This window comes from Mytilus trossulus, chromosome 7 (assembly GCF_036588685.1).
Source record: "Mytilus trossulus isolate FHL-02 chromosome 7, PNRI_Mtr1.1.1.hap1, whole genome shotgun sequence".
Taxonomy (NCBI): Eukaryota; Metazoa; Mollusca; class Bivalvia; order Mytilida; family Mytilidae; genus Mytilus; species Mytilus trossulus.
This window is the reverse complement of record NC_086379.1, coordinates 66,029,977-66,081,194: the sequence shown is the minus strand read 5'-3', so window position 1 is coordinate 66,081,194 and position 51,218 is coordinate 66,029,977. Positions and strand designations below refer to the sequence as shown.

Here is a 51,218-nt window from a genome sequence, read left to right as displayed (position 1 = left end):
TCAAAATGACAACACAACACCACAGGACTACAATATAAATAAATCGGAGAACACAATTGATAAAGAATCACACGAACAACAGCCAACAAAAGGCAACAAGTTCAAAATTTTAATACGCCAGAAGTGCATTTTGTCCACACAAGACCTACTAATGACCCCCAGATATAAAAGTTTACAAGCCGAATCAAGTACAAAGTTGAACAGCATCGAGGACCAAAAAATAAAAAAAGTTGTGCCAAAAACGGCAAGGGTTTTCTGTTAGTTACCAGAACATCCCTATTATTTAGAATAATTTATACTGTAACCATTTTATACTCAAACAGTCCAACCAGCATAGTTATGACCAAGATACGTCAGTGCGAAATGTTAGAAATATATGTGCAATTGTCAGTCATACGCGTAAAGGATTTATCACTGACTGATTAATCGGATAAAGGGCTTGATTAAGGTGTCAAAATTTCCAGTCATGTATTTCCACATATCTTCAGCAAGTTCATTCTATCTCAAAGTCAAACAAACAGTGATTTGATTATTAACCAGATTCCATTTAGGTCCATTTTTTTGTGCGAAGGGATTCGGTTGCCAACCTCATTTTGTATTATTCCAGATATTTTATCTGATTCGTGCATAGCAGTCACTTTCGTAGGCAGATCTTTTCAAGCAATACAGACATCTCTTTTAATTTTGTCAGGTTTACCATCCTCAATAAAAGTTTGTTAAGTAACCCATTGTTTTGATTCTGAAAAGTTAAAAATAGGTGATTCAGCTTGATTATAGTTATTTTATAATTACATATAATTATGTGTTTGACCAATTCTTCATTTTCATTAAAAGATTCTGATGAACCATCTGAAGTAAGTGTGGCGTAATCAGAATATTCTAAGTTTTCACTGGTGATACCTTTACTGTTTTAGTATTCTCTGTATTGTAAAAAAAAAACACCTGAAAGATAACAATTCTTTATTATTGCTGATTTGATATTTGTACAAAAGTTTTCTTCCAGTGTTTTATGGAATTACTAAAGTTAACCAAAACTGTTCCATAAAAACAACGAGATAAAATCAAGTATTTGTTCAAATTCAGTAAGATAGATACTTTTTAATATGATCCTCATTTTTATAAATCTCCTGTTTACAAATCCTGTCTGAATTTTTCGAAAAACTAAGTATTTTCTTATCCAAAGAGTAGAATACCTTAGTCGTATTTGGCACAACTATTTGGAATTTTGGGTCCTCAACGCTCTTCAAATTTGTACGTTTTTAACTGTTTTGATCTGAGCGTCACTGATGAGTCTTATGTAGACGAAACGCGCGTCTGGCGTACTAAATTACAATCCTAGTACCTTTGATAACTATTTTTCTCAGTTTATTGTGTGTATTCTTTGTCTATTTTTGACTTATAAGTTTGAATGTTCGTTCGGTATTTTTGTGCCTTTCTATTGTACGACACGCGCTTCTATGGTACAACATTAAAAAAACTCGTATCTTTCATTATTTTTGTTGTTGTTTACAAGCAATGTTGAAGTATCATATTGCAGCATTTAATGCAAATACCAAGGAAATCATGTGCTTTGAGTGACTCAGTTGAAACTCTCCTGAGAGGATTGAAGTTTTTACTGCCCTTATGTCACAAATAATGTAAGCCGGATAAGCAAAAAACGAATTCGTTAATACGTCACTAGCAAGATAAGAAAGTCAAATACCGTTATTACATGATGTTCGATAACTCTATTCTTGATGAAGCGCCAAAAACTGTCAAGAAAATACGACATTGCAAAACTCTTGTTTCTAAAAATTAATACCGATACCGTAATAGAAGTTTCTTTTTCAAAGATGTTACTGGTCGAAGGATTCGATATGTCAATGTCAATTAGAAAATTTGGCACTTCTCAGTATAACTTGATTCATCGAGATATAAAACCTGTCATACAAGTAAGAGGTTTAGAGCTATAAAACCAGATTTAATCCACCATTTTCTACATTTGAAAATGCCTGTATAAAGTCAGGAATATGACAGCTGTTGTCCATTTGTTTGGTGTTTTATCATTTGATTTTGTCAATTGATTAGGGACTTTCCGTTTTGAATTTTCATCGGAGTTCAGTATTTTTGTGATTTTATTTTTCATATTTATCGTCTATTTGTCAAATTCTTCCTCTATCTTAGTGTATGACTTATCGAAATATAAAAACTGTCAAATAAAGGGGTGTTACTAGTGGAATTTACAGAGATAATACTTCAGGAAAGCCTTCGTTCTCTCAGGTTTAAATTTATTCCACGTAGCCAAGTATTTTAATTAATAAATGGGAATAAACTCATCATAGATACCAGGACTAAATTTTGTATATACGTCAGACGCGCGTTTCGTCTACAAAAGACTCATCAGTGACGCTCGATCCTAAAAAGTGTAAAAGGCCAAATTCAGTACGAAGTTGAAGAGCATTGACACGGGTGTCATTTGGTTTATCGAGAGAAATGATCGTGCAAGACTATCTAACGGCGGTCAAGTATTGAGAGACGATCGTGAAGGTTCTGGTAACGGATCGTGAAAGACATTTAAATGTCCATTATAGTTCAGAATCTTTGAAAATTCTTAATTTTCAAAACGCTGAACAAATCCGAACAAAAAAATATGTCTGTCAAATTGGTTTAATTTCCTCAACATAACTGTGAAAGAAGATAAAGACAATATGAAGTACTTTTTGAAAAAACACAAAAGGCGCAATGCGTGTCTATGAAATTAATTACAAATACAACGCTTTTTGTACATATAATGGTCATATTTCAGTTTATCAGGATATATTTGAAATTTAATCTTTGGTGTATCTGATAGTACAGTAAAATTAAGGTATATTCTTCTCTTAAAAGCATTAATTTGTATATGAAATCTTGAATTTGTTGAATATCCATCAAACTTGATCGTGAAAGCTCAGGCAACGCATTATTTTGATCGTGAAAGATAATGCGTGACCAGACTTATTACTAGTAATCAGAAATCAGTATTTTTTTTACCATTTGATAAACCTGAAACTGGTTGAAGCCTGTAACTATTTTAATAAGGATGGACATTAAAGTTATTTTTTTTATTCAACACTTTACCTCGAAAGTTAAAAAATCAACAACTAAAAACGTCTCTAAATAAGTTTGAAAGATTTAGCTCTGAGAATCGGTCAAGTGCAATTCAGGCAGACCGACACTAATTAGCCAATAATATGGATATGCAACGTTTAAACCAAAATAATATCCTTCAAACAAAAATTTACAGCAAAACAGCATCTTTCATGAGTAATTTGAGATTGAACGATAACCAACATTTTGTGCAACAGTACTTTCTTAAGTTCTGTATATACAACGCAGATGTGGATTCATTTAACTATATACTACAGACTATAGAATACCGGAGCGCAAATGCTGTAATGTCTCGTCTGCTTTACTTATGATAGTATATTTGTTGAACGCGTCTATAATATCAAGGGTTTAACTAGAAGTGTCAAATGCGCTTAATGTTACTGTCCATCTATTGAGTTACGCCTTTTCAATTGATTTTTATAGTTCGTTCTTATGTTGTACTGTTATACCACTGTCTCAGGTTAGGGGAGGGTTGAGATCCCGCTAACATGTCTAACCCCGCCACATTATTTATTAATGTGTCTGTCCAAAGTCAGGAGCCTGTAATTCAGTGGTTTTCGTTTGTTTATGTGTAGCATATTTGTTTTTCGTTTATTTTTTTATACAAATAAGGCCGTTAGTTTTCTCGTTTGTATAGTTTTACATTGTCATATCGGTGCCTTTTATAGCTGACTATGGGGTATGCACTTTGCTAATTGTTGAAGGCTATGCGGTTAAACTATAATTGTTAATGTCTGTAATTTTTTTTTGTGGATAGTTGTATCTTTGGCAATCATATCACATCTTCTTTTTTTTAAATTATGATTGTCAATGGTTCATAAAAAGAGTGCAAGGTCAGATGAACCATGACATACAGATCTTCACAAATATTCCGTAGACCAAATAAATGTGTTCAGATCGTTACAGTGCCTTAGAACTGGCAAAAGTTATGCTTGGCAAATTAATTCGAAACATAAGATCAAAAGTATATGAAGCCTGACCGACAGCCAGACATAGATATCTTGCTATTTATCAATATATCAAATATAATTGACGTCATCATGGTCATATATGAAACATGTAGACAGACATGTATGTACCATACACGAAATACCATGGCGCTATAGCATACAGGTATATATCCAAAAGGCTAGACAACATAAAACGAGCATTGCCGAATGATGCATGATAATGAGTTCGATGTTATTTGAAGCCTTGCAGAAGTCGAAAATGTACACCTCACAATCATAACAACAGACAGTTATCCTAAAGCTCAACGAAACCGCGATACGGACTTGACCACAAAAATGAATCTTCATCCATAAAATAAGGCAAATTCGGGGTGAATCCTGTCTGACGGACTTGTAGTTTATATGATCCAATTTACAAAATGTGGGTATCCTATAACTCATGATAAGTGAGTACTTCACATGACAATACAATGTTTTATCCTACAATCATCCAACTATTTTACATTTCATTTTCTGAAAATATTAATACTTCGAAAAGCTTAAACCTATTGAGGATGTTGACCTATATAGCTTTTCTCAATATAAATTACAAATATTAATTATGATATAATTGAAGAATAATTTGAACGTCTTCGTAGCTTCAGATCTTTCACGATCCTTTTCACGATCTTCAAAAATGCGGTACGTGATCTTTCACGATCCGAAAAAATCAATTTTTTGTGTAAATAGTTCTTTATTTACCAAGTTTCAGATTATGTTTATACAAAATAGCTATGAGAACAATTTGATTAATTCAAACAGAATGCCCTTATTCGTATTAAAGTAGTTTTTCTAGTCGACTTTGTGAAAGAATCATGTTTGTTTACATTTTTTTGTCACTGAAATGTTGAGAAGCAATCTGCCTTTTTTTGTTTTGTAATAACTATGTACTTTTTAAACTGGATATTCTCACATACTGATCATAATGTTGAACCATTTTGACAGACAGTTTTATTTTGTCGTTAATGTGTCTGTGTACTTCATTAAATTAGAATATGTATTGACCTTTCATATGTCTTCTCGGTTAAATGTCTTTCACGGTCCGTTACCAGAACTTTCACGATCGTTTCTCAATACTTGACCGGCGTTAGATATTCTTTCACGATCATTTCTGTCGATAAACCGAATGACACCCGTGATTGAGGTTTTAATCGAAACTACTGTCTGTTTCTTTTCCAAGTTTTCCGTGCTCATGATGTCATCTGTCAATCGATTAGACTTTATTACCTCACTGGATATCTTATTTCTTTATTTTCAATTTTGTAGTCTGATATAAACATTATACGTGCAAAATATACACACAGTAAGTCTGTTATCATATGTAAGTTTTGCAAGGATCTGGTTACTAAAGATTAATTTGTTACCATTGTTTTAAAAGTCAAACGGAATCAAAACTGATGAGTATATCAACTATTTCACCATATAAGATGTTTATAGGAAATTTATACAATAACAAAAGCCTTATTTTATGTATTTACGAGAATAGAAGGCTTGCAAAAGAAACTGCAATATTTCAGGTTTTTTAGATAACACATGATTTATAAGATAATAAAGTGTTCCCACCTGCCATTTGTTGGAAATAACATATTAGTAATTGCTAAGAAACTTGTAATTTCGTAATTGGAAGTAAGCAAATCTAAACGTAATGACTTTTTTATGATTATTTCTTCAAAAAAAACCCTGCAAAACAGACAATCGACAATATACAAGTGTTACACAAGTGTTTTGCACAGCGGTATACTACTGTTGCCTTCATTTACAGTCACCAGGTTATTTTACATATTGTTTCCTATTTCCAATATGACAAAGTGTGTATTCGTATGGTGGATAAAGCACGCGATAAACCGGTCTCACTTTTCCGGAATTCGTTCGATTACCTCAGTTTTTGCTTCTAACCTTAATGCCATCTAAATACATTATTTGTTACCTATTTGTTAGTTTTTAAAGTGATCACTATTAAAACACAATTTGACTGCAGCGCTGTACCCCTATTTTTGATATGTTTAACTATCACGGTGTGTTTGAGCACACATTGTTGTCATTATAATGGAATTGTATGCGACTATCATACAAGTGAGAGGTTTAGGAAGCTATAAAACCAGGTTTAGTCCACCATTTTTTACATAAGAAAATGCATGTACTAAGTCAGGAATATGACATTTGTTATCCATTCGTGTGATGTGCTTGATATTTTAGTTTTGCCATTTGATAAGGGACTTTTCGTTTTGAATAATCATCGGAGTTTGGTCTTTTTGTGATTTTACTTTTTATGTTTTGCGTTTGTGTTTTTTTAACCATCGACAGTCATCAACACGTTAAAAGAAATGTTTCAAATTGATGGTCATTATGTCTTCAAAGTCAGTCTATTGGCTAACAGATTTCGTGTAGAGAAGTATATCTGACAAGTGGGTAAGTTTTGTGTCGTCAGAGCTGAAATTCTTCAATACATCTCTCCTGGTAAAAATATAAGTTGCATCTGATAATTTTTCTTAATCCGACATTCATTTTAGGTAATTCTATATCGAATATTTTTTTTTCAAATACGTTTTATTCGCGTAAAATTTCCCTCCTTGTTTTCGATTTGGCTTGACAGAATTTCGATTGGAAGTAAAAAAAAATATAAATTGTTTGTGTTAAAAGTTGATACCTGTAGAGAAGATGTACGGCTGCTTGTGGTCTTGGGTTCTTGCACTGAAACTAACTCAGAATTGAAGACTATGATTTGTGTACATAATTGCGTTATATCAGACTAATTGTATGAGAAATAGTGATGAGCATAGAGTACACGTACAAGAAATCGGCCGTGGGTAGCACCCCCCCCCCCCCCAAAAAAAAAAAACAAAAAAAACCCCACGCTGTTGAAAAGTAGAATATAAATAAAATCGGAACATGTAAGAGCCTTCCATCACAACATATTAAACATGCTACAGATGAAGGGTTTAAATATTACAAGACAATAAAATATGTCCAAGATAATCAATTGTTTAAGATTCAGTCGTAGAATGAAGTAGTATAGTTTGATTATATTGACATAACCTCTAAAAATGAGTGAATACTGACAATCAGGACCTGTACAAATGTATTGGTAATCTATTTATTCATCTGAACTGGGACTTTATTACCCGAGAAATTAATCAGAAACCGAATATATAACCTTTAATAATAGTATTTTCATTAGAAACCAAAAGAGGTCACTATTTCAGATTCTACAAATGTGTCTAAAATCTCATTAGAGACCTGGTCATGATTTATTTGTAATTAGTATAAAGTCGGTCAATAATATGAACAAGTACTTGGACTTGACTGTAAAAGTCCAACACTATACATTATAATTTATATAATATCTGTTCCTATTGCATTTTGTATCAGGTATATTGATCAGATTTTTTTTCAAACGTTATTTAGGACAAAAACTAAATTCAGCAATACAAGCATTCACAGTAGATTTCATGGCCTTACATTTAGACATTTTAATAGTCGTCTGTTATGAAAATTTACCTTCCTTCATTTTGATATTCTTTAACCGAGAATTGATTCACATGACGGACGACACCGACATAAATGTTTATTCTGTCAATTAAACAGGTATGGCTCAGTTTTGAGTTCTTGGGATGGACTCTGATTTTGTTTTCTTTTTTGATATATAAACTTCATATTCAAAAATGGATTCAATGGTGTTGAAAATCGGTTAACTATTGATGTTAGCATTGCTGTGAAAAAAACAATTCGGCATTTACGTCAAAAGTTTATTGACAATTTTTGTTATATGTCTAAGAGAGAGGCGTTATGTACCAAATTCATAAGTCGAAAACAAACCAACAAAACAAAGCCATAGCATTAACAAAGAACAAACGAAAAATAACTAAAAGACAAACATCAGTAAACAAAATACAACATAGTTACTAAAGACTGAGAAACACGTATAAAATTATAATCCTGGTACTTTTGATAACTATTATCGCTATTTTGTGCATTTTTCCTTTGATCTTTTTTTTGTGATAATTTTCAGCTCAAGCGAGAAAATTAATCTCGTTGAGATAATCAACGATAATCTATAAACCCTAGCAAAAGTGGGGTTAGATATCAGGTGCTACAGAAGGATTATCTGATCTTGTTCCACATGTACCATCCATCTGTAAGTACAACCTCGGTGATGTGTTATAAAAGGTCACATTCGAGGAAAATCTGACGGGGTTGTGGTTACGAATATTGGAATATACCCCGTTGTAATCTGTGAAACAGATATTCTATAATAATATTAACGGTACAAATTTTCCTGCATCAGATACGGTCGAACAATTCGGGATGGCGTTTATAAAATTTTCGAAAGTATCATTTTAAGTTCACCACTTTGTAATCGTTGTCCAAAAGCTTCCTTGTAAGTAGCAACCCTTTATCAACGAAATCACGATAAAAAAAAAAGAAAGCTCTGAAATATCGTACCACCTAGGATATATTTTCTCAATATGCAGGCACTCTGTCGAATTCTAGATTTTAGTCAAGATATGAAGCAGACTTCACCGTCTGCTGAATCCTTTATTTTTAAGTTCGATGGGATAGCTGATTCAACATAATGAGTACACTTTTGATATATTAGTGAGAGGATATCTTATGTATACTAGTAGTGGAACGTGAAGATGAAGGATACTAGTAACGCTGTTTCTCCCCACTACATTCTTCAAAAGAAGCTCATGTATGTAGTCAGCCTTATATGCGTAAAGGAACAAGTCAACATATCCAAAGTTTGTTCCCATGAAAATGCTGACTGTTTGTTGAATACACGTCATCTAAACGTTACAAATATGATGTCAACAAAGAAATCAAGCATCTAGATAATGTCAGTTTCAGAGAATGCTTTTTTTAATCAGAGTTATTCGTTTCAAAGTACTATTTATCGTTACTTTGGATAATATATTTGTCCTTACATGAACCATTCCTTTTCAGAAATAGATTAGAAGCAATATTTTAAAGTTTGCTGTTTAATTTTGCATAGCAAATACTTTTGTAAAGTGTAAAAAAGAGATTTTTTAAATATCATTTGGAATGGAAATTATGTACATCTGAATCACTCCGCCACTACAGTATGTAGTTTCAAAATAACTTAGTAAACAATTGCTAATAAAATTGATGTTTATCTTTAAGAAAGATGTTTCATTTAATTCTGCCATGTGATAAGGGACTTTCCGACTGATTTCTCTGAGTTCAATATTGTTGTGATTTTACTTTTTCTTCGTAGAAGACTTGGAAGACACGCCGTTGTTTGTAAAGGCACTTGTATGTCCAACACATCTACAGGGAACACAGAACGATGATTATTTTGAATTCTCCCTTGGTAAGTGTCCTATGGTATATGAGACATATAAAATTGAGAATGGAAATGGGGAATGTGTCAAAGAGACAACAACCCGACCAAAATAAAAAAACACAACAGCAGAAGGTCACCAACAGGTCTTCAATGTAGCGAGAAATTCCCGCACCCGGAGGCGTCCTTCAGCTGGCCCCTAAACAAATATATACTAGTTCAGTGATAATGAACGCCATTCTAATTTCCAAATTGTACACAAGAAACTAAAATTAAAAAAATACAAGACTAACAAAGGCCAGATGCTCCTGACTTGGGACAGGCGCAAAAATGCGGCGGGGTTAAACATGTTTGTGAGATCTCAACCCTCCCCCTATACCTCTAACCAGTTTAGAAAAGTAAAAGCATAACAATACGCACATATAATATGTTTCTGGTTATATGCTATATATCCAAGTGATTTGGCAAGTGATTTTTCAACTTTCCATAACTGTGTAGCAACATCCCAGCGGCACCAGCATATGGAGTATATGTGTCTCAATTGATACGTTACTCTAGAGCTAGCTCAAATACGTTGATTTTGTTCGAGGAATGCTGCTTTCTCAAACGTTGCTAAGACAGCTCTATGTATCAATCAAATTAAGGTCATCCCTCAAGAAATGTTACTGTCGCCATCACGAGCTGATTGGCAATTATGACAAAAATGTGTCAGAAATCATAAATGATATTCTTCCTCCGTCATAATAACCTTTCTTCATTACCGGACGGAACAAAGAAATAACACGACGAATGCCGTATACGGTGCAGGAAATGCTTACCCTTCCGGAGCACCTGATTTTACTCCCGGTTTTAGTGGTCCGTTTCTGTGTGTGTTTATGTTATGTCGTTGTTCTCCTCTTATATATTTAATGCGTTTCCCTCGGTTTTGGTTTGTTGCCCCGATTTTGTTTTTTTGTCCATGGATTTGTGAGTTTGAACAGCGGTATACTACTGTTGACTTTATTTAGTGGAGTTCGTGTTGTTTCTTAATTATTATTTATAACTGCTGATGTAAATGTCCTTTGGTTTTGTGAGTCTTTGTTTACTCCTTGGTTTTGATTGTTATTGTCTTATTTTAATTCTGTTAATGACCTCACTTCCATAGCCAAATATATGTCTTCCTTTTAGCGTTTATTCCATTGCCTGACATAATCATCGACTTTATCCATCATTTTTTTAAATTGTGTTTCTGAATGGTGGATTTAGGATTATAATATTTCGGAACTTTGGTTAACACATTTCACAGAGAGGCGTTATTGAAAAAATGGTCATGGTCCCCAGTTAATTGACATAGGAAAGTATTCAATCATTGGTAATCCACTTTCTTTTGTATGTGACAAGAGAAAACACATCAAAACCTCAATAAAATCTTAATCTAGCTAAAATTGTTTGACAATGAATAAGTGATACAGATTTGATTTCTCTCTAATAAAAATATTGTAAAGTTATGATGAATTTGTGTCCGAATATAATAGGGTCACTTTTGTTTATGAACTGCAAGAGAGATAGACAGCGATATATATAGAGAGTAAAACACACAAAGTCAAAGTCACAGCAAATTATAGTTATATTATGCGTTTTTACTTTAAAAGAGGGACGAACGATACTATAGGGACAGTCAAACTCGTAGACCAAAAATAAACGGACAACACCATGGATACAAATGAAAAAGACAAACAGACAAATAATAATACACAAGAGACAACATAGAAAACGAAATACTAAGAAAAACAAACCCCACTAAAACTTGGTAGATCTCAGGTGATCCGGAAGAGTAAGCAGATCCTGCTCAACATGTGGCACCCGTCTTGTTGCTAATGTTATTACAAACATGGTAAATAGTCTAATTCGATAAGTTACAGTCGTGAAAAGGGAAAGGGGATTGTAAGACATAAAGGGCATATCCGATATCATCTGTGATACGGTTATTTCATAACAGTCAACCGACTTGTGATGGCGTCCGTAAAATATTTAAACGTACATTCCTTGTATAATGCTCTTTTTCCAAGACAAAATTTGGTAGAAAGCAAGCACAGTAAGCTATAACAAAGCCGTTTAGTGGGAATGAAATCAGTTATTAAAGCAATACATCCGTGATAAAATCAACATTTATTTACTTAAAAAATAATACATAAAATGTGTTTTGTTTACTGTTGTGTGTCTTCTGGTATTTTCCTTTTTTGCATGTTGTTGTCAGGATTTTGCGGCCAAAACTGAGCTTTTTATTTTAGAAAACTCTGTATTGAGTCTGATTTGCAACCAGACAAGACTTATTTTAAATCTTGAAAAGTTCACTGATGGTTCAAAAACTGTTTTCAAGTGGTATTTTTAATAGGAATATAATACAGTCATATCAAACAAATCTGATAAAAATAAACGTATTTTTATTTAAAAGATTCATTTTCCAGGCGTCATTATTTTATCAACAGAATTTAGATATTTTGTTGAATTACTTTTATCAGAACTTGACTCTTCGAGCTTCGTCTTTTTCTTATCTGGTTCCTCTTCTTGAAAATTGGTTGTGTACCATTCTGGTAAAAACTGATATTTCTCTGAAAGCGAAGGTTGTTTGCATAGTTGTATATCACGTCCAGGCTGCCAGCTCATAAGGTATACCGACCTATAAAAAAGTATCTCTAATAAGAAACAATGACATAACTATTAAAGATCTATTCAAACTATTGCAATTCATTAAAATTGAACACAATTGCTTTTGTTTAATTCAATACAATTGTAAATACCGAACTTCTTTAGGAAACCCATCACGTAACCAATGTTAATTAATGATATCAGATTGAATTCAATGTATCTTTACAATTGATGTACAGCTGGATTTCTCTTAATAGAGAAAGGTTTATATATCTGTTGTACAGTCTTTTGAAAGGTACGGTTTTAATTTTTTGAGTAGCTGTAAAAGTGTCAAAATTGACCTTTAATGATATTCCTTCTAAATGTGTTTTTCTTTACAATTTACCGAGTGTTCTATAATCTAAATGTAAAATCCCTTTGGAAGATTTTATCTTCAATATGTTTTCATATTTAATTAAGTGTACATCAGCAATAATCCAATATCAATTTCCAACTGTCTCCTTGTTAAATTATATGGGTACTTTAGAAGTTAAAAAAACAGGTTATCGATATTTTTGAGGTGTTATTCTAGTTCACTGTTTCTTACCATTGTATACGAACACTACGGTATTGAGCAAATAAAAGAGGCAGGAGAAATAAATGGAACATTCAAAACTCATAGTTTCAGAAAAAACAACGCCTAGGATAATAATAATTAGGAACTGAATGTCAAAGAGGGGGCTCGCTCCAGTCATGCCTTCGTGATTTCCCCGTATAATAAACAAAATATTTCCCACGAATGGGGGAGGGAGGCGGGAGTTGGAGCACCAGGGCCCCTACTTTAAATCCGCCTCATAAAATACGACAGTTAAACAAAATACAAACAAGTTTACCAAACAATGTAAAGAAAACTAGAGATAAAGCAACACCAATACCAAGAAATTACTTGGGGTGCTTCTGAAAAGTAATCCTGTTCATATCGTCGTGTTACTCGCACAAGAACAAATTCGCTGGTGGGTCATTTCGTGACCTCACAATCGAGTAATGCAGGACAGGCTTGAGGTTCCAATTGGGACATTTTCGTGGTCATTCGTAATACAAATATTCCATAACGGTCAACCGACTCGACTATCGAAGGGATAATTTCACTGAGGAAATATTGAAATATTTAAACTATCGGTCAACCAAAAGTAGCTATCTAACAGATCTCAAAATGTCCTTAAGAAGTAAAACTCATTACTGTTTATTATTGCTGTTAATGACCTAATATGAGAATCTAAAACGTATTGTCTGGCCAAATAAGACATAACCCTAAACTATAACTATCACAAAAGGTTTGAAGCCCAAACTTAAATATGTAACACTCTATTAATGAATAGAATTACTAAAATCTTATCAATTATATAAATGTCTTGTTAAAATATATAGCATGATAGTAGATGGTTTGATGATGTTCCTTTTTATTTTCGAATTCAAAGGACAAAAAAAAAGTGGCCTTATTATGCCTTCATCGTAATCTGTTGGCATTCTGTTAAAACACAAATTTGTAAGCATCAGCTATTCAGTTTCAGTTGTCCAACACAATGAGAAAAGGTTTCCTTACTATTGAATTAGATACATTTGATGTATACATTTTTTTTAATTAAGCAGTAATATATAATATATTTCAAACAAAACTTAATTCGTAATATGTCTTTTAGATAAATTATTATATATATTGCATTTTTTTTATAGCATTATAGATCCCTGATGTAACGAAAATCCGATTAATTGGAGTACAGAATAATGATCAATGAAAATTAATGGAATAAAACATCACTCACATTAACTAATATCACACAAAGCTTTTGGTTAAGTGACAATCCAAAGTTTACTGAGGTGTTTTGAAAGTTATTGGATTCAGTGACAACATAAAACAGAATGTTATCTTATTAATGGGCCATTAGGAATAATTGGCATCAAAGGTCAGTTCTAGGACACCTGAGGCAAAAACAGGATATTGTTACACGATATCGGTATTTCGTTTTTATCAAAATGTTTGCTTTTTAGTTATCAATGCAAAACTTAAAAGCCTCTTTACAAACCACATATATACATACGTTCTGTATAAAAATGTGAAATTCGATACAATTTATGTACATGCAGGATGTGAATAAACCAAATGCTTTTCTTTTTACATAATTTTAGTTATCGTCTGTATATTCCCCTGTTTGATGTATACTACTTCAGTATTTTTGGGCTTTGAGTGTTCCTTATGTACAAATAGCTTCGGGCAGAACTTATTAAAGAGTTTAATATATATACTTAAAAGCACTTAGTCGGTGTCTCTTCTGATGGATTGCTGGTCCCTTATGGATATCATCAGCTCAGAAGTCAACGATACCGATATAATTTATACATCCTTTTTTTTTTAAATTTATTTCATATATTTAAAAATTAGTAAGAAACTAAGATATTTAAACTATTTGTGTGTATTTTTGTTTTACTTATTATATCCTAAGATAATCTAAGTATCAAACACATATTAAATGTTATTTTCATTAAGCTAGAAATTCATATTTTCTTCCCTGTGTATTTACAAACAAATCTCGTCATAAATAATAGGTGATTATCATGTTTAATGATTGTATTGTACTGATACATTAATTTAATATTAATGTTTGATTTCCATATTATAAAATTAATATATTTCAGTGCTTTGATCTTTTGCTTTAATGATGTAAATTGCCTTCTATTGTTTGTAGGTCAGACAGTTTAGATATTAGGTTATAAATCATATAAATTCTGGATATTAAAAGTTAATATACTGACCAAGTGGTTCAATAATTCTATTAAGGGGTAGAATGATAATTTATGTTGTTTTACTCATTTGTAGATCGTGTAATGCTGATAAATATCTACTGTTTAAAGATTTCTAACGCTCTTTTAGTTTTTAAGAAAGGACAAAAACCACAAAACACATTGTCATAAAAAAATTACTCCTCAACATTTTACATATTATGTCCATTTGTTTTGTTCACACATCGTAGTCAGTAAAATAGAATTGTATGCGACTTTCGTACAAGTAAGCGTTTTAGCTAGCTATTTATTATATTTAATCCACCACTTTTTACAATACATAAGACAATTCCTGTAAAAAGTCAGAAACATGATAATTGTCTATTTGAGCATTTGATTTTGTCATTTGCTTGGGTACTTTCCGTTTAGTTTTTTCTTCATGAGTTATTTTTTTTTTATACTTTTTTCGTAAAAGGTGTAAATTGACAGTTCTTCTTTGCAGTGTTTATCAGCTCTTAACCGTTTGTATGAAACTTGCTAAACTTCTAAAAAAAACCTGAAGAAAAATTATTTATCGAAATGTGCAAATGGTGCAATAAAATGTGTACTGTTACTCTGTTAGTCGTAATCAATCGTATTGATTTATTTATAGATGTAGTAATGCGTATAATCATTATATTCTTACTCTATAATGAGGGCTTAATTGCAATCAACATTTCGGAATGTTCTTTTGTCATTTTCTATAACAAACATTTTCTTCACACCTGTCCCTTTAATGCTCAAAAGAATAACCTCACATTCACATGTGGTCATCAGCTTAAAAGTGGTGAGTTATAACGTATTACTATTTTTCTGATCTGTAAAAATCTATTTTATATTGGCAGAAATTTTAAAATATTTTTTGTAACATGGAATGAAATTAAGAATCACTTAAAATGTTTGTCAACCATATGTTATAGAACTAAATAATTCATAGTTTTGTGACTTATGATGAATGCAGCAATCACATCGAATTTGAAATTTATTATTTATTAGATACAGTTAAGTATGTCTCATCTCTTGGCTTATATTTTGTGACAAAAGAGATTTCTAATCCCAAAGTGTACAACATTCCAGCAGCGTCAGTATATAGAGAAGATGTCTTCCAATTGATACAATATTCCTAAGCTTGCATTCCTTATCATCATTGAAACATCATTACAAAGAGATTTAAAACCAAGAAGTTGTGAAGTTTTTTAAAGTAACCCTTCGAAAAATAAAAATACAAAAAGTCCATGATTCACAAGTTATGGAATATTTGTTTCACAGTCGACGACAGAACTGCTTCAATTTTAGTATCCCCAAATCCTGTCCTCGAAAATGACATCACCGAATAAAACTTATCACCGTGGTTAAACTTACATGGGCAACGTGACGGGTGATACTATGGAGCAGAATCTGCTTTACAGTTTTACAGTAAACCATGGCCCTGCAAAGGTTAGTGAACAGAATCAGCAGTCTTAACTGGGAACACCTGGGTATGGCTTTTTAATAATTTTCTATCCCAAATTCATGTATTTGGTTTTGATGTTATATTTGTTATTCTTATCGGATCTTGTCTAATGTTAGTCCGTTTCTGTGCGTGTTACATTTTAATGCTGTGTCGTTGTTTTCCTCTTATATTTAATGCGTTTCCCTCCATTTTAGGTTGTTATCCTGATTTAGTTTTTTGTCCATCGATTTACGAGTTTTAAACAGCGGTAAACTACTGTTGCATTTATTGATAGTCTGTCAGAAACCATTAAAGGGAATATAAGAACATAGTCTTGCAAAAGCTAGTGAACAAACCTTCAGTAGTATAACCAATGTACACTGTTATTTTGACTTGCAATAGGCTAGTGGACAGAGTAAGCTGTCTATCCAGGATACACCAAAACATTGCCTTGGCAATAAGCTATTTGACTGGCAGTCAAAAGTCCAGCACACCACAGAACATGACATGGTAATATATTAGGAGACATTATAACGCATTCGCCCTTTCCTGACATGGTAATATATAAGAAGACATTATAAGGCATTCAATCTTTCCTGACATGGGTTGTAACAGATTTTTTGCTGTCAAAATGAACTTAAAGCCTGAAAATAGGCATACAAAAAATCTACTATGTAACTCATGAAACATTTTAACTGATAATAAGATGCTCCTCCTAGATTAGCATAATGATATATTTGGTATCTTTGGCATAGATCTTTCATCTCTTTTTTTAAGTAATAAGCTAGTTACCAGACAGTCAAAGTACAAATACAGAGAATAAATCATATCCTGGTTAAAAAAAAATGAATAATCAAAAGGGTTAGCTGTGAAGCTATAGACAGAGCGAGCAAAATAATATGACATGGTAACAGAATATAGATATAGGTCAAGAAATGTAGTTAACTAATGTGGCCTGGTAATAGAATCAATGACAGCAAGTCTATTAAAAGTTCAATTTCAGAACAGTATTTTTTTTATTATACTTTATGCAAATTTCTTATCTTAAGTCCATTCATTTCTTTGGACACACAGGTTTTGTTAATTTTCACAAACCTTTCTTAAGGCTCAACCACCCATAGCAACATGTGATAATTTTAGCAATGGGTGTTAATGCCTAAAATTAACAATCTCTTTCATCAAGGTTGGGCAATTGTTGACAATAAACTACCACTCAGGGCGATTTTTATTGATTCTTATTTCTACAACATTTGCATCGCTTTGAGAGAAAAAAAAATGAATATAACAAAGGCATTTCTACCTCAGGAATAGATTACCGTAGCTGTATTTGGCAAAGCTTTTAGGAATTTTTGGTCCTGAATGATCTTTAACTTCATACTTTATTTGACCTTTTTACCTTTTTTAAATTGAGAGTCACTAATGTGTCTTTTGTAGACAAAACGTACGTCCGGCACAAGTATACAATTTCAATCCTGGCAACTATGATGATAAAATTGAGAAAGGAAATGGGGAATGTGTCAAAGCGACAACAACCCGACCATAGAGCAGACAACAGCCGAAGGCCACCAATGGGTCTTTAATGTAGCGAGAATTACCGCACCCGTAGGTGTCCATCAGCTGGCCCCTAAAAAATATGTATACTAGTATTTTTTTATTGATGTTACTAGTAAACTATCATAATCCATGACTCCGACTTAATTTTTTGTTGATAACGTTTCCCCTAGTGTGTTAATCTACCATAAGGGTAGTATGTTTATATCATCATATTCTGTTTATCTTACCATAATGTCTAATAAAGAATTGTAAACTAATTAAATAAGAAATCAAACTTTCCCTTATCAAGAGGTGCTTATTTACCTTTTGTTTTTCCCCTTTTGTCTAATTATTGTAAACAATATGTGATTATTACGTTTAATAGATGCATTGTATTGTAAATCAACATAATACAATTAAACAAAACTAATGTTTGATTTCCATCTTACAAAATTGATTCCTTTGGGATTTCTTTGTTAGCTTGAATGATGTAAATTGCTTTCTAGTGTTCGTAGGTCAAACGTTATAGCATTAGGTTATAAATCATTTCATTACTGGATATTAAAATCTATAAGCAGATAGGTCAATAACTCCTATGAAGAGTCAATTGACGATTTTCATTCAAATTATCTTATTTGTAGATATTTAAATGTATTTCAAGTTAATCCCTATGAATCATCAAACACCATGGATCAGCACCAGGAGATAGATTAGTTGAAAGAAGGACAAAACATTTATTTTCGAGCATCAAAACTCTAAGCTACTTGAAAGAAGGACAAAAAACTAACTTACAAGCATCACAACTGTAAGCTACTTGAAAGAAGGACAAAAAACTAACTAACGAGAATTAAAACTGTAAGCTACTTGAAAGAAGGACAAAAAACTAACTAACGAGAATCAAAACTGAAAGCTAGTTTAAAGAAGGACAAAGAACAAACTTACGAGCATCAAAACTGTAAGCTAGTTTAAAGAAGGACAAAAAACTAACTTATGAGCATCAAAACTGTAAGCTACTTGAAAGAAGGACAAAAACTAACTAACGAGAATCAAAACTGTAAGCTAGTTTAAAGAAGGACAAAGAACAAACTTACGAGCATCAACACACATCCTAGTAAAAGACACATGGTGATGGATGGAGCATCATTCAATAAGGCAAAGTCTATCCTACATAAAAGTTAAAAGTCAAACAAGAAGCAGCAAAACTAGCAAAGAAACAGGCTACATGGTTAACAATCATGAATCATAACATTGCTATTAGTATGGATGTTGATGGCGAGACCAAGACAGCATGAGAACAGCACCTGATAATATGATAGCTGACAATTTCACACCTACTTATAGACCATCAAAGCATTACCCATCAAAAGAATACTTTTCAAACAGTCAAAAGAAAACCCAGAATGTATCAGCAAAATGTCTGGAAATGAAAAGCTTACAGACAGGCGTCTACCCAAGAAGCGATAGAATACTTTTAATTAAAAGACTATGTGATGGCTATAATCATGCTACTCAAGGATAATAACAATATTTTGTTTAGTGAGAGGAATATTACCTTACATATACAGACATGTGCTCTTTTAAAAAGTCTTGCAATACTGTCTATAAGAAGGATTGTTTGTAGCAGTATCAGAGGTATACATAGGGAACTTCGAAATCAACCTAGCAAAGACTTCCTAATAAACAATATGAAGAAATTGAGGTTCCCTGAGTTTTAGTTGGTAACCCAGATTTGCGTTCTTTCAATCCATTTGTGACTTTTGAACAGCTGTATACTGCTGTTGCCTTTATTCAATATAAGACAAAATGTGTCAAAGTGCTTTTTATGGATTTACCTTCATCAGGAACATTCAGAGCTGAATATTTGAAAGCAAAAGGTGCATAAGAACTGAAACAGTTTAAAGCTAAATGACCAAGGCTAAAAAATCTTGAATGATGTGATTTATATTCCAACACTTTTTTCTCATTTAATCTTCACCAGGAATACTACAACACTTGCTTTTGCAACTTAAACCTTCAACAGCTACACTCGTGATAAAAAGTTAGGAAGACAAAAAATGCAAAATAATTTAAGAGCATTTAAACCAAAAAGTTTTTAACAGAATAGTTAAAACCTGGCTTAGTCGATATTGTGGGACCCTCCCATATTTTGATAATAATGTTGGGACCCCTAAAGTAAATGAAGGCCCAAAACCTTGTCAAATCACCTTTGGCAATTGTCTTGACAACTTTAGTTTACAATGACATAATATATATAACTGTAAATGTAAATGTATCATTAAAATCATGCTTATTGAAGAGATTGCTTCTGATTTGGTGCCCTCAAAGCCTAGTATTTCACCAGCAACTGTACTTAACAAAAAGCATGAAAAAACAAATAATATTCACCTATGCACATAGCATTTTGTCTTGAATAACCTGAATATAGATATTCTCCAGACCTAAACTTCTAAATGCAAAAGATTGGAGAAAATGGAGAACATTAATCCTTTCCTCCATGGATTAACATACTTAAATCACAAAGGATTTTTTTCGATAAAAAAAATTCATCTGGTTTAAACTGTTAAAATGCATTGTGAAAACAAATATTTCCTCGATGAAAATCAAGACATATATTCTCATGAATCTCCTTTTCATATTGGATACACATTTTTTTAAAGTTGATGCTGACATTTTTGAGTCAAAGCATTTCAACTTATGTACTTCACAGGCATCAAAAGGCGTCATTATTGAGTTAAGGGGGTGGCGTAAATAGGCGTCATTATGGAGAAAAGGGCCAACTATCTAATTGGCACAGAAGTCTATTCTCTTTGAAAATTTGTTATTTAGTAAAATAAGTTAGCATTACATAAAATTCCTTTGTCATTCTGATGAAAACATTAGTTTAAAGTTTAAGCTAAACAATGCTCATCTTACTGTCCTCTTACCATCATTAGTTGTGGGTTGGTCTTAAAACTAAGTCAATATCTTTATATTAAACTAATAAAGAAAACAGTATTTGAAAAACTATGTCCTGCATGCATGTTAAAATGATTAATTAAATTATAATCATGTCTCCAGCTGATGGGAGTTTCTCATATTCAGTTCCTAAAACTATTAATTATTGATATCCTAGAATGAAGAGTATCAAATGGTAGTAAATTGAATTGCTTCCATAGGATGTCCTTATTAAAAATAAATATTCAACTTTGGGGAAATTTATTGAAGATACACTAATTTAGTGATTATTAAAAAAATATGTTTCAGTCTTTACTTAAAGTTCCTATAATACTTCAGTAATGCGTATTTTCTTCAACGAATAATACATTTAAACCTTGTGTAAAATGCCAGTCATTTGTAATCTTTAAATTTCTAGATCTCATGGATAAGTAAAATTGAGAATGGAAATGGGGAATGTGTCAAAGAGACAACAACCCGACCAAATAAAAAAACAACAGCAGAAGGTCACCAACAGGTCTTCAATGTAGCGAGAAATTCCCGCACCCGGAGGCGTCCTTCAGCTGGCCCCTAAACAAATATATACTAGTTCAGTGATAATGAACGCCATACTAATTTCCAAATTGTACACAAGAAACTAAAATTAAAATAATACAAGACTAACAAAGGCCAGAGGCTCCTGACTTGGGACAGGCGCAAAAATGTGGCGAGGTTAAACATGTTTGTGAGATTCCAACCCTCCCCCTATACCTCTAACCAATGTAGAAAAGTAAACGCATAACAATATGCACATTAAAATTCAGTTCAAGAGAAGTCCGAGTCTTGATCATATCTCTTTACTAAATGTAATTTTAATCATGTGAGTATATTGGTGATATTCTGAACCTAAAAATATTTTACCTTTTAAGCTGGTGAAGAATATCTGAGTTTTAAAATAATTAAATTTTCCACCAGATTCCAAGCACACAAATTAATCAAAAAAATTGAGAATGGAAATAGGGAATGTGTAAAAGAGACAACCTGACTACAGAGCAGAAAACAGCCGAAGGACATCAATGGGTCTGCTTCACAGTGAGAAAATCTGCATCTGGTGGCACCTTTAACTCCTCCCTTAAAAAAGATTTATACTTGTTCTTCGAAAATTGATGTCACACTAAACTTCGAAAAAATTATAAATGAACAAAAAAACAAAACAATAATTTGTCCATAGTACATAGACGCTATCATTTGTTATATTCAGTGGACCTTGAAAATGGGGTAAAACTCTAATTTGGCATTAAAACTAGAAAGATCATACCATAGGGAACATGTGTACTAAGTTTCAAGTTGATTGGACTTCAACTTCATCAGAAACTACCTCGACTAAAAACTTTAATCTGAAGTCAGACAGAGGGACAGACTAATGAACAAGAGGATGCACAGACTAGAAAACTTGATGCTTATAAATTGGGCATAAAAAAAAACCATGACTAAAAGAGGCCAGTGGTTCCTTGGTACTGAAAGGTGAAAAAACTCAGCAGTGTTGAACATGATTTGTGAGATCTTAACCCTCCCCTATACCTCTAGCCAATCTGGAATAAAAAAAACACAGCAATATGTACAGTAAAACTCAGTTCAAAAGAAATCCAAGTGCCATGCTAGATAAGGTAACAAAAGAAAAATAGCAATATGACAATGATGAATAGAAATTAACAAAGGACTACTAGCAGTTATGATATGCCAGCTCCATGTAAACACTATAAAATAGAGTCAATGGAATGTCACCATCTAAAAATGAATAATTAACAATAGGAAACTTAATGCATCTCTTTTATATTATAATTCAGTGTTAGGCGTCATATTAAAGATGAAGATATCATGATCCAAGAAAGGAGAGTATTCAATGTTAGTATTAGCTTTATTCAAAGTCAGTTCAGCAGGATAAATCTCTTTAATGTACAAACTGTAGTCTTCATTATTGAATCATTGGAATTCATTGTTATTTGTCATTCATATGACTTTCAGATATTTTAATTATCATTTACACAGAAATTTTCAGTACATTGTAAATTAATCATCTATAATTCATGCATTGAACAAATCAAAAAGCAACCCTTAAAATCTACAATACCATTGGCATTGCATTATGGCAATAATATGAGTTTCCCTTCCAACCAACTATTTTTAAAATAGATAAATGAAGATGTGGTATTAGTGCCAATGAAACAACTTTCCATCCAAGTAACTATTCATAAAAAAAAAACATTATAGGTCAAGTTTACAGCCTTCAACACAGAGCCTTGGCTCACATCGAACAGCAAACTACAAAGGGCCCCAAAATTACTATTGTAAAACCATTCAAACAGGAAAACCTACAGTCTGAAAACATGTTTTCTAAAATAATTTCAAAAAAACTTTTATATTGTAAATAATAAATACAGCAAGATGTGGCCAATTAGACAGCAAACCTTCAAAACAAGTTTTGTTCCAATAAGATTGATTGATTGATTTGTTGGTTGCTTAACATCCAGTGGCAATTTTTCATGCATATTCAGGACGAGATCAAGTTCACAATAAATACAATAGGTAGGTCTTGTCACAATAGTGGGCATCTTGGATGATGGTCTGGGAAATTTGGACTACCACTGCAAAATAAGGGTATATTGGATAGCAACAGAAATTTTGCCTTGCAACAGGCCACCTACGGACCCTTCAAAGAGTTGTTGCAAAGGTTCTAAAAGTGCAAAGAGCGTGGAACTCTCCTTACACAAGGCATCGGATTTAACATCCCTAATCTAACTGGGCTTGACTACGAATTGATACATCCTGCACAGCCAAACGGACACCCCACTTTGTCAAGCGTTTTATTGCCGGTCAGAAGAAGACCAAGTAACCATATTTCTATTCCCCAATCACCCTTGGGGGTGTTCCAATAAGACAACAATGGATCAACATCAAATCCGTCAAACAAGCTTACATGAGTTGATTCCATGTGTGTAATGATCTCTGTTTGTAATATCATATTGTGTATATTATCTCACCTAGGATTATCTTCAGTTACATTGGCCTTGATGAATGTAAGAAGCTGGTCTAAGAAGTTCAAGGACACATTTGGTTTCCATGGATCTCTCATTTCCTGTATAAAAAGATTTTTAATTAACATTCAACTTAATACTCATGTCACCAAAATATATGTAACCCAAACCCTCCTTACTGACAATAAATATGAACAATATAAGTATTAAGCTCTCCGTAACAGTAACAAAGTAAAGCCCTGTGTGAAATGGCTTATAAGATACAATGAGGCATTTAGTTGGTAACTGGATTAAGATTCATCTCAGTTCAGTTCTTAATTTTTAAAGGTGGCCAATTAACTCATCGAAGATAAGGGAGGGGACATCCAAATAATGAATACTGGATCGTGATTTGATTGGCTGGTTTCCACAATCAGTTCTGATATTGCAAGCCAGAGTCATTGGATACAATGTTGTGCAATCACTGTAATGTTTCAAGGAGAATTCAAATGTTTTATTTTGAGCACTTGTACAAGTATTTTATTAGAATGAGAATTACAATATTAGGTTTGAAGAATTGCAAATGTTAATTCAGTACTGAGTTTGAAGTGCAGTTATCAATACTAGCATAGTATTGCCAACATTCAGTCTATAAAGATGGACCAACTGACATATTATGTATGATCCTGTACCATAAGCATCTCACCTTTTAACACCTTAGAGACCAACAGCTATGAAATGGAAACACACAGGGAATTTCAAATGCTGAAGATGGCATCACATCATTACCCCCAAACCTCAACTGATACTTTTTTTTGTATTCTGACTTGTATTTATTTAAAAGTACTAGAAGAGACTGATAGTTACTTTTATCTATATTTTGGAAATTGATCTAAATCTCGAAGAAAACAAACTACACTATCTATGCATTAAAAGGAGGTTTAAGATGTCTTTATGTTTGCATGGATTATCACATCCAAGATATACACACTGACAAAATATAATGCTTTCGGACTTGATTATCTTGTTTGGAAAAGTTTATAACCAGTATGTCCCTAATTGTATTTGGATGTATTTGTTAGTTTTCTAATAGAACAGCACACTTGTTAAATCTTTCTTATCAATGAAGAAACACCCATATTTGATTGAAATGCCCTCCTAAGATATCTCCTTATCAAAATAATTTGAAATAAAATTGAGAATGGAAATGGGGATTGGTCAAAGAGACAACAAACTGACCAAAGAGCCAAAAACAGTTGAGGTCCAACAATGGGTCTTCAATACAGCGAGAAAATCCCGCACTCAGAGGCCTTCTTCAGCTGGACCCTAAACAAAAATGGGTACCGGTACTAGTTCAGTGACAATAGAAGTCATACTAAACTCAATAATATATAAAAGAAATGAAAGGTCATTCTTTCCCCTTATGTTCTAACCTGTAACTGATTGGGTATATCCAATGTATTGATAGTTTCAAGTCTGTGAACAATGCCATCATCATCTCTGTAACCACACACTATCTTAGGTATACCAACCAGGTAACTCTGGGCCCACCATTTTATCAACTTAAACCTGAAAAATAAAGTTCATTTGATGGTAGTATGTAACCTGTACTTCTGATGATCTGCATCATCCATTTCCAAGCAGGTCTAGTAGAGATATCTTTTGAAATGCTTAATGGGTACCATATATACTTTTATATAATATGTAATGTTATGCAGCTTAGGTTCATCTTTTTGTAAATTCATCAAAATATGAGTTTTGTATAGGATATATTTCTCAATTTTTTTGGCTGGTAAATTTTGATGTCTATAACTTCATTATTTAACTTCTATACTACTTCTTTTATTTAAGTACTGTGTCATCTGTTATACTCTAATGAAAAAAGCTCACACACACTAACTTCCCATATAAAGGGGGAAAGTTTACACTTGTTGCCTTTTGTTGGCTGTTGTTCGTGTGATTCTTTGTCAATTGTGTTCTCCAATTTTTTAATATTGTAGTCCTGTGTTGTCATTTTGATGTTATATTTCACATGGCCATAAAAGTGCGAGGTTTGGCATGCCACAAAACCAGGTTCAACCCACCATTTTTTCCTTTAAAAATGCCCTGTACCAAGTCAGGAATATGGCCATTGTTATACATATGTATTGTAGTTTGTTTCTGTGTGTAATACATTATAACGTTGTGTCGTTTGTTTTCTCTTATTTTTTAGTGTAAATTCACATTGCGATAAGACGTGCCACGGTACTTGTCTATCCCAAATTTATGTATTTGGTTTTGATGTTATATACAAAATGTATATGTTATATTTGTTATTTTCCTGGGATTTTGTCTATGTGTGTTACATTTTAGTGTTATGTCCTTGTTCTCCTCTTATATTTAATGCGTTTCCCTCGGTTTTAGTTTGTTAACCCGATTTAGTTTTTTGTTCAAGGATTTATGAGTTTTGAACAGGGGTATACTACTGTTGCCTAAATTTACAGTGATATGATGACTGTTGACATGTTGATCTCAAAATCACTAAGGAATTTTCTCTTATTATAAGTGAACATAAGTTTAAAAAAAATATCAACCTGATTCAAAGTATTTAAGTAAGAATCCTGAAATTCAAATGACTGACTGGCCAATTGATTGATATTATTTTTTGTACCCAGTGCTTTATACATTCCCTTGGGTTAAAAAAAATAACAATTCAAAGTGATGGATATCACTCATGGAAAGATTGGAAGAGTAGTTTGAATAATTTCATATGAAGGTATGGTGGGGACAAAAGAACATTAACAAAGCACTATTGCTGAAAATTCTTCTAGTTAATGTTACCAACTATCCTTGTAAGACATAAGATCTAGACCAACAGCTAAGACCTTTCAAGTGTCAACAAAAATAATCTAAAATTTTGTAAGTTGAAACATAGGTAATATATGTCATTGAAGATTAAAGGTTGTAGGGTGCCTTTTGATCAATTTATAAAGTATTTTTCAATGTAAACAAATTAAACCAGATGCTCTGCAGGGCGTAGCTTTATACGACCGCAGAGGTTGAACCCTGAACGGTTGGGGCAAGTATGGACACAACATTCAAGCTAGATTCAGCTCTAAATTTGGATTGTGATAAAATAGTTGACACAGCATAGGTTTCTGACACAGAATGAATGTGTTCTAATGAACTTAAAATTTTTATTTTCTCTTAGAGCAATTCACTATGCTGTTGAATATTAATCCTCTCAAAAAAAATGTTTGAAGAAATTTTCTTTTTATTTATGAAATTTCAAATGAGAAAAATTGAACCCAATTTTTTAATCACATCCCCCTTTCCCTTATTCCAAAACTAATCTCAATTAAAATATTCTAATGGAGTTTGCAAAAATAACTACTCATTTAAATACATCATAAAATATTAAGATGTAAAAAAACTGCTTGTTATCACTGAATGGTAAAGATCATTTAAATTTATCAGTTGGTAGTAAAAAGTGAATATACATTGTATATTGTATATAACAAAGATTTAAGTTGATTCTGGACAAAGAAAGATAACTCCAATTAAAAAAATTTCTTGCAATAAGATATTTCTTGCTTACTATTCTGGACAAAGAAAGATAACTCTAATTAAATAAAAAATTTGCTGTTTCACAATATTGTGAAATTAGATATATCTTGCCATTGCACAATACTGTGCAATTGAAAAGACTTGCTATTGCACAATACTTAATATAATAATTTTAGATACTGATTTGGACCAACTTGAAAACTGGGCCCATAATCAAAAATCTAAGTACATGTTTAGATTCAGCATATCAAAGAGGCTCAAGAATTTAATTTTTGTTAAAATCAAACTTAGTTTAATTATGGACCCTTTGGACCTTAATGTAGGCCAATTTGAAAACGGGACCAAAAATGAAGAATCTACATACACAGTTAGATTTGGCATATCAACGAACCCCATTTATTCAATTTTTGATGAAATCAAATAAAGTTTAATTTTGGACCCAGATTTGGACCAACTTGAAAACTGGGCCAATAATCAAGAATCTAAGTACATTTTTAGATTCAACATATCAAAGAACCCAACCGATTCATTTTTTGTCAAAATCAAACTAAGTTTAATTTTGGACCCTTTGGATCTTAATGTAGACCAATTTGAAAACATAACTAAAAGTTAAGAATCTACATACACAGTTAGATTCGGCAAATCAAAGAATCCCAATTATTCAATTTTGAAGAAATCAAACAAACAAAGTTTAATTTTGGACCCTTTGGGCCCCTTTTTCCTAAACTGTTGGGACCAAAACTCCCAAAATCAATACCAACCTTCCTTTTATGGTCATAAACTTTGTGTTTAAATTTCATAGATTTCTATTTACTTATGCTTACGTTATGGTGCGAAAACCAAGAAAAATGCTTATTTGGGTCCCTTTTTGGCCCCTAATTCCTAAACTGTTGGGACCTAAACTCCCAAAATCAATACCAACCTTCCTTTTGTGGTCATAAACATTGTGTTTAAATTTCATTGATTTCTATTTACTTAAACCAAAGTTATTGTGCGAAAACCAAGAATAATGCTTATTTGGGCCCTTTTTTGGCCCCTAATTCCTAAACTGTTGAAACCAAAACTCCCAAAATCAATCCCAACCTTTCTTTTGTGGTCATAAACCTTGTGTCAAAATTTCATAGATATTAACTTAAACTAAAGTTATAGTGCGAAAACCAAGAAAATGCTTATTTGGGCCCTTTTTGGCCCCTAATTCCTAAAATGTTTTGACCAAAACTCTCAAAATCAATACCAACCGTCCTTTTATGGTCATATACCTTGTGTTAAAATTTCATAGATTTCTATTCACTTTTACTAAAGTTAGAGTGCGAAAACTAAAAGTATTCGGACGCCGACGACGACAACGCAGACGACGACAACGCAGACGACGACGCCAACGTGATAGCAATATACGACGAAATTTTTTTCAAAATTTGCGGTCGTATAAAAACTTATTTCATTGAAATGTGGATTTTTTCTTGATTGCAAAAATATATTTTCACTTCTTATAAAAATTCCTATGACTAAAATTGACATAACGATTGATGGGGAATAAGGCCATAGTTATTATATTTTTAGTTTTACGAAATTTTTTGACAAAACCAATGGGTAGGAGGACGAAAAAAAAACAAAAAAAACTGCTGTTGCTGCTGATTTTTTTTTTTAATACCAACTGTCAATATCAATTTTTTTTTTTTATTTCACCAGGAGATTTTCTACTAGTGTAACAACTATTTTTTCTTTTCTTGACAAGGTTTGAATTGAAAATCAATGTGCAACAACTTACTAAATCACCAAGAGCATAAATTTAGATTCTTTCATGCAGTTATGAACTAAAATTATTTTTTTTTGCATGAAAAACACTGGGTCGGAGGAGAAAAAAAAAAAAAAATCAACATTTTTTTTTTTTTTTTTTCCTATTTGGCAAAAATTAGGGTAGGAGGGTTCGTAAAACTAAAAATTAAAAAACTACGGCCTAAACTAATAAAATAATTCAAGTTTTAAAATTTTAAAAACTGTTTCATGCATATTCATATTTATATTCTATTATATTCTATTTTTTTAAGATCTTGTTAATCCTTAATTTATCATTTATCTTTCAGACATAATTTACAGAATCACTTTATGCAATGTTGATCAAAAGTTATAGGCAATAAATAAATATATCTCTTCCTTATATATCAAACATCTACTGTAAATTTAGAAATTAATGCGAGGTTTTTATTATTGCGAAAAATGCGACAGAGTTGTAAACGCAATAATTTAAACTCGCATTTTGAAATATTTCATATGAATCAAACAGGAGTTTTCTCAAAAATCGTAAAAATTAAAATCGCATTTAAGTCTAAAATAACAAAATCGCAATAATAAATGCACGCAATAATTTAATATATACATTTGTGTATATAATTATGAGGTCAGATATTCACTGATATTTGTATATTAGGATGTATATTGTGAGGTTTGTATAATTATGTAAGACTGAGGTTGATAAGTAATGATTTCAATTTGATTGGCAGTTTAGGAGGTGGGGTATTGTAATTAAAGGTCCACCTTGTCCCTGATTATTTGATGATAATGACAGTTGTCAATCATATAGCATTACAGCAATACTCAATTCCCTATCAAAATGTTTTTTAAAAAAGCCTTCACTTCAACACACCTTAATGAAATAATTCTTGAATGAACTGCTCCAAAAATATACCAATTTTTCACAGTTTATATGTACAGTATATTATGTGAACTATAAAGAACTAAATTTCAATGTGAATACATTTAGTAATATTAACTTACCTGTCGTGCTGTTAGGGAGGCCAGTGCATAAGGAAAGATTTGGAACAGGTTCCAATCTTTCCAAAAAAGCTCTCAATCCAAGACTTTCGTAGAAGTATATATAAATGGCTATGTACATTTATTGAATTATCACAGTAACTGATTGATATAAAAAAGAAGATGTGGTATGATTGCCAATGAGACAACTATCCACAAAAGACCAAAATGACACACACATTAACAACTATAGGTCACCTTACGGCCTTCAACAATGAGTATAGTTGTTTTACCTTTGGAAGTTCTGTCTTTGTCTATTGTATTCTATTTCTCTGTTTGTTTTGAACTCCACATATTTACAGCCCTCACAACCAGAAGTTGTATCCATGGCATCCACTTCTCCTGAGAAAACTGAAACAGAAACACTATGAAAACATGGAAATGCATAACAAATAACAAAATAATTTGTAAATGGGAACCAAATTATAGATTTAACTAAAAATGGTTGTAATTAAAAGTTCTTTTCAAAATCAAATTGTCTTAGATTAACTTTAAAGAATTTTATGTGTCAGTTTTTAAACTTATATGTATACTTAGAAACAGCTAGACAGTTACTCAAGGTTGAACTTTGGTGGACATCAGAAGTAATTTCTTAATCATAGGAGCAATTAATAAGGACGCCTCCGGGTGCGGGAATTTCTCGCTACATTGAAGACCTGTTGGTGACCTTCTGCTGTTGTTTTTTTATATGGTCGGGTTGTTGTCTCTTTGACACATTCCCCATTTCCATTCTCAATTCTAATTAACCAATGAATGTTTTGTAGCTGAAGGGTTTGAGTTGCATACTGCCATGATACTTGTATTTATTATTACATGGTAAAGATACAATTCTTACAGAACACTGTTAATTTTCCTATATGAGTTATTTGGTCAACAAAGATCCTATGAATAAGAGAAAAACAGGTAATACTTATAATATATTAAACATATATACTTATGGTGTTCATTGTAATAAATCATTAATGATCTGTAAGTGTAAATCACCAAAAGGAAAGTGATTTTAAAAGAGAAGATGGTGGCTAAATGTTATACATTAAACCAGTAGTGCTTAAATCTAATAAGAATGTTTTACCCAAGGAATGTGATTCCAGTCTACTTCTAACAACTGTAGAATATTCTTCATTGTTGTTAACAGGTTCTGTTGTTACTGGAGTACCGTCTGGTTTATCTACAAATCAAATAAGATTTATAAGTTGACAATCTTGAAATGTTAGATATGAAATTATAAATTAGTAAGACATAAGTCCTAACCCAGTGCCTCTGGAGAAGAAAGTTATAGCTATTTGTACAAACTAATATGCATGTTTTGGGAATGCAGACTTCTTATTACTTAAAAGATGTCTTAATATTTGAATTTTCTGCTGAACGTATGCTAGATGTTCATGACCTTGAACTACTTTTCATGTCATTAAATTTCAGCAGTATTTTCAATTATATATCTTTGCTATAGAACCATTACCAAAAGTATTTGTTCTCTTTTTATGCATTGTTCCTTGATAACTATAAAGTTTTCTTGATAATATACACTTTCCAGCTTCTATATGTATTCAGCTATATTTTATCCAGGCTACCAAATATTGTATGATAATCATCATTTCTTATTTTCATGGTTCATTAATTTTATATTTGCTACATATCATCATTATAAGGTTAGACAAGAGTCTTATTATCATGGTCTGTATAACCTTGTAAATTGTTCCTAAATAGTTATATGTTGTTCACTTGTAGTCACTTAATAAATGTTAACCCTTTTAAAACTGTTGATTTATTGTTTAGGTTCTATTCCTTAAATTTAGTAATACCTGCTGTGACATATTGTTCAAATTTCCATCCCCAACAACTCATTTCATCCTGTCTTTCTGTCATTTCTGCTTTATTTTTCTTCCTGTGTTCAGTCTCAAACTCACACATATATATTGTATTGTTACATTTAGTAATCGCTATTAACCAATCATCTCTGTTTTCATATGGTGTACACAGCAATTTAGTTAACAATCCTCTCCAACATATAAAATCAGTATGTAAATCTCTGGAATAATAGTATGTTCAGTTAACTCATTTATTTACATTTATTGTAGTGCTGCTGTTTAATACATGAAAAATCTGCACTCAAAATATCAAATTGTAACAATGACAAGTCTGTTCTCTGTAAAAAAAAAAGAAGATCCAAAAAAATGTACAGCAACAAATATTAGATCAAAATTTGAGACTACAACACAAATGAAATTAAGAAGTCATTCCTTTCCCATTTATAACGTAATGTACCAAAAAGAGGTTACTTTTTAATTCATATAAGAAGTAATATTGCAGGTATTTCTAAATCAAACAAACATGCACCAGGAATGAGTATACATTTAGTACATGTAGGTATTTCATCATAAATACTCATCATTAATAAATAATGTTTATATGTAAAATTTTCTGAATTGGTGTTGAAGTGGATTTTAACAGGGCTCTTCAGTTTATTGATTCATAATGAACAAGAATCTAATCTGGTGTACATGGTGTAAGAACTTGACATTTATTTCAGCGTCTTAAAAATAAGGGTACCAAGATTTTCTGAGGATTACAAAAACAAATTAATATCCCAAGGACAAATTGATTTGTCCCAAAAACATGAGAAAATAAAAGCATCATTTCTTAAGTTAGAACCTGTTGTTCTATAACTACCTATTGTTCTGTTTAGTTCCATCCTTTGTTTGTAGTTGAAATTTAGACTTGTTACATAAAATCCAACGAAGAATGTAATCCAAATATTCTTTTTTACTTTCATCTTTGCGTATCATTTCTTTATAACCTATGGTTAGGTCAAAGTTTACAGTATTTGGATTTCTGGGAGGTATAAAATACTTCATGTTTGATCTGTTTTGGGTGAAGAGTCTATTTTTGTCAACTGAATAATTTCCAATCTCGTTTGGTTTTCTAAAAACGGGAGGCTTTCTGTCAAATCTACTAGTAGGATGTGTCCTAAATAATACGCTATTATTTTCTGTTTCTGTGCCTGTTTGTAAATTTTGTCTTTCACTGTAGTCTACTGTTCGTTTCATTGTGGCGGTTTGTATCAAATCAAAACGAAAGTGAAAATACAAAAATAGAACAGGAAACAATATTTAATCCAATCAGATCAAGTTTCATGAAATCTGACAGCCAATGAAATCTTTTGTTACATTACAACCAAAAGAAAAAAATGTCAGCTCCCATGTAGATTTCCTCCAGATTTATTCACAGGTTAAGATTTATTGTTCTTTCTTTGAAAGGTGATCTTGTTGGCAAGAGCCTTGTTTCTTTTTCTTCAAATCCTGATTAGATATGAAATTACAAAATATAATCATGACAACATTAGGGAGCTACCATTTGATTTTTAGGGGGGGGGGGGGGGGGGGGGGGGGGGGGGGGGGGGGGGGTAGGATGAAATTTGAAAAAATAGGCAGGACAGGAGTTTTGAGTAAAAAAAGAATCCGGGTCCGTACGCCCTAATTCACGTTCGCCCTAGTACCTGTTCGCCCTGATACCTGTTCGCCCAGGGTTCATTCGCCCTGATTTTTATTTTTTACTAATTGTTGTCTAGTGGCATAATTTTAAGTATTTGAATAAAATATGTTGAAGTTTGTTGAAAAAATCACCGAATAATGATATTGCCGCAATCAATATCATCATTAATTTTCCCTTTGATTGCAGTAGAATACTGGAATACAATGTATTTATCTTTGTTGATATTTGTTAACAAAATAATTGTATTCAGTCATTCACTAACTTAGACTAGTCTCAGAGTATTTTAATGAATGAACTTGTAAATCCGTTTTACAGTTCGTACATTTTTTTTAAATTAATTTCAAGCTGAATATATTATCAAAACAAATTTGTTTTTTATATTATAAATCCATCAAAAGACAGGTATCACAATAAGCAGTGATCCGAATTATTTTGTCATAAAACAATAAATTAATGATCCTTAACAAGCCATAAACTTTTAGATATTTCCATGTTTCCATAAATTTCAAGAACATATACCATCGAAATATATCTGATTAAGTTTATTCAACTTCAATGCCCTGAATATTAATATTTTTTAGTAGGGCGAACGGACTATAAGGGCGAACGAACTCAGGGCAAACGGACCCAGGGCGAACATGTTACTAGGGCGAACGGTCCCGATACCGTAAAAAAAAAGGCAGGATGAGACACTTGCAAAAAACTAATATATTGTTCCTAGAAATCTGCATGAAAACAGGAAGTCTTGCAGGACACGAGAAATTACAAAAAAAGGAGGATTGCATAGGCACAAGCACACACCCCAATAAGAACCCCTGTGATTCCAGTCTACTTCTAACAACTGTAGAATATTCTTCATTGTTGTTAACAGGTTCTGTTGTTACTGGAGTACCGTCTGGTTTATCTACAAATCAAATAAGATTTATAAGTTGACAATCTTGAAATGTTAGATATGAAATTATAAATTAGTAAGACATAAGTCCTAACCCAGTGCCTCTGGAGAAGAAAGTTATAGCTATTTGTACAAACTAATATGCATGTTTTGGGAATGCAGACTTCTTATTACTTAAAAGATGTCTTAATATTTGAATTTTCTGCTGAACGTATGCTAGATGTTCATGACCTTGAACTACTTTTCATGTCATTAAATTTCAGCAGTATTTTCAATTATATATCTTTGCTATAGAACCATTACCAAAAGTATTTGTTCTCTTTTTATGCATTGTTCCTTGATAACTATAAAGTTTTCTTGATAATATACACTTTCCAGCTTCTATATGTATTCAGCTATATTTTATCCAGGCTACCAAATATTGTATGATAATCATCATTTCTTATTTTCATGGTTCATTAATTTTATATTTGCTACATATCATCATTATAAGGTTAGACAAGAGTCTTATTATCATGGTCTGTATAACCTTGTAAATTGTTCCTAAATAGTTATATGTTGTTCACTTGTAGTCACTTAATAAATGTTAACCCTTTTAAAACTGTTGATTTATTGTTTAGGTTCTATTCCTTAAATTTAGTAATACCTGCTGTGACATATTGTTCAAATTTCCATCCCCAACAACTCATTTCATCCTGTCTTTCTGTCATTTCTGCTTTATTTTTCTTCCTGTGTTCAGTCTCAAACTCACACATATATATTGTATTGTTACATTTAGTAATCGCTATTAACCAATCATCTCTGTTTTCATATGGTGTACACAGCAATTTAGTTAACAATCCTCTCCAACATATAAAATCAGTATGTAAATCTCTGGAATAATAGTATGTTCAGTTAACTCATTTATTTACATTTATTGTAGTGCTGCTGTTTAATACATGAAAAATCTGCACTCAAAATATCAAATTGTAACAATGACAAGTCTGTTCTCTGTAAAAAAAAAAGAAGATCCAAAAAAATGTACAGCAACAAATATTAGATCAAAATTTGAGACTACAACACAAATGAAATTAAGAAGTCATTCCTTTCCCATTTATAACGTAATGTACCAAAAAGAGGTTACTTTTTAATTCATATAAGAAGTAATATTGCAGGTATTTCTAAATCAAACAAACATGCACCAGGAATGAGTATACATTTAGTACATGTAGGTATTTCATCATAAATACTCATCATTAATAAATAATGTTTATATGTAAAATTTTCTGAATTGGTGTTGAAGTGGATTTTAACAGGGCTCTTCAGTTTATTGATTCATAATGAACAAGAATCTAATCTGGTGTACATGGTGTAAGAACTTGACATTTATTTCAGCGTCTTAAAAATAAGGGTACCAAGATTTTCTGAGGATTACAAAAACAAATTAATATCCCAAGGACAAATTGATTTGTCCCAAAAACATGAGAAAATAAAAGCATCATTTCTTAAGTTATAGTTGGTAGGGTCCGTACGCCCTAATTCACGTTCGCCCTAGTACCTGTTCGCCCTGATACCTGTTCGCCCAGGGTTCATTCGCCCTGATTTTTATTTTTTACTAATTGTTGTCTAGTGGCATAATTTTAAGTATTTGAATAAAATATGTTGAAGTTTGTTGAAAAAATCACCGAATAATGATATTGCCGCAATCAATATCATCATTTTCCCTTTGATTGCAGTAGAATACTGGAATACAATGTATTTATCTTTGTTGATATTTGTTAACAAAATAATTGTATTCAGTCATTCACTAACTTAGACTAGTCTCAGAGTATTTTAATGAATGAACTTGTAAATCCGTTTTACAGTTCGTACATTTTTTTTAAATTAATTTCAAGCTGAATATATTATCAAAACAAATTTGTTTTTTATATTATAAATCCATCAAAAGACAGGTATCACAATAAGCAGTGATCCGAATTATTTTGTCATAAAACAATAAATTAATGATCCTTAACAAGCCATAAACTTTTAGATATTTCCATGTTTCCATAAATTTCAAGAACATATACCATCGAAATATATCTGATTAAGTTTATTCAACTTCAATGCCCTGAATATTAATATTTTTTAGTAGGGCGAACGGACTATAAGGGCGAACGAACTCAGGGCAAACGGACCCAGGGCGAACATGTTACTAGGGCGAACGGTCCCGATACCGTAAAAAAAAAGGCAGGATGAGACACTTGCAAAAAACTAATATATTGTTCCTAGAAATCTGCATGAAAACAGGAAGTCTTGCAGGACACGAGAAATTACAAAAAAAGGAGGATTGCATAGGCACAAGCACACACCCCAATAAGAACCCCTTAAAAAATAATAATATACTGTACAGTCAGAAACCAGGCTGAAATAGAACAAAAGAATCGAAGCTTTTTGTTAGAGAAGGCGATAAATGTTTACTGTATTGTTTACTATAGTAACAAATTTTTTAAAAGTTAAAGGGATAGTAGCTACGATTTTGACAAAATTATGAACAAGTTTTTAAGCTTCAAAAATCAAAGATATGTACTAAAAATAAGCAATAAGATCGCTAGAATGTTTTCATAAATTGCAGAAGTGTTAATAATTGATAATTCATATCGTGTTGCGTGCCTATTCATCTCATTAATTATGCATCAGGTTTACTTCCCGAACTTTGCCGACACAGCGAATGAGCTAACCAAGATATAATTAGATATAAACACATGCTTTTTGTTTTCTTTCGTATTTGATAATTACTTTATATTAAACGTACATATTTGACGCTATTTATCAAATTGTGTAAATAAAAAATATAACAAAAACCGGCATATTATTCCAACCCAAGATTCTCCAGCAATGGCGATATTATACACTTGTTATTACATTTGTATGAACAAACCATGCCGATAACATATACACGTGTTTGTGTGTTGAATAGGGGCCTCCGTGAAGGATACACGTGAAGAATAATACTAAATTATAGCCGCTGATTTCCAATTTCTTCTAAGGTGGGAGATTCCTGCCCGTAAATTTATTAACTTATTTTTGACAATAATGAACACGCTGCGATTTATTTTCATATGATCTGGAATTTTTAAGTAATGTAAACAAGTTACGCTAACCGTCGACTATTACTGTTTGACTTACCCTGCTTCGCAGGTGTTTTGAGCTATTTTGATTATCGATCTCACCACCATTTTTAATTTGTAATTTACAATAATTTGTCTGCACCTCTTTTTTTATCTTTCCTCGCTGAAACTAAATTCATGAACCATTTCTGCGATAACATTCCCCTGTTCCACAAGTTTCCCTTCGAGGCACAATGTGCGATTGCGCATAAGAAACTGAAGAGTTCAAATCAACATAGGTCATATGAACAGAGATTGGTCCGATTACTTTCAATGTAATTGATTAAATTACAATTACTTTGTCATTTGTAGGATTAAATTAAATTAATGATTACATCATTTCTGAAAGTGTCTGATTAAATTAATGATTACATTGGCAAAGTAATCATGATTACATTTGATTACAATGAATTAAAAAAAACATTTTGCATGATGTGAATGAATAAACGTTTTATATGTAACTATAGCATTTTTTAGAAAGTATTGTGTTTGCTATATTATAAAATGATAACTTCAAACTTCATCTATTTAATAAACCTCAAAAGTTAACTTCATAAATACATGAACATTGTGTCACTGGTTACGACCCATTGCACTTTTTCATCATTAATCTCTGAATTATTTTGACTTCAATTGAATATAGCTTTATGAAAAGCATTTGCTGTTTGTCTACTGACATATTCTAGACTTTAATTTATATTTGTTTCAAGGTACAGTTTATGGTAGTTAAAATATGGATGAAATTGTACCAGTTTAATCAAATTGTAAACAATATATAAGTGCTATAAATCATTGCATTTTACATGTCAAGTCCAAATACATACAAAAATTTGATTATTTTGAACAAGATATTTGTCCAACTTTTAATTAATTTTGTGCTAATTGGATAAATTATCCCTTGTCTGATTTATCTTTTACCATATACATGTATATTGTCCTACAGCTATACTCAGTTGGTAATTGCAATAAAAACAAACCTTAATTGGTTTCCTACCTGTCAATTCAAAGATGGCAAAAATCACAACATTAACAAAAGATTATAATTAAGGGTTAAAGAAAAGTATTACTTGAATATAACAGTTATTATCAACATCTTTAAATTGTGAATACTATGTACAATATCTTTTACTAAGGCCAGAAACATATAATTGTATTATATGTCTCTTCTTAGGCTATTGATGACTTTTCAATACTGTAACAGTTTATTTTTTACTGAAGTATACAAACCAATTGTCATGTTTTATAAAAAATAAAGTAAACCAAACTATCTTAACATGTTCAATATAAATTGAATAAGAATAACAAAAAGTTTCCTTTATTGACCATAAACACAGTTTAAGATTTTTTCATTGTAATCAGAATGTAATCATAAAGTAATCAGGATTACAGGGTATTTTGAAAAGTAATTGATTAAATTAAATTACATGTAATCAGATTTTTTGCTGATTAATGATTACAATGATTACTTGAAGAATTGTAATCAATTACAGCTGATTAACGATTACAATTACAATTACCCCAACTCTGCATATGAATAAGGGTTGGGCTTAACATCGAATTATTATCTATAGGCAAGAAATAAATTTAGGTGTTAAACGTTAAAAAGCTTCTAAATTATAAATGGAAAGTAACCAGTTGTTGTTTTAATCATATTTATTAAACTTTTTGTACCAAATCCGGCATATAGATTAAAAAGGTAATTTTGATGAAAATCGTAGCTACTATCCGTTTAATAGAAACAAACAAAACTGCAATTTTCTTCTCAATATCGAGGTGTTTTATTTTAAAAACACCATTTGCATAAGTTTTCAATTTATCTAGTACATAGTTGAGCAGAACAATTAGATATCAAGTCGAAGACATGGGTATCTTTCAAGTGGATGACGAAAATGCATAACCTCTGATTTTTTTGAAAAAATTACCATGGTCGGAAAATATATCAATCTATTAGTTCAGTAATTCTCGTGTCTGCCCTTTCATTATGTGACTGAAGAATAAATTCCAAAAAATAGGTAACAATTGTATCAAAAAGAGAAAATCAAGTGCACCTTTTTATGTTAGGGCGTGTTTGAGTTGAGTATTTTGTCTTGATATTGTACAAAGTAAGAATATTTCATACATCGTCTCGCTTCAGATTCTTTCATTTTTATATATTAAAGCTACAGGTTGACTTTATAACACAAAAAATAACAGTACTAAAAGATGAAATATATGGGTCAAGTGAAATACCTATCTAATGAGTCACTAAAACAGAGAAGGTGTGTTCGAATAGCTATTTTTTTACTGAAAGTACTTGACAACAGTCTTAAAAGTTAGATGATGAAAATGCATATCTTCAAAAATTCTAATTTTTTGTGTGTGATAACTAGGGTTTATAGTCTTCAACCACTAAAAATATCTAGTCTGCCCTTCCACGAAATATTTAATTAGAATTTTTTAAAATATTTATGATTTTTTTTAAATTCCACCTGACAACCGACCAGACAATATTTTTAAGTTGAATCAATGCAAACAAGATCATTAACTGATGCTCATTAGCTAGTTGATACATTTGTCTTTTGAAATATAATTGACATATAAGGATAGTATTGGTGCAATGTGGAGAAATTTATCGGTTTCCAAGAGCAAAATTGGTAGCGCGTCATCGCTACAATGGCTTCCATTTCTACGATTGTGAAAATGAACTGGCGTAATGGGGAGATAATTTTGACGAAGTAGGATCCTGACTGTGAAAGGCAGGCATAACCTGTTTTTTTTTCTTTTTTTTTTTTCTACCGTTATTGGGGACTTTGTCCCCATATAAATCATGTAAATACAAATATAAAAGGAAAACATACGAACAAAATAAAATATATAATACAGTTATACATACATTTTGCAGCAGCTTAGATATTGAATAAAAACATACAATGTATGTATTCAATAGAAGAAGAAACATACATTAGATTCAGGCATCTTCATCTCTACAGTTAGAAAATAGTTTGAACATTTGGTCTTAAATGTATCTAAATAATCTATTTTTTTTAATATTATTTGTTAAATTATCCCAGGTACATTGGTACAAATGTAATAAGACCAGAATATTTAGATATTCTTTTAAAAAATCAGAATTAGGTCTTGGTACATAAAGAAGTCCTGATGTTGTCGTCCTGAGAAAATAGCTATAAAGATCAGTACAAGCATTGAAGCAGTAAATCTAAAAGATAAATAATCAGGTGCTAGACCATTCACATACAATGTGGATGCCAACCATTATGGTTTGTGTGTAATTGTTAGGATTTTTTAACTGAAATTACGGTGTTACGGCAACAGACTTCTTTTTACAGATTTGCGTTCATTTACAGTCCTGAACTTTTTGTGGTTTAAATAATGTGATAATTTTGACGCTTGATTGTACATAATTATAGTGAAAACGTTTCAGTGATTCAGAATTTAAAACTTTTTTTTTTTTTTACTTTATATATGTTAAGTACGATTTATCCATTTCTTGTTAGATTCTGAACAGTTAAAATAATAATGAACGCATTTGAAATGATTTCCATTTCCCTTACTTATATTCCCCTGTATTTGCTTTTCAATTGATGTTTAAATGATGTCAGCTGGAACAGGTGCTTTCTGCAGCAAATGTGTCATTGCAATGCAGCAATGCAAGATTATTGGTCTCATGTCAAAATAAGAAATTATTAAACATTGCAAAATCTGCAAGTAAATTTTTAAGTGTTTGCTAAGTTGGCTTTGTCATAAATGTAGCTAGGTTTTCACAATCCTCTTTGCTCTCTGTGATCCTGCTTCAAGGTAATTACTACAGTGGTTTGATATCAAATGTAAAGCAGGTGTTCAAAACTTAATATGATTAGTGTATGAATAAATTTTATACTTGTGTTTTTTCAGCACAAGATGAGTAGAAAAAGGACACTGATGCCTGAATTCTACAAAAAGAAGAAAGTATGTACAGAATCTCGTAACAAAGTACTTATAACTGATGCTGAAAGGGAAGAAGGTAAATATACATGAAGCATGAGTTAAAAAAAGTCATATCAATTCAATATTCCATGGCCATTTCATTCCCTTTGATGTAATAAAGAAGATAAACTTACAATGTTCAATGTAGAATGAGTTCAAAATAGATATATAAATCCAGTAATCCTGGTAATCCATGGCCATTTCATACCCTTTTTCCCTTAAATATTATATAGAATGAAAAACATAAATGTATAATATATTTAATATATAAAAAAAGATGTGGTATGATTGCCAATGAGACAACTTTCAACGAGACCAAATGACACAGAAGTTTAGTTAACAACTATAGTTCACTGCCTTCAACAATGAGCAAAGCCCATACTGCATGGTCAGCTTTAAAAGGCCCAGAAATGACAAAGGAGTAGGTCCGGTAAGGACTCATTTTGGCCTCAAATTTCAGTTTCATATGACGAAAGATTTTGACCACTTTTTAAACACTTAACTGTCTATTTCACTTGATTCAATTAGTTTTTGTGAAAGATTTTAACTGATTTAGTCATTAAAAACGATCCGATTCAAGCTGAAATCTGAAAAATCTCTCAAATTTGCCAAAAAACGTCACTTTTGAGATGTTTTTTGTCAAAAATGAAAGTGGCCGCATCCGTGTTCATCCACAACCTTTATATATGTTATGTATTATCATAAAATACAACTTACAGTTCAATTTGAAGGATGAACACGAATGCGGCCACTTTCGTTTTACACGGAAACCGTCTAAAATTTAACTAAAATGATAAAATTTTGAAGATTTCAGTAATTTAGCATGACTTAACGGTGCTACAACCCAATATATGTGCATTGTATGGTCAAAAACAGCCCACATTTATGTAGCAGAACCTATCAACTGTCCAAAAAATAACTAAAAGTTTACATTTTAACAATTTGGTAAAACTGTTATATTTTGGGGCCAAAAAGGGGTCTTACCGGACCTACTCCTTTAAAACTATTCAAACAAACAAACTAATGGCCTATAAATTTATGTACAAAAAATGACAAAAACAAACATGTCACACATCAACAAACAACAACCACTGAATTAATTATGTATTTTATATTTCAGTATCCAGAGTGCCAACTGACACAGAAGTGTATTTACTGTACTTTAAAAACTTATTTCCATTAGATAAATTTGAACACCGACTTCCACCAATGGTATTGAAACATCAGTTATACAGTTTAAACAAAAACAGAACTGTTGTGGATAAAGAGCTGGTAAGTTTAAACAATATCACATAAAATTCAAATAGGACTTTCTGCACACATTAAAATGTCATATACTTTTAATTGTTTTGAGTACCTAGTATAATTGAAAACTTTTAAAAAATGATGACTTTTGCAGATAATTGATTGATATTCAAGATAATATAGTGCCATGTGGTTTACAAATCAAGAGTGGAAATTTTGTCAGTTCCAAAGTCATGAAAGTAGGCTTTTTAATTTTAACTGCTGCTGGTATTTAAAGGTATCAGAAAAAATATATATTTAATGTAATATAACATATTTTATGGAAAACATTCAATATTAAAATGATTGTTGAATTTTTTTAAAACATAACTCTTTAACCTCAGATTTCCATGCCATTGTCTCATATTTTTTAATATTCAGAATGATCTGAAAAATAAAGGTGTGATAAAGATATTTAAGATAGGATCTGAGTTTGATGAATATGCAGTGGTGTTTACAGAAGATTACAGATGTCATGTGACCAGAGTAATGGCTGAAGTCTCTGTGCCAAAAAGTATAGCAGGTAAACTAAAATTATGGACATTATAGAAACAATGTAGTATGAACAATGAAGATTTGAGATACATGTCAATGTGACATCAACCCAACAATAACAAATTCTTAGTTTAAAGTATATGTTTACAGTAATAACTAGCCTGTGAACACTGAGGTTGTGAGTCTAAAACTCTTTTAATGGCACATTGTTTTTTTTACTTCAATCATATTTAAGGGCAAACAATACAGTTTTGATCCCGTATTTACAGTTTGATGGAAATTTCCATATAGGCTATGTTTTGCCTGATTAAATCAAATATGTAATAAAAAAATATACCTTTACATGCTACTTTTTGAGTTAAATGAGGTAGAAATTTTGTATATATGCTCAAAATTCGGATTTGTGGCCGTATTTTTCTTTTCGAAAGAAAGACATAACTTTTTTGTTTTAAAAGATAAACACAAAGTGTTTTTTGTTAAATAATTTGTAATTTCTGTTTTTTATAAGTATCATACAGATTTATGCAGTTTTTTTTCAGAAATAACTTATGAATTGAGAAAAAAAATGTAATTTTTTGCTGTATATTTATCAAAATTAAAAATAGTGCACTATTTACAGTTTTATAAAATTTGGCCCACATAATCTCCCTGCAAAATGTCGTTTTAAAAGATAGGGGTCCATGCACTTATTTTCAAATTAAATCAGTTTGAATGATAAAAATCAGTCGAAATTGTATCTTTTCCTGATATGTCACAGTTTGACATCGAGAAAATAACATTTGACATTGGCAACATCATTACCTCCCCTGTAACTGTATCATATGCACTTAACAAAGATTGACAGCTTCTGGCTGAATGTGACAGTTTTCCCTGGGTAATACACAATAAAACATTGCCACAATATATTGCTGCTCAATACTAACAAACATACAACAATAATTGTAAGAAAACAATGATCCAGTTTGGTTCTAAGATAGGAGAAATAAAAGAATTTTAGATAGAACTCACTTTGTTGTGAGCAGAAATTTATTTCAAATAAGTTCTTCAGTTGACAGCACTTTCCTCTTACTTGATCAATTTATCAATAACATCCACTTATTTGAAATATTTACTGATTTTCAGATAAATTTGTGAACACTATTGTGAAGAGATGTAATGATGTATATGTAAATAAAGATACACTAATAAAAGAATATAACTTTAAAGATGATGACATTACGTAAGTATAGAACCTGGAACATTAATGGAATAAACTTTAATGTACAATCCAAATAAATCAATATATACTGCCAACATATGGTAGATATTTCATTTAACTTTGCTCATTGGAATGATTCCAGTGTTTTCCATTCGGCATTTAAGCCGGTTGTGCCGACCACCTTTCCATTTTAGGAGGTAGTCGGAATTTTTTTCAAATTCTGGATTTTTTTTCGGTTCCACACCGTGAAAATTTAAATACTAATCGCGCCTCGCAGATTTGTTTTCATTGACAAAAATGGCGGATCGTCAAATTTCAATGTTTTCTTTTATTAATCGGGGGAATGGAAAGGCAAATGACGACGGTGATAAGGATAATTCTAAGCCATTTGAGTCAACTAAAATGGATAGTTGAATTGTAATTGTTGTAATTAAAAAAAAAGTATCAAAACAACAGAAAATGCACACAGGCTTCACGAAGATAAACAGTTTGGGAAAAATCCCAACATGAGGGGTATTCCTTAAAGAGGGACTGTCCCTCAGGCAAGGGGTCATATTACTGTTGAAGAAAAGAAAAAGTAAAACTTAGAATTTACCTTAAAAGGGGGAAAATCCTTTTATTTGGTACAACTTTTCTAAAAGAGTGTCCATAATGATGAAAAGGCCAGAAACAAAAATGTACCCCTTATAAAAGGTATGGTTATTACATTGAGAGGTTACCCCTCATTTGAGGGGTGGTGATAAATATGAAGAGGACTTTAAATGGCTAATCCTCAAAGAAGGATATTACTGTTTTGTGTGCCAAAAAACCCAGCACTAAAGCGAGGAACAGGACAAAAACTTGGTTCGATAGGCCATATTAAAAAAATCACCTGGTTGCAAGTGTTTTTTCAAAACACCCACCCTACCTTAGTGAAAAAAGGAGAACACTGGATTCTTACATGTAACAGCCAAATTCAAATGAAGAAATGATAAAATGCGTAAGTTCTACAATTCCATTACTTACAATTCGCCTTTTCAGAATTGATTTTTTTTTTTTTTTTTTTTTTTTTTTTAAGGTTTATATATTTTATTGAAAACTTTACATTTGTTAGCTTAAAACATGTGATATTGTACATGTAAATTATTTGTCAAGTATGTGTAGTGATTTTGCATTAATACACCAATCTTATTTTGCCATTAGTTCTCATTTGTGTTTTATTCTTATAGGCAACTTCTGAAAGCCACAGTATTAACAAACAGAACAGTTGGCAGTTGGTGGTTAGCTGTACCCAATACTGGAATGTTTATGAAAAGTTTACTGCGTGGGAGGAAAGCCATATTAACCATGATTAAAAAAAGCAAATACAAAGAAATACTCAAAAACGTATGTAATTATGTTTCCATGTTCTGTTTGATCAAATGGGCGTCTCAAATTATTATGTACCTTAGTTGAACAAATAGTTTATAGTTTGCTAATTAAAAATGAACAATACAGCTACATCAGCCAAAATACTTGCAGGCGAAATACCTAACTGGTTATCATTTACCTATTTAGGTCAGTTAAACAATGGCCTGGGCCTTTATTTTGGAAAAATTAGTTGTTTACTAGAATTGACAGCTGTGTTTTTTTAATTTTTTAATTCATGATGTAGAAAAACAACAAAAACTAAACCCTCCCTTTTCAACACTTGGACTTACAGTATTTGCTTTTAATACCATAAGAGACATACTGACGGGAAAAAAGAAGACTCACAAACTTTTATTAATGTTAATTTTTTTTTAAATATTATTATTTTAATTTATTCACACTCTATGGAGTACAGCATACATGTTTCCTCTTCAGATTTTGCATTTTTTGTATATACATGCAAATGTATGACCATTTATCTTAAATTTATATGTTGTATGTTTAGATGATGAATTAGGTTGTAAATCTAGTTTTCACTGAGTAAAAAAATCAAGTGCATGTAGATATATGCCATTGAGGAGATTATTGGGAAGATGACCTAGGTTACTTCATATCACCTAATTTATATTTTACTTGTAGGATTTAGAACAAAGAAAACTACCAAAAATGTGTCGTCTAGGATTAACATATCATCTACAAGATATTATTGGTGCTGATCTGATACTCAGGTAAATTATTATGTTTTTTGGGGAAAGCCCTAATTTTTTTCAATAAATGATAATTTAGGATATGTGGGGGTATATGTCAAGGAGACAGAAACCTAACAACTTAACAAACCAAGACACATACTGCACGGTAAACATGAGGCATTAACAAGCTGTTGATCAGCAAATGGCAGCATAGACAATTTTTTTCAGACCATATAACTTTTGTAATTTCTCATTTTTACTGACATAGAATATACTATTATGACACTTAAAGTATTGATTATGATTATAATCTGTTTCATGAAATAAATCTTAGTCTACCAAACAAGCAAAGAAATTAGATAAAAAAAAAAGATATAACAACCATACAAAACAGACCAAAATTCATATTTTTTTTATTATTTGAATGTTCTGAAAATCAATAAATCTTTTGTATATATGAGCCTGCATAGGGTTGATATCTATCGGTCGTAAAACATCTGTCATGCCAAATTTTTATATAGATATATTTTGATTTTACAGTATACAAACCACCTCAGGACAGCTACTACGATTGAAAGATTGATGATAACTAGGATTAGAATGTGATAATTGAAGACTGGGATGTTATACTACTGTGTGTTTGTATTGTTCTTTGTAAAACACATGTATTTATTAGGTTAAATGTGATAGGGAATTATTTATGAGTGCAGTATTTGTTAAACTTGCATGGTACCTGTTAAAACATGACCATGCCAAAAAAAAACTTTGTCGGGGTAGGAATTCTAATAAATTATGAATTCTTACTTATTATTTTGTTTTACAGTTTTTTTTATTTCAAACACAAGGTGTTGCATTGGTAAAAGTATGCTTGAGTTTTACAAATAAAATCAACAAGTCTTTATTTTTCTTGGGGCTATTACTTGAAATCTGAAACATAGAACTTGCCAATGGAATTATATTTAAAATAGAACAGAGATATCAGTGGCAATTCTGATATTGTCAAGGAATGTCTTTATACCAAACAAAGTAACAAAAAGCATTGTAAAATGTAAGTAACATTGTAAATTATAATTGTCTAGAAATATTTAAAATTCATTGCTAAAAGTTTTATGAGGTAGCTAACAGTATTTATATATGTGAAAAAAAATGTTATTTAAAATAATGATATATGCGATAGTTTATTTTGTGTTATACCAACATTATTTATATATGATAGTATATCAGCTGTTTATTTGAATTAATTTATTATAATATATGAATCATAGATAATGTGTTATCACTACATGTTTCCAGTTATTTAAAATAACCATAAGGTTTTCTAGGTCTCTGTAAAGGAACAGCAATATGATTGCATGTTATTCCCCAAAGCAATTGGTCGAATTCTAAGTTATAACCAGGCAACACTTTTGCATCATATTGAGTGGTATGAAGTTTAAGAAAGAAACTTGGAATAAAGGTACATTTTGTACTTGGCTGTACACTCATCAGTCACTGTCTTTGAAGCAAACATAAAAATGACTGACAACACCTGAGGGAGAGAACAGTATATATTTGTTGCCAGAATCAAACCGCCTGCTGTTGCTTAAAAGTTTAACGTGGAATATTTTTGAGAACCAGGGTGCCTCTAAGTTGTGTTATATATAGAATGTACAAATGCATGAATTATTTATTCAAACAATTAAAAAATTGTAGTACAAATGATCTGTGTGATATTCAGCTCAAATATCCACAATAAGTTTAACTTATAAACGAGTTTGTATGAAAGCATGTTTAAATGTAAATAAGATGGAATATTTCAAATGTGATATTGACTTTTTAGCAAAATATAAAATGTTTCTATCATTGAATCTGTAAGAAATAGCAGAAATTGTACACACATTTTTTTTTAATTTTATTTATGTAACCTAAGTTAACATTGTAATAGTTGTTCTGGTATCTCATCCCCAAAATATTCTACCACAGGTTACGTTCTTTTGAAAGAAGAACATCTTATTTCCAGCATTTATCAGCTTTTTTATGTTCTCCTTTGAAACAAGTTTACTAATTAAAGAAAAACTTAGCAGGAATTATGGCATAATATATAATGATATCTTTTTGGTTGGGTTCATTTTTCTTATTCCTTAATTTTCTCTGGCAGGTTTTGTGGACATTTTGTTTATTCTTTTATCCATTTTGCCAATTGCTAAGGTGTTGCCTATCTTTCTTGAAAGTTGCAATATTTAACTGCCGACTGGTATTTTTTATTAGTTATTTCTTCATTTGCACAGTCATTTTAGACATGCTTGATCATTAAGTATGTTAATTAGAACCCTGTACTTTAGACCTGTTGGTGACCTTCTGCTGTTGTGTTTTTTTTATTTTGGTCGGGTTGTTGTCTCTTTGACACATTCCCCATTTCCATTCTCAATTTTATTTCAATTATCAAATATAATTTTCATAATACTTCAAGACATATTTCCTCCTTGAACTGATCTGTTACAGTGATGCAGATTATTTAAGTATTAAATCAAAGAATTCACTTTGTTTGATAGTTTTCAGGACTGTTATGAATATTTTTGTTTACCCCTAGCACAATAGGACTATCAGTTCACGCCAAAACTCATTGAGTTGTGCATATGTGAGGTATAGGTATTTATTTTAAGAACTAACATGTATGTGATTCATACATATATGTGGAATGGTGTGTTGCAATCTACATTGTACCTGTTTGTTATTGATAGATGCATATAAATTATTATATTGTATTAATGAAATGATTTGTGATTTATTAATGGAGATATTTTTTATGATCAGAATTTTGGTTTCTAGTAGCATGAAACATATTTGTAATAAATTAAATGATTTGATATGATTAGTGATAAACAAAACTGTGTATATCAAAGTTATTTATAATCCCAGATTCAGGGGTGATTTATATAACTATTATTATGATGTAGGAATTGTTGCTTACGGGTTACTGCCAGGTACTTTATACTTTAGACCTCCCTCAGTGTTCTAATATTTCAGAGGGTTGCATTTTTATAAACATTTTAGAGAACATATTTTTGAAAGATTTCTAGATTATGTAAGGTTTTCAGTATAATTTAATTATAGAAGGATTGAAATGAATACATTTTGTTTTGTATTACATTTAAAAGAACCTACAATTGTAAAATTTGCTGCTTGTTTGTCTGAACATATTGTAGAAAGAAGAAAAAATTACAAACACTACAAAAATAATGGAAATCCTTTGTTACAAGTTTCTTTTGCATAAAGTTAACTGGAATTAAATTCACAAGTTTAAAGATTGTTTATTTATTTTAACTTATTTAAAGAGTTCTATGTTGAATTTCAGAATTACTTGGTGTATGAGTATTTGTTAGTAAAAATCATTTACAATGTAAAAGAGAATAATACATTTTTTACTTTGTTATGTACAATGTTTTAGTGCCTTTTAATAACATTATTGGTAATAAAATCTTGTTTGCTATGATAGATATTATTTCTCATTCACCAAATAAAAGTGAATGTACCCTTTGTCACGAATATGACCTAGCAACATAGACTATTTACCAGTTTTTTTCTCGCTTGATGGTATCAAAAAGTGAGACATAGGTATGCTGTTACCAGTGGCAGCAGTGTCAACAATGTATAAGTTTCTGATTGCGTCTAGTTTATGGTGAACCACTAGTGGTAAGTCAAAGATATTTGGTATGCGGTTGTATAAGAATTGGCATATTTCATTTCAATGTAGATTATTTGGCCCTGCCCTCATAGTCGTGTTCTATTGACTTTGAAATTTTTGCTTAGTTTTCATGTATTTGTTGTGATTAGGTCTGTGTATGGGGAATAACTAGTGGTAAGTTAATGATAATTGGTATGCAGTTGTATTAGTATTGGCATATCTCATTTTCATGGAGACTTTTTGGCCCTGTTCCCTCAGTCGTGGTCTATTGTCTTTGAAATTTTGCTTAGTTTACATGTATTAGTTTGTGTTTAGGTCTGTTTAAAGGGAACTACTTATGGTAAATTAATGGTATTTGGTATACTGTTGTATTAGCATTGTCTCATCTCATTTCCATGGAGTTTGTTTAGCCATGTACTTTCAGTCATGGTTCATTGACTTAGAATGTTTGCATTACATACATGAATGTTAGAGTGTTGATATTTTAATTTCAACATTTGCATTATCGAAATTACAAAAAAGCAAGACATATCTCTGTGATAACAGTTTTTTTTTTATTATAAAATAAGCCATGAGGAGCAGGATCTGCTTACGCTTCTGGAGCACATGAGTTTTTTTGTGGGGTTCATGTTGTGTTTATTTTTCTATGTTGTGTCTTTTGTACTCTTATTTGTGTGTTAAGTCTGTTAGTCTTATTCTCTTTTAGCCATAGCGTTCTCAGTTTGTTTTCAATCTATGAATTTGAATGTCCCTCTGGTATCTTTCCCTATCAATATACAGTAATGAAATGATAGGTAAGTCCATAAAACTTTGAAATAACACAGCACTAGCAGTTATGTTGCGGATTTAGTTGGCTTTAGTATGCTTCAACCATGTATTAAAACTTTATACTAAATTAATACATGTGGTAGTAGATCGAGGGTCTTTATACCTT

At 31.4% G+C, this 51,218-nt stretch overlaps 2 protein-coding genes across 3 annotated transcripts; one reads left to right on the top strand and one right to left on the bottom strand.

Moving 5' to 3' along the window:
- Positions 1–598: 598 nt before the first annotated feature.
- On the bottom strand, positions 599–33,187 carry LOC134725608 (decapping and exoribonuclease protein-like). 2 transcript variants are annotated; one of them, XM_063589557.1, is made up of 7 exons: positions 32,761–33,187; positions 31,893–32,119; positions 31,163–31,258; positions 30,324–30,441; positions 25,167–25,302; positions 23,761–23,855; positions 599–739 (listed from the first exon to the last, which is right to left on the bottom strand). In XM_063589557.1, exons 1-7 carry the CDS (start codon positions 33,135–33,137, stop codon positions 703–705), a joined length of 1,086 nt encoding a protein of 361 aa, XP_063445627.1. In that variant the 5' UTR covers positions 33,138–33,187; the 3' UTR covers positions 599–702. The 2 variants fall into 2 exon arrangements, with proteins under 2 accessions (XP_063445627.1, XP_063445626.1); XM_063589556.1 differs by lacking the exon at positions 599–739 and adding an exon at positions 11,769–12,076.
- Positions 33,188–33,255: 68 nt separating this feature from the next.
- On the top strand, positions 33,256–50,092 carry LOC134725607 (inactive serine/threonine-protein kinase 19-like). The gene is made up of 8 exons (XM_063589555.1): positions 33,256–33,318; positions 41,494–41,602; positions 42,686–42,837; positions 43,231–43,372; positions 44,467–44,563; positions 45,751–45,907; positions 46,571–46,659; positions 47,161–50,092. The coding sequence occupies exons 2-8, from the start codon at positions 41,500–41,502 to the stop codon at positions 47,201–47,203; spliced, it is 783 nt and encodes a 260-aa protein (XP_063445625.1). The 5' UTR covers positions 33,256–33,318; positions 41,494–41,499; the 3' UTR covers positions 47,204–50,092.
- Positions 50,093–51,218: the final 1,126 nt, after the last annotated feature.

Excerpts from the sequence above, each read along its gene's own strand:
- LOC134725608 (XM_063589556.1), bottom strand. The coding sequence starts at position 33,137 with ATGAAACGAACAGTAGACTACAGTGAAAGACAAAATTTACAAACAGGC. Across the intron at positions 23,856-25,166 it reads ATATACCCAATCAGTTACAG|GAAATGAGAGATCCATGGAA; the intron begins GTTAGAACATAA and ends CTTTTTATACAG. Across the intron at positions 12,077-23,760 it reads GTAACTGAAGATAATCCTAG|GTCGGTATACCTTATGAGCT; the intron begins GTGAGATAATAT and ends ACTTTTTTATAG.
- LOC134725607 (XM_063589555.1), top strand. The coding sequence starts at position 41,500 with ATGAGTAGAAAAAGGACACTGATGCCTGAATTCTACAAAAAGAAGAAA. Across the intron at positions 42,838-43,230 it reads CTGTTGTGGATAAAGAGCTG|AATGATCTGAAAAATAAAGG; the intron begins GTAAGTTTAAAC and ends TTTAATATTCAG. Across the intron at positions 44,564-45,750 it reads TTTAAAGATGATGACATTAC|GCAACTTCTGAAAGCCACAG; the intron begins GTAAGTATAGAA and ends TTATTCTTATAG.